The following is a 72,089-nucleotide window of genomic DNA, read 5'->3' on the forward strand; positions in this document are numbered from 1 at the left end:
TTGCCCATTACCTATATAGGCATTAACTATATGGCAAAGTGAAATACCTGACACCTCATATCCATGAGACGTCCGGTTTTCACATCTTACGTGCAAAATCACTGCTTTTTTTGCACATAGCGATTTATGAGAGGACACTGAAAACTTTAGAACAGGACCTCTCTATAAGACTTAGGTTCCATTGATTTTTGGTACAGACTCAGGTGTCAGTGTATTTATGCATCGATTGAGGTTTATTGACTCTATGCACCATTTTATTACCAATTATGGTCCTTGTCACCTATACATCGTGAGTTTTCTTACATATGGGTATGCCTGTAGATATGGGGGAGCTCACTCATATCTAACTATCGGTACAACTCCCACATACTCCTGAGACATTACTTACCTCGGCACAGGTCCTCTCTTATTATCTTATTTAAAAGCAGTTTGTATTTTCTGACGTGGTGGGGGTCTACAGGTCTGGTTTTTTTTACCCCCCCTCACGCTGAAAGTGTTGTTATATCGTTTCTGTTGAGACCACTACATTTAGGACACTCTATCATATTGGACAAAGTCTCCTACCAGAACTATAACAAGTTTTAACATTTATTCACGTTGGTGGGTTTACCACCTTTTAACATACTATTAAAAGTTATGTATTAATGATTTAGGGCACTCATTTCCCTTAGAAGATACACTCCAAGGGCCATAACCACAACAGATAACTGTGTTCTGATGCCCCTCCCCCCCATTGTTAATTGGGGTCCTCCAGCACCATTCCCTCCACTATCAACAGAGCTTCTTGTACTCATTCATTGGTAGTTGAGGTGGGGAGCAGTGGTTGGTGGACCCCAATAATAGTCAAATGGTTCAAAAATGGTTTGACTACTTAGAGTCTTAGCACTGTAAACACAGCATTTTCAAAGAAAAGGAAGTGTTTAAATCACTGGCTAGTAACACTTCTTGTGGCAGTTACTCAGATGGCCACTAGAGGTGCTTCTAAGTTCAGTGCTGCACAATAGGCAGCACTGGCATTCAGTGTTTTCACGCTCTGAATGGAGATGCTGAACATTCCCCATAAAGATGCATCAATTCAACGCATTTCTACAAGGAAAGGCATTTTGCCGTGCATGTTCCTATGGGAAAGCATTGAGTTGGCTGAGATCATCAAGATTGATGAACTCAGCCATGGAGGTGGAGCCAGGGTTTGAATTTCCTTTAAAAAAAATCCAATAAGTATACTCTTACACAATAAATAGACACTTATACATGCTATAACCTTGCCTGGCACTTAAAACATTAAACATCCTTCCTCCATAATCTTCTGTGCTCAACTCTGAATAGCTGTGTGAAGAACACAATCAGCAAAACAGCATGAAACCTTTTAATATTTATTTTATGAAATCGTATATACACATTCAGCTTTCAATGTACCACCAAATGGCTTTACACTCGTGAAATTTAAAGTATACTCCATGTGTCTTATTAGCAACACATTCACTGTCAATTTCACCATCACTAGTTAAATGTATACCTGAATAATGGCACATTTTGGTAGACAGGTTTGCTTTTATGTGATATGATATGTTTTAAATGACTGTGGGATGCTGAATAAACAATAGTTAAAAGTGGTTTACTTGCAAGTTTTTTGTTGGCAGGCGGTTAAATTTACAACTGTAGGGCTTATGAAAGGTTGAATGTATCATAATGTTCTAATTATGGAATGAAATGACTTTCTAAAACAAAGAGTTCTCTAATAAATAGTTTACACTTATTTAGAATTAGAACCTTTATATATTTCTTATTTTCTAAGTTAGCCACAGATGTCAATTTAAATATTCTAAATAGTTTGCACATGCTGACCCCCCTCACACATCTTAAAAACCTATTATGCACAGCTCACATCATAGTAATATCAAAGATAGATTGAAAAGACTGTTCCATTAAATTCAGTTTTTCACAAAAGTTGCTGGTGAATCAAAAAAATGAAAATAAAACCACAAGCTACAGAGGAAGAAAATGTTCATTCTTGACCACAAAATGAAGTTTAAAATGTGTTTGGAATATGCAATGTTTCTATAGGCCAAATTGTGGATATCCTTTGGGAAATTGATGGCTCATAACAGTATATTTAGAATAATACCATAAGATGATATATCATTAGAAAGATAATTTAATGCAGAATGTGATGAAACTGTGACAGTTACCCCTATAGAGTGAGGGTATCAACCGTCTGGACATCCTTCTTCCCATAGCTGGAGAGTGCTGCAGAGTCCAAACTCGATATACTGAGGAGCTAGTATAGCTGTATAGTTGAAGAGAGCTCTTACAAGAGCTAGCAGTGATATAGCAGTTATAGCTGTTCCCTGCAACACAAGGCGAGGCTGCGAGTTGAGGGTAAGAAGGTCTGGTTTATTGAGCACAAAGGCATTTCTTTTATACACATTTTCAGGCCAGAGCAGGGGTGGGCTGGGCCGGGGGGCAGGGAGGCAATTGCCCCCCAGGCCGCCCGAAATTCTTTTAGGACCGGCCGCGGTGGGCCGGCCCTTTAAATGCTGCAGCCGCCTGAGCAGAGCGCTCAGACGGCTGCAGCAGCTTCTCCCCTCCCTCCCCTCCCCTGTAGCGTGGCCGAGCTGCTTTCCGGTCCGTGGTCCCGGCCGGAGTGATGGGAAGGTGCACACTGAGTGTGCACTTCCTGTCAGTCCGGCCGGTTACAGGAAACAGAAACTCCTGTTCCGCGCGGAGTTTCTGTTTCCTGTAACCGGCCGGACTGACAGGAAGTGCACACTGAGCGTGCACCTTCCCATCACTCCGGCCGGGACCACGGACCGGAAAGCAGCTCGGCCACGCTACAGGGGAGGGGGTAAGAAGAGGGGAGGGAGGGGGTGAATAAGAAGAGGGGAGAGGGTGGGGGGAATAAGAAGAGGGGAGAGGGTGGGGGGAATAAGAAGAGGGGAGAGGGGGGGGAATAAGAAGAGGGGAGAGGGTGGGGGGAATAAGAAGAGGGGAGAGGGTGGGGGGTGGGGGGGAATAAGAAGAGGGGAGAGGGTGGGGGTAATAAGAAGAGGGGAGAGGGTGGGGGGAATAAGAAGAGGGGAGAGGGTGGGGGGAATAAGAAGAGGGGAGAGGGTGGGGGGGGATAAGAAGAGGGGAGAGGGTGGGGGGGATAAGAAGAGGGGAGAGGATAAGAAGAGGGGGGTTAAGAAGAGGGGAGAGGGGGGATAAGAAGGGGGGGGGAATAAGAAGAGGAGAGGGAATAAGAAGAGGGGAGGGGGGATAAGAAGAGGGGAGGGGGGAATAAGAAGAGGGGAGGGGGGGTAATAAGAGGGGAGGGGGGGTAATAAGAGGGGAGGGGGGAATAAGAGGGGAGGGGGGGTAATAAGAGGGGAGAGGGGGGAATAAGAAGAGGGGAGAGGGGGGGAATAAGAAGAGGGGAGAGGGGGGAATAAGAAGAGGGGAGAGGGGGGAATAAGAAGAGGGGAGAGGGGGGAATAAGAAGAGGGGAGGGGGAATAAGAAGAGGGGAGGGGGGAGTAAGAAGAGGGGAGGGGGGAGAGTAAGAAGAGGGGGGGAGTAAGAGGGGAGGGGGGAGTAAGAGGAGGGGAGGGGGAGAGTAAGAGGAGGGGAGGGGGAAGTAAGGAGAGGGAAGTAAGGAGAGGGAGAGGGAAGTAAGGAGAGGGAGAGGGAAGTAAGGAGAGGGAGAGGGAAGTAAGGAGAGGGAGGGGGGAGTAAGAAGAGAGGAGCGGGGGAGTAAGAGGGGAGGGGGTAAGAAGAGAGGGAGGGGGAGTAAGAGGGAAGGGGGTAGTAAGAGGGGAGGGGGTAAGAAGAGAGGGAGGGGGGAGTAAGAAGAAGAGAGGGAGGGGGGTAAGAAGAGAGGGAGGGGGAGTAGGGAGAGGGGGGGGAGTAAGGAGAGGGGGCAGTAAGAAGGAGGGGAGATAAGAAAAAGGGGGGAAGAAGAGGGGGAGGGGGAATAAGAAGAGGGGGAGGGGGGAGTAAGAAGGAGGGGAGATACGAAAAAGAAGGGGGGGAGTAAGAAGGAGGGGAGATAAGAAAAAGAGGGGGGTAAGAAGAAGAAGGGGAAGTAAGAAGAAGAGGGGGAGGGGGAGTAAGAAGAAGAGAGGGGGAGTAAGAAGAGAGGGGAGATAAGAAAAAGGGGGGAAGAAGAGGGGGAGGGGGTATAAGAAGAGGGGGAGGGGGAGTAAGAAGGAGGGGAGATAAGAAAAAGAAGGGGGGGAGTAAGAAGAGGGGGGAGTAAGAAGGAGGGGAGATAAGAAAAAGAGGGGGGAAGGGGGGGAGTAAGAAGGAGGGGAGATAAGAAGAAGGGGGAGTAAGAAGAAGAAGAAGGGGGAGTAAGAAGAAGGGGGAGTAAGAAGAAGGGGGAGTAAGAAGAAGAAGGGGGTAAGAAGAAGGGGGGTGTAAGAAGAAGAAGAAGAAGGGGGAGTAAGAAGAAGTAGGAGGGTTAAGAAGCTCGAAGGGACAGCTCTATAGGACAGGGGGCAAGACAGGGAGCTCTTTCACACTATGCGCACACACACACACACACAATGCATCCCTATACATACACAGAAACACACAATGCATCCCTATACATACACAGAAACACAACATGCTTCCCTTACACACAGAGAAACACACAATGCATCCATTACACACACACACACACAATGCAACCCCCACACAAAGACAATGCATCCTTTGCACACATACACAGAAACAGACAATGCAAACACACACACACTGCTTTTCTTACATACACACAGAAACACAATGCATCTCTTACACTCAATGCACACACATACAGACACACACCTTGCATCCCTTATGCATACAAACACAGATTCACACAATGCATCCCTTACACACAACCAGAAACACATAATACATCCCTTATACACAAATACACACTGCTTCCACTACACACAAACACACTGCATCACCTGCACAAACTGGTATCCCTATAAACTACATACCATAAGCACACATATTAGATCCTCTACAATAACTCATAACACATCCCCTACACACTCCACTCCCTGTGAGCGAACTCATGGGTGGGTGGAACATATAAGTGGACTTATGAGTGGGCCTTATGGGCATACTCACCGTCAGGCCCTGGGGCCCAGACCTTGAGCTGTGTAAGAGGCCCCCCAAAAATGGAGCTGCTTCTAATTCTCCCAGAACATTGAATTTTGTGACCACAGTTGCAAACAGCCTCCAGAGATCCTGTTCTACACCAGACCAGTGGAGCCAAACTGCAGCTCATCATCATCCTCATCTAATTGTAAGTAGGCAATCTAGTATATTATTAGTGACACTAATCTATAATTTACCTCACATTAAAGGGACACTATAGCTTAATGAAGTGGTTGTGGTGTCTAAAGCTGGTCCCTGCAGGCTTTTTAATGTAAACACACACTGTGTGCAGCACTGGCGTTAGTTCATATGGCAGATCATATGGGTGGGGCATTGTGATGTCACATGGGGGGGCGGCAAATTTATATTTTGTCTAGGGCGTCAAAAATCCTTGCACCGGCTCTGATCCTGGGCAGGTGCACCAGTCTACTGGTGACCCACAGGAGGGGAGTTCACTGATTGCACTGCACTCTCCTCCTGCCCAGACCCGTCTTGACCGCAGTGCAAGTGCCCTCTGCCCTCTGCCCCTAATTTACAGTGGCTCACACTCACAACAAGCAGTGCCTGGAGCCCTTTGCAGAGACGGAAACAAAGAGGTTCTGCGGCAGCTGGCCGTCCTGCAAGCATTACATTAAACAGCTGTTCCCCATGCAGCCACAGGTGGCCTTGTGCTGGGAGACTGTGATTACTCTTCACTTCCTCCCAGCCTACAGAGCAGCGCATGGGGGAGAGAGAGGAGGAGGCATGATTTAATCTTACAATAAATCCTCTAAGCAAACCTTTATAAATTTGGGGGGATCAGCTCTGTTTCCACAGTTTATTGGTGTCTGATGTCTGTATTAATATTGAGGGATGTCTAAGTAGTAACGTCAGTGTGTGTCAGCAGGGCCAGCCGTTGGGGTAGGCAAGCTGTGCGGTCACGCAGGGTGCCATGACAACAGAGGCACCCGGCGGCCAACACAGCTCACAAGTTGGGTACACCAGCATATTTAATTTAAACGATTCGCTGGTGGTCCACTGGTGCGCACCAGCAGTAGGTGCAGTCAGATCATATCCTCTCCCTCGTGGTTCCAGCGCTCAGTTAGTGAGTCAGAGCACAGGCTCAGAGATTCTCAGCCTGTGCTCTGACAACATTGAAAGTCAGAGCCGTGAACGAGCGGGTATGGCAAAGAGCTACTGATTAGCATAACATCAATATCCGTTATAAAGCCAGAAAAAGGTGGGCATGGATGGTGAACTGATTTGGTGGCGCAATGGGCCACTTGACTGGTTTTGCCCCCCAGGCCTAAGGCTGCCAGCCCTCCCCTGGGCCAGAGGCACACCCCCTGGACCTGATGGAACACAGGGAAAATAGGAACTTAAACCAATAGGAACAATAATTATTACTGTAACACCCCCACATACAGTCAGCAAGCCCTCCCCTCTGCCTGTGATATAATTAGGATAGCTAACTTAATTATCCACAGGCACAAAATATAAATTTTTACCCAAAGTTTACCCAAAGTTCAGAAACACTCCAAAACTCAAACATATCCCCATAAATTAAACATCCCTGTATAGCTCTGATCTGGGCGAAAAACATATTCAAAAATCACCCAGTTCAGAGCAGGGGTTCCCGAATTCTGTGGAAGTCACATTTGACTGACCGCACGCTTGATTTCATGACCAAAAGAGTTTCAGAGAATTAGGCTGTGTGTCCGGTCTATCTTCTAATTCAAATAAAGTACAAATTGCACGAATAGATCCGTTTGTGCATAACTCCATTGGATGCGTCTCTTTCGGTAGTTTGTTCTTACTAAATAGCGCTCTGTTCGGGTGAATTTAGCTGAACGCACGGAAGGTGGAAGTCCCAGCGGTGTTCGTGCATTTGAGTGTCCGATTTTGATTCCAGGCGTTCGACGACCAAATACCGCTGATCGCGTTCGGCTACAAAAAATGGCCGCCACCACGTGTTCATTGATACGAACGACGACCACCCAGCCTTTCATCAATTAGGCTGTGATTAGCCACAGCTTCTGGGTGGTTAACCAGCAGCACACTCCACATGCAGGGTGGTCGTCGATCGACACTTTGTTCGACTACTTGAATAATATGATCTTGTTCGTAATAAAGTTTTAATTTACTGAATCAACTAACGAACACATCAGCAGGCATATAAAATCCAGCAGTGATAAGGGGAAAACGAAGTTCAGGGATGTGTCCTTTGTTGCAATTAGAGATGTCCGGAACGGTTCGCTGGCGAATAGTTCCTGGCGAACATAGCTTGTTCGAGTTCGACACGGACGGCGAACATATGTGATGTTCGGTCCGCCCCCTATTCGTCATCATTGAGTAAACTTTGACCCTGTACCTCACAGTCAGCAGACACATTCCAGCCAATCAGCAGCAGACCCTCCCTCCCAGACCCACCCACCTCCTGGACAGCATCCATTTTAGATTCATTCGGAAGCTGCATTCTTTTTTTTGTATTATTTCTTTTTTTTTTAGACAGAAGTGTGTTATATTTGAGCATGCTAGGCTGAACGTGCGTGTATCATGGCTAGTTGCACTGAGGGTATGAGTATATAGCAGTACATTGTTGTGAAAGATGGCTGTCATGTTTAGGGTGTAGCTTGCACGTTATCAACTGTATATTTATATCAGCAGCTCCACCACTAGTTATAAATCAAGTGTGAGTCGCCCCATGATATGAGACTAGTGAATAACATAATACATGAAAGGTTAAGGTAAAGGCATGTAAGGAAATACGACAAACTCTTTAGGAGGTGAAATAATGACATGTTTAAATGCTTGCTACTTTACGATTATTTAATGTGCAGAGAGCAGTTCATGTGATCAAAGGCATGGTGTGGAGGATCGGCTATAGTGGAACATGCTTGGCAGGTTGCTGTTTACTGCTTGCGCTCATCCGATCCCTTCTGGGCGCCTGGTGCAGACCCTGGGAGTCCCTGATACCTGGAACAACAAAGGCAAGTCTCTGGCTGAGTGCTGGGTTCGCGGCTTGAGGTGGTGGAAGCTTGTTTTGTCGGGTGGTCGGATCTGTCCCGGTGGCGCTTCACGTCCGGTGCGGGATTGTGGTGGCTTAAGGTGGAGGCAAGTGCTTGACGTGGGGCAGGCTCTGCATTTCTGTTTGTGCCTCCGGTCCCGTCTTCAACGCATTTTGCGTTGGTGGATTTTAATGGGGACTGCTTCGCTTAGCTGTGGTGGAGCTTGTTGGGGCTGTGGTGGAGCTTGTTGGGGCTTCCTGCTTGTTATTTGCTTCCAAAGTTGATTAAAGAGTCTGTCCAGCTTAGACTCAATATCCTGCCATGCTTTGCTGGTACCAGGAGGACACGCGGCTGCCGCCATATTGGGAGAGTCGCAGATGAGTATGTCAGCCTGGGCGGCTGTGCTCTGTGCGTCCATTAGCTCCAGACAGCCTCTCAGGGGTGGACCGGGATAACCCCCACTGGTCAGAGGGGGGGGTAACAGAGCTCCTGCCGGGAAGTAGCTGCTCCTGGGCATCCCAGGATCGGGAGATCGGCCGCCTCTCCCGCCCGGTGAGCACCAGGCCACACTTGCCACACGGAGGTAAGTAAGACTCTGTCGAGTTGCTGACTATTAAGCATGTCGGGTCGGTCAGGTAGGAGCAACATTGCTGGGTCATCCCCTTCTGGGGTGAAATTCGCTTGTTGATAGCTGCTTAAAGTGAGATATTGAGGGAGCTCATACGAAGTGCGTCTTTCCTCCATTACAGCTAGGCCCCGCCCCCCGGAAGCTGCATTCTTAGTGATAGGAGGGACAGTGTAGCTGCTGCTGATTTAATAGGGAAATCGATAGCTAGGCTAGTGTATTCAGTGTCCACTACAGTCCTGAAGGACTCATCTGATCTCTGCTGTAAGGACAGCACCCCAAAAAGCCATTTTTAGGGCTAGAACATCAGTCTTCTTTTTTTTTTGTGTGTCATCTAATTGCAGTTGCCTGCCTGCCAGCGTGTGTGTCAGGCTCACAGCCTATACTGTGCCCACTTGCCCAGTGCCACCACTCATATCTGGTGTCACAATAGCTTGCATTTAAAAAAATATATATTTTTTGACTGTAATATAAAAGCAGTCAGTTTCCTTTACACGTGTGCGTTTCAGGGCCTGCCAGGGCACAGTGTCACACCAGTGCAACTCATATCTGGTGTAACAGTAGTGTACATTTAAAAAAAAAAAAGGGAGGGGGGAGTAAGAAGAACTGGGGGAGGAGGGAGTGAGAAGAACACAAGGGGGGAGTGAGAATAAGACAGGGAGGGGGAAGTGAGAAGAACACAGGGAGAGGGGGTGAGGAGAAGGGGAGGTGAGGAGAACACAGGGAGAGGGGAGGTGAGAAGAACACAGGTAGGGGGAGTGAGAAGAACACAGGGTGGTGGTGAGAATAACATGGGAGAGGGGGTGAGGAGAAGGGGAGGTGAGGAAAATACATGGAGGGGGAGGTTAGGAGCACACAGGGAGGGTGGGGGGGTGTGAGAAGAGACCACTAGGGGAGGGTGGGGGGAGAGGAGAGACCGCTAAGGGGCAGGGGAGAGCTGTAAGGGACAGAAGGGAGAGCTCTATAGGACAGGGGGCAGGACAGGGAGCTCTTTCACACTACTAAATAAGAGGGACAAAGGTTTAAAAATAATATCAGAAAGTATTACTTTACTGAGAGGGTAGTGGATGCATGGAATAGCCTTCCAGCTGAAGTGGTAGATGTTAACACTGTAAAGGAGTTTAAGCATGCGTGGGATAGGCATAAGGCTATCCTAACTATAAGATAAGGCCAGGGACTAATGAAAGTATTTAGAAAACTGGGCAGACTAGATGGGCTGAATGGTTCTTATCTGCCGTCACATTCTATGTTTCTATGTTTCTACGCGCACACACGCACAATGCATCCCTATACATACACAGAAACACACAATGCATCCCTACACACACAGAAACACAACATGCTTCCCTTACACACAGAGAAACACACAATGCATCAATTACACACACACACACACAATGCAACCCTTACACACAAGGACAATGCATTATTTTCACACATACACAGAAACACACAATGCATCCCTTACACACACATGCAAACACACACACACTGCTTCTCTTACATGCACACAGAAACACAATGCATTTCTTACACACACTCAATGCACACACTTACAGACACACACCTTGCATCACTTATCCATACAAACACAGATTCACACAATGCATCCCTTACACACAACCAGAAACACACAATACATCCCTTATACACACTGTTTTCACTACACACAAACACACTGCATCACCTACACAAACTGGTATCCATATACACTACATTCCATAAGCACACACATTAGAACCTCTACAATAAAACATCACACATCCCGCACACACTCCACTCCCTGTGAGAGAACTCATGGGTGAATCATATAGGTGAACCCTAACCCTACTCCTTACATAACCCTAATCTTACCCCCAACCCTAACCCTACTCGTTACCCAACCCTAACCCTACCCCTAACTCTACTTCTAACCCAACCCTAACTCTACTCCTAACCCTAACCCAACCCTAACCTTAACCGTACTCCTAACCCAACCCTAACCCTGCTTCTAACCCTAACCCTACTCCTAACCCAACCCTAACCCTTCTCCTAATCCTCACCCTACTCCTAACCCAAACCTAACCCTACTCCTAACACAACCCTAACCCTAATCCTTACCCAACCCTAACCCTACTCCTAACCCTACTCCTACTCCTAAACCTAATCCTAACCCAACCCTAACCCTAACCCTACTTCTAACCCTACCCCTACACTTACCTTAAGTCCAGAAGTGCCAAAGTGTCGAATTCCCGAAGTGCCGAAGTACCGAATTGACGAAATTCTGAATTGCTGAAGTCCCAAATTTCGGAAGTGCCAAACCGAATTGCCGAAGTGCCGAATTGCCAAAGTGCTGGATTTCGGAATGCCGAACCAAACCACATTTTTGCCATGCACATCCCTACTTAATGTAGTGGTTCTGGTGATTATAGCATTTACCATATCATTTAAAATGCATTGTTTACATTGCTGACCAGGAACACCTATAGTGGCAGTTAAACAGACTGCGTGCAGCTTCTACATTCAATGTCAATCCTGAATGTTCCCCATAGAGTTGCATTAATTAAGTGCATTGCTATGAGGAGATGCTGATTGGTACAGCATGGCATTTTGACGCACATGCGCAATCGTCTCCCAATGCTTTCCTTTGGCAAAGCATTGGATTAGCTGAGATGTTCGAAATTGGGCCTGCCGCAGCAAGACTGGTAAGGAGTGTTAAGAAAGGTAAGTAAACTCACCTTTCCCATGCAATCACCTAAATAGTTAGTGTTAGGATTGCATGATTGTGGTAGTAGTGTTCCTTTAAGTCCCATTTACATAAAAACTCAATAATAGTAGCTAAAATAGTTAAGCTCCAGAGACAGGAAATTTCCTAAAGCTTCTTTGAGCTGCATTGGAAAGTCTGTGATTTGACAGATAGTCTGGGTTGGGTTTTGAAAGGGAGGGCTTGCAAAGGCTGCAGAGAAGAGATCTGCAGCATTTGCAAACTGTTTTTAGATATACTCCCAATAAAAAAGGGCATAATTGAATATATCTACTAAAAAGTGATTTTAATTATGTTTGTATTTGGGCAGTAGAGTCAGGGACGTTTTAGCCGCGAGGCAAACAAGGCATTTGCCTTGGGCGGCATTTTCCAGGAGGCGGCAAAAAAAGCCGCCCCAAATGCCCAGGGCAAATGCCTTGTAAGCCTTTCGGCTAACTGACATGCTGGGCTTGTTGCAGGGCGGGTGGCGCTGGCGGGCGGCTGGCGAGGGAGAGCTTCCCCTGAGCTGTCTGCTCAGCTCCCTCGCGTGCCACAGAGTGAGGCTGGGAGCCGGAATATGACGTCATATTCCGGCTCCCAGCCTCACTCTGCGGCGCGCGAGGGAGCTGAGCAGAGTGCTCAGGGGAAGCTCTCCCTCGCCAGCCGCCCACCAGCGCCGCCCGCCCTGCAACCAGCCCAGCAGCCCGACCAGCAGCCCCACTAGACCCTAGGGAGATAGAACCCCCCCAGCATTCCCAAAGGTAAGGAGGGGGGGGGGATTTAAAAAAAAATGTGTTAATGTGTGTGTATATGTCTGTCTGTTATTGAGTGTGTGTGTGTGTGTGTATATGTCTGTTAGTGTGTGTCAGTATGTTAGTGTGTGAGTGTGTGTGTGTCTGTGTGTGTGTATATGTCTGTCTGCTAGTGAGTGTGAGTGTGTCTGTTAGTGTGTGTGTGTGTGTGTGTGTGTGTGTATGTCTGTCTGTTAGTGAGTGTGTGTGTGTCTGTCTGTCTGTGAGTGTGAGTGTGTCTGTTAGTGTGTGTGTGTGAATGTCAGTCTGTTAGTGTCTGTGTGTGTGTGTATGTCTGCTAGTGAGTGTGTCTGTTAGTGTGTGTGTGTGTGTGTCTGTTAGTGTGTGTATGTCTGTTAGTGAGTGTGTGTGTCTGTTAGTGAGTGTGTGTGTTTCTGTTAGCTAATGTATGCGTATCTGTCAGTGAATGTGTGTGTGTGTGTATTTAGAAGGCGGGGCAGGGGAAGGGTTCGGTGGGGGTGGCGGGGGGAGGGGGCGCCTGAGTTTTGTCCTGCCTAGGGCATCACAAAACCAGGATACACCACTGAGTAGAGTGCCCGTTTAATTATATTACAAAACTAAATGGATAGGCGACATCTGTTGGTCTTTCAAATCATAGCATTTCCCATTACTAAATTGTTTTGCAAGTGTGCCTTTTCTCAATGCACTGCCCTTAATTAAATGCGATAAGATTAGGCTGGAGATTTATCTAGGAAAAGCAGGTGCTATCCTGGGCAAAAAGCTCTATTAGGAGTAATCATTATGAACCTTGGTTTTGCCTTGAAAAATCACCCCCAGTGTTTTTGCAAACGCCAAGTTGAAATGTACCCGGATCACAAACCAAACAACCTGCATGATGGCTGAACATGTTCATTTAGATTCATAATTCTGAATTGCGTGTAGCGACAAAAAAAATAGATGTTTATCAGGGAAAATTGATGTATTAGGGGACAGTCACTAAATGTTTATTTGATTCACAGATCAAGTGAGAAGTGAGTAAGAGTGGGGGTGGGGGGAGCAGAAAACAAATCTACATTTATATATTACATATTTAATAAATATATAATATATAAGTATATCATTCTTTTTTTTGCAAAATCGCATGGAACACATGTGTATGATAAGCTAGCCCTAATGATATGACATACAGATTCAATGGCATATTGTGTGTTTTTTTAATAAAATAGAATTATCTCTCCTAAATGCTTGGTCGTCCCCATCTGTAGACAATGGCATTTTCTAGTACACACTTGGTAATAGGTTTTAACATTTGCCTTCAGACAATTGTAGAATGTGAGATATTCCCATAAAAGAAAAGGACATGGTCCTCAATTACATATGTTGGAGAGGCACGGGCTGCGGCCATCACACCAGCCTTGTCCCCTCCTGAGTAGAATCACACAAATATTAGCAATGCTGGGTTTGCATTGATCAGGGTCTTGTTCTGGAATTCTGGGGTATAGATGGTGTAGCAGCCTTCCCAGAGCCCACTCTGGCAGCTGTTGTTGGAGAGGAATTAGCCAAGTCAACCACAGTGCAGGCCGCTGAAGAAGCCGAAGGCTCTTGCTTGGTTACCATCTTGGGAGCACGCGGCCTAGGAGTCTGATGGAGCATATTGCCAATATTTGGGGATTAAGCGACTGGAGTGCCTGTCAACATATTGGATCGGCATCCCATAATGACCCAAAGAGTATGGAATGGCAATTGCCTTGGTAATCGCTGTAATGTTTAAGTGAAATTGCTGTATAAAGATATTCTTCCTGCAGCATCTGCAACATCTGCTCAGTTTGATAACTGCAGCTCCTTTTTTTTCTTCTATTGGTTAAATTTTCTTACTTGGTCTGTGAATCAAATTGTGGGAAAATACTCCTATCAATGTACTTCAAAATATATGCATAATATAATATGCAAAGGCCTATTTTCGCCCCCTTTGGTTCATCCGATTCATTTTCGAACGATTCAGCCAATCCAAACTTACTTGCCAGGGGATTTTGTCCTAAGTCTCCCTTCTACAATTACTTTCCTACTAAAATACAATATTCAATGCATCTCTCCCATACATAGACGTCTCTCCCTTACATTCTCATTTTCATTTATGTTACCTGTAGGCCATTCCATTTTAAATTCTAATACTAATCCATAAAACTCATACCAATTGGTTCTTAGGCTGTCCCTTTAATATTAAGGCACCCAGACCACTTAGGCTCATTGAAGTGGTTTGGGTACAGTGTCCCTATTGCCCTTAGTCCTGCAATGTAACACATTGCAGTTTTAGAGAAACTGAAGTGCTTACATTGCAATACTAAGACAGCCTCTGGTGGCAATCTACTAGATAGCCACTAGAGGCTCTTTGTGCTTGCTAGGCGACTTTTGGTTACCTAACTGATGCTAGATGTCCGCATCCTCAGCATGAGGACATCCAGCATCAGTAAAATTGATTCAATGCTTTCCTAAGGAAAGGGCCTAATGCGTTCACTGCGAGATTGGGTAAGTAAATAAAGGCAGAGGGAGCTATAGTGTTAGGATTACACTATAGTAACCCTTTAATGCCCTCACCTTAAGATACTTACAAAGTTTCCTACATAAAGCATTTGGCATGGAACATTCTATACTATGGGTTTACAGCATCTTAACAAAATACATAAATTGAATATTATCAAAGTATTGCCATAAGTGAATAGTTAAAGCAAAATGAATCTCACTATATTTTATTGCTAGAAAAACTTCTGTCATAGTAAGGAATGGTATATAATTTTATCAGAACTGTATTGAACAAAAAAATGCATCATTGTATTAATGCTATATTTGATAGAAAAGAGGAAATACTAAATAAATTCAGATGAGACTTTAAAAATGAATTAATATTAGATTGGCTATTTATTATAGACAGATGACACAATCACATATTCTTTTAGGAAATAAATAATTTCATTGAAAAATAATTAATTTTAAAGGTGATTAAAAGACAGATGCAGTGTATAAGCAGCATAACAGAGGGCTTTTTCAATAAATATATTTCCCTACCTACTACAAATAATAATAATACAGAAAAAAATAATGGAACTGTGCAAAGACAAATCTTAAAATTAAATAAGAAATTATAAAAATTAATCTTATATTACAAACATCTGCTTCGGTCCACTCTGTAGAATCCACAATGGGCTTTTTATTTTTCTTGCCATCTCTCACTCCTGTGCATCGTAGATACACATAAAATGCGAGATGGAATGTTCTTTTTAACAATTACATCTATTATCGACATTTATATATAAAATGGGGGCAACTTCTACCTTGGAGTATAAGAAAAGCTGATAATTATATAAGTATATTAGACTTGTGCTCCGTGAAAAAAATTTGTTCGGCTGAAAAATTTGGTCTGAAAACCAAATTTAGTTCAGGTGATCCGACATTCATTCAGGAAGTGTTTTGGTTCGACTGAATTTCGTACATGCACGTAACATGCTCCTATTAGTGTATTGCAAAATATATGAGTAAATATTTTATATAAATTCTGCAGTAAACTGCAGTAAAATGTTCATGTTATTTGACTCACACATCAAGTGAGAAGTAACTACCATATATATTTAAATAAGCAATATATATATAATTTTTTTTTTTGTGAACCTCCTTTTTTAAATCTGTTGCTCACTTTATTTACTTCATCTTTAACATTTAGTAACTATCCACAACCCTTCTAAAAATCTTTTTCCCATCAGTCATCTAGTTTTGGCACTAGGGATGGAATTTCCAATCACGAATCAAACAAAACATCTTGTCAATTGTCCTTTTTGTTTATTTCATAATTTGGCCATATGGCAATTTGGAGTTACATCATTCGGATGACACGCCAATCACCCAAAATCTGGACAAATTGCAATTACAGAAGGCCATACATTATCAGATTGCAATTGTTATGTTTGTGACAAATCTAACAAAGCGGAATTCATTTCTATATGACTAAACAAAATCCGACATGCAGAATTAAAATTACTCTGGTTCAGCATTGCAAATCTTGCAGACACAATGTTCTCATTAGAAGGCATGGGGATAGAATAAATACCAGTGACAAAGTCAGCTATTGACAAAAAGGTTATCTTACGGAAACGAGATGCAGTCTGAATATTTAGACTCCAAAGCCTTTTGTCAAATTTTGTAAATATGTAGTTCTTGTTTTTGGAATACATTATAAAGGTACCTGTTGACAGCTTTAGCTCTGTGGTTTGTTCTTTTTTCATTCTTGTGTGCTTGGTCTTGCATTATATATTACGTATGCCTACATGATATATTAAATAGTTTTAATGCCCAATCAATTAAAATTATTTTAGCATTTTAATACTTAACCTTTTTTTTTGTTGTTGTTGAAATTTTGTCACAAATACAGTCAGAGCACTCCCAGCGTAGTGGCAAATTGTGCTGTGACGCTGTGAGCCACTGAATGCTTAATACAGAGACTAACTCTCTGTATACAGTGCAGCCCTGTTCAAGTCTGCCCTTTAATTTAGCTTGTCCCCCATATTTTACATCAGCGATGCTGGTGTATATACACCACCCACATCTCACGAAGTTCAGTGCTGCATCAATTCTTGCTGCTCCTATTTTGGCACCTTCTCTTCCTCTCTGCTCCAGGGAGCAGAGTATGAGCCAAGAAGTGATGAGGCTGACTTCTGCTGCAGCTGCCAGTGCGGTAGAAAATATTACATTTATTTATTGATAATTTTACTATTTTAGTACCTCTGCCATTGGGCTGAAGGGTTCATTTTATAATCAGTTTCTGAGCTGAAGGTTCCATAAGATAACCAATTTCTGTATTATTAAAGTCTGTCAAGTTGACTAATGTTTTGTATTTTCAGTGATACTTGTGATTGTAATAGTTTATAGCAAATAACCTGCATTACTACTATTGCTTATTGTGTAGTTTCAAGTATAAAGAGACCTCATAACCATTTATTCTAACTTGACTTGTGCAGGGCAAGAAAATGTAGGCTTTTCTTAACCACAAACAAAAAATTGGGTCAGCAAAAATTAGTTCATGCCAATGTTCGGGTAGGCCAAATTTTCGTACCGGAAAAAAAAATCAGAAGGCTATTCAGGCAGCCAGAACAGCATGACAAATGCTGCCTATGACTGTGCTAAAAGCAAATCTGGCTATAATATTACCTGGCCTAGTGGCTACATTATATCAACCATAATAAAAAAAAAAAATAGGAACTGATAGCATGTATTTTATTGATTGTAATGATTGATTTTAATTGTTGGAAAACAAATTGTTTTACCTATGCAATGCTTAGTGAATATTCCCCTAGACATACAGAGCTATATATATATATATATTATGTTACAGTGTGTCAGTCTCGTGTCCTGCTTTCTACGTCTGTATTTCTTATTACGTAGCTAAAGTATTACTGTATACATAGCTTGCAAGACCGAATGGTCAACAGGCCTGACTGATTATAATACAAGATACTCATGCTATGAAAGGATTAAACTTGCATTTTTATAATACAATAATTTTCTGTTCTTGTGTTCTTGCGCCTGACACCAGCTTTCACTACCTTTTATAAACATCCTGTACTTGAAAAAATAGCATTCTTTCTAGCACCTGCAATTTTTAATTTGGTTCCTAATCTCATACTGTCAATTGCATCAGTGAACAGGAGACTAACTAACAACATTACAATGTTATATGAAAAGTTATACTTTCGATTCTGAGACTCCCATGATTGGTTAATGTTTCCATTGATGTATACACCCCTAGACAAACTATGTTTTTTATATATACGATGTACTATGAATTAAAACCTTTGAATGCTTATTCATACTACATCTGAGTGGTGTGACTTCATTGAATATTCCCACCAAGTCCATACAGAACATTTTGATTTGCTATTTCTATTTCATATGTAATTGATATATTAAATGTGTTTTTAAAGTACATTCAGTGAATATATGTGAATGTCTGTATCTGTGCGGAGTGTCAGCGTGTGTATCCAGGATTTGTATCTTTACAGAGATAAAGGAAAGTAGAAACCTCTTTGTTAGTGCATAAATCCATGGCAGCGTACGGGTTTCCAGACCCTGTGGTGATTTCAAGCCTAACAAATGGGGGTTACGTCTGAGGGGGAGGATTGTGGTACCCAACGGTGAGTACAAAGATATTGACTTCTTTGTCTTTCTTTGTCCACTCATGTGGGTGTCACAGTCTCCTGTCTTGAACCGGTCTTAGGCTAAGAGAGAGATCTGTCGGTTGGACAGAGTCGCTGAGTAACAGGTTGAGAACAGGATCGGCCGTTTGCCTCTGAGGTTGATAATGGGATAAGCTGTTTGACTCTGTACCAGATTCAATATAGACTTAGGAGTTCTTGAGATCTGGTTGTTGAGAAGTGGGAACGGGATAGGCCGCCCATCTCAATGAGTAGTTAGTGTTGTCAAGAAGTGGGATCGGGATCGGGATAGGCCACCTAGTTAGTCAGGGAGGCTCTTAGTGAGTCTATATATTGTGAGTCTATATATTTATGGGCAAAGCAACACAGTCCTCTAGGGTAACAGGTATAGAACAACAGTCTCTTATGCAAAAATGGTGTGGTTTATTTAAAGCGTGCACAAAAATCCATGTAGCAATCAATTTGTTCAAAACTGCAGCACAACAGAAAGGAAAATCTACAAACAAAATCCTAGCTCAAATTCGAGCACTAACTAAACAAAGTAATGTCACTTACTAAACCAGGGTAATAAACTACACAAATCAACAAAAATAAACATTGGTTTCACAACATTGGTTTCACCAACCTTTAGCACTTTGTTTGGTGCTGCTCTGCACAGACCTGCTCTCTCTGCAGGTCAGATTGTATCTGACTCCTTTCTGCTCTGAGACCTGCTAATTAAAGCCTCAGCAGTTGCTAATTGGGCAGGTGAATGAGTACAAAGTTAAAAAATGAACAAGCAAAAAAGGCACTAAACGTATAAACTATAGTGCAAATATTGAAATAATAAAGGTAGAGCAACACCTAAAAGTGTACAAGCTCACAAAACACCATACAAACAATACCAATAAAAAGGTGCGCTGTATCTTTAAAAATGTAAAGTGCAAATTAGTGCACCAAAATAGTGCAAGAAGGAGTGTGTATCCAATATAATCACACTCAAATTAACGTATGTGCAAAATTGCAAGTGAATAGTGATAAATAATAAAATAATAACTTACAACAAAAAGAAAATATGGCTCCTTAGATGCTCCAATCAAGTTAAAACATATATAAGGAAAAATACAAAAAGGAAAGACATAGCATAATATTGTTGAGAAACAAGTGTTATAAATAAACCCAAATAGGAATATTACTCACAAAGGTAGAGCAGTAAAAGTCTGCTCTAACTTGTCCAGCTTATTAGTCCACACATCAGGACTTGAATGATGATATAAAATAGCAGGATACCAGCTCGATCAGAAATAAAAAAACTTTATTATGTAGATAAAATCCAAGATCTCCGTTCCCATTTGGAAGTAAGATGACCATATATCAGTGTTATATGAGAAATATCTACCAGTCCCATACGAAACTTCAACACTGCAGGTTTCATTTCCTGGAACTCGGAGTTCCTTCTGATCACGTGATGACGTAAATGACGTGATGACGCGTTTCGCCCAATCGGCTTCCTCAGATCACGTCCTGATGTAGCTGGTCCTGCCTTTTAAAACCCATACTGGGGGTGTGGAATCTATTAATTAATTGAATAAATTCCCGTAGTCTTTTTTATAAAAACGGGGTAAGTCCACTAAATGTCTCAAAAAGGAAATCCCACAATGCATATAAAAATGGATGGGAATAGCACAAAAAAGGTTCAGGGTACTAAATGCCTTCTCTACCTCGGGAGTCCACTTTATCATAACAGGGCCTTTTGCCTTAGTTAGCTCTGTCAACGGGTTTGCGATCGTAGCAAAGTTAGGTATGAATCTACAGTAGTAGCCCACTAAGCCTAGAAATGCCCTAACTTGTTTCTTTGTCACAGGACGTGGCCAATCCAAAATAGCATCTACCTTACTTTTCTGTGGTTTCAGGAGACCCCTCCCAATAGTGTAGCCCAAATACTTAGCCTCTTCCAAACCTATCGTACATTTGGATGGATTGGCAGTTAGACCTGCATCTCGTATAGACTTTATTACTGCCTGAACTCGGGGAAGGTGTGTTTCCCAATCTGTACTGTGGATAACCACATCGTCAAGGTAGGCAGCCGCGTATTCACTATGGGCAGCGGCGTACCTAGAGCATTTGGCACCCGGGGCGGACCCTGAGTGTGGCACCCCCCCATAATAAAAATGTAAGAAAACACCCACAATTTTTTGCTTTCCTATGGACTGATTGAATGTGCGCACAGCTCTTGCCGCGCATGTGCATTCGGCTCCACTCGGGAGCTGACGTCGGCGGGGGAGAAGAGGTCACCCCTTAAAACCCATTCAGCCACTTACCTTTCTCCAACGGGCTCCCTCGGCGCTGGTGACCTCTCCTCCCCCTGCCGACGTTAGATCCGAATGCGCGGCAAGAGCCGCATGTGCATTCAAACTGCCCATAGGAAAGCCTTACTCAATGTAATGTGAGATTACGTCCAGCGTCTTCTCACGGTGAGTTTTACAGTGAGAATTGCGGAAGCGCCTCTAGCGGCTGTCAGTGAGACAGCCACTAGAGGCTGGATTAACCCTCAGTGAAACATATGTTTTCAGCTGCAGGGTTAAAACTAGAGGGACCTGGCACCCATACCACTTTATTGAGCGGATCCTTAGAAATAGCATAGGAAAGGGATTTGAGTTCAAAAGATGTAGCGGCTAGGGCAGAGGTTTTGTAGAAGGGGGCCAGGGCAGGGGTTTTGTATAAATGCGCCATTTTTGTAGAAGGGGGAAGACCAGTGCTTTTGTAGAAAGGGGCTGGTGAGAAACTTCTAGAAAACTCCTCCCCTGCCCCTTTCTACAAAGCCCCTGGTCTCGCCCCTTCTAGAAAACCCCTGCCCTTCGCCCTTCATATAAAAACCCTGCACACTGATCACATAAATTTCATACACTCCCTACACATAAAAACCCTGCACCCCGATCACATAAATTTCATACACTCCCTACACATAAAAAACCCTGCACATCCCCCTTAATTAAAAAAAAAAGCTGCACACCCCCTTAAAAAAAACAAAAACCTGCACAACCCCCCTTAATTAAAAAAAATCATGCAAACCCTTAATAAAAACCCTGCACACCCCCTTAATAAAAAACAAAAACTTTCACAACCCCCCTAACAAAAAACATGCACCCCCCCTTAATAAAAACCCTGCACACACCCTTAATAAAAAACAAAAATCTGCAGTGCACATCCTCCCTTAATAAATAAAATACTGCAACCCCCTTAATAAAAAAAACAACCTGCACCCCCCTTTAATTAAACATACCCCCTCTAAATAAACTTCTCCCGTGCTGCACCCCCTTTAATTAATCCACATCCCCTTTAATTAATCCACATCCCCTTTAATTAATCCACCCCCTCTTTAATTAATCCACAACCCCTCTTTAATTAATCCACAACCCCTCTTTAATTAATCCACCCCCTCTAATTAATCCACCACCCCTCTAATTAATCCACCCCCCTCTAATTAATCCACCCCCTCTAATTAATACACCCCCTCTAATTAATACACCCCCTCTAATTAATACACCCCCTCTAATTAATACACCCCCCTCTAATTAATACACCCCCTCTAATTAATACACCCCCTCTAATTAATACACCCTCCTCTAATTAAAATACCCCCCTCTAATTAATACACCCCCCTCTAATTAATCCACCCCCTCTAATTAATCCACCCCCTCTAATTAATCCACCCCCTCTAATTAATACACCCCCTCTAATTAATACACCCCCTATAATTAATACACCACCCTCTAATTAAAACACCCCCTCTAATTAATCCACCCCCTCTAATTAATCCACCCCCCTCTAATTAATACACCCCCCTCTAATTAATACACCCCCTCTAATTAATACACCCCCCTTTAATACACCCCTCTAATTAATACACCCCATTCTATTTAATACACCCCCCTCTAATTAATACACCCCCCTCTAATTAATACACCCCCCTTTAATTAATCCACCCCCTCTAATTAATACACCCCCTCTAATTAATACACACCCCTTTAATTAATACACCCCCTCTAATTAATACACCCCCCTCTAATTAATACACCCCCCTTTAATTAATACACCCCCCTCTAATTAATACACCCCCTCTAATTAATACACCCCCTCTAATTAATAAACCCCCCTTTAATTAATACACCCCCTCTAATTAATACACCCCCCCTCTAATTAATACACCCCCCCTTTAATTAATACACCCCCCTCTAATTAATACACCCCCCTCTAATTAATCCACCCCCCTTTAATTAATCCACCCCCCTCTAATTAATACACCCCCCCTCTAATTAATACACCCCCCTTTAATTAATTCAGACCCAGACATAAAATAACTACTTTATACTTACATTTTGATGATGCCTTGCTTGCCCGCCGACCACTGGATCCTTCCGCTGAAGATCCGTGAAGGCGGACTGACGGCGCTGCGCACGTCGTCATCACGTTGCGCGACGCCGCGGCCCGCAACACTCCTCCCCCTCCTCCTCATAAAGAAGGAAGTCCCGCCGGTGTTTGGCCGCAAAGGTGCTGCGGCTGTGCGCAGCGTAATGATGGGGGGTGACACATGATAACCAAAAAACAACACAGAACTTCGGGATACGGCTGGAAGTTAATCTAAAAGGAACATGAAAAAATACAACAATAGTGAAGCACAGTTAACACGTTTTTTTGCGCTGAATACAAATGCACTCACAGAATAAAGTAGAATATATCGCTCATAGGGTGCCTCCCCTGGTTGGAATGGGGGGTTGGTAATCCCTTGGCTCCGTTATCAGCTTCCTTAATGATGCTCAGGACTCCAAACGGGTAATGGTAGAAAAAGATGTTTTTTATTGATTAAAAGTGAATAATCACCATCAATATAAAATATATTTAAAAGAAAGAACGGTATGGTCCTACGCGTTTCGTTCTGCAAAGAACGTCATCAGGGACCGTATACAAAATAAAGTAAAATCAATATGCAATTACAGCATGTGAAAAATACATCCTATTCCCCCCATCCCCGAATCCTCTTTAAATAGGGCTACTCCCTGTGTCCATTGGTGGTTCCGTGGGTAGTGTCCAGTGTCCGTTGCTTGATTGGTTCCATAAGGGAGCTGAACAGCTGCTTTCTATCCTCCTCGTATTGCTGTGATCAAATTTTGACGCGTTCGGATAACCGGAACCGGAAGTGGGGATTGAACCGCACTTCCGCGTTCCACTTGCGTTCCATTTGCGTTCCACCAGCGGTTCACATGCGTTCCACCCTCGTTATAATTCAGCACAAATATACAACCGGAAAAAAAATATATATTCTATCTGCTAAAGAGAAAATGATATTAATAACCTTATTGACTGCATATTTTTGTGAAATTAGCAACAATTGTTTGCATAATCAATCGCTATTGCCTGCTATGTTAAACAGTAACACACACTATTTCTTAAAGTGAAAGATAAACAAAAATGCAAAAATTTATAGTATATATGGACCTAACAGAAAAAAACATATATACAAAGTGTAACATACACAACCAGACTATATAATATATATATCCATATTCATTGATTTGTTAATATGTAATCGATGTCGTAAGGCTAATTTTAAGAATAATAAATTTTGAGAATAATACATTTTAATCAATTTTAATCAATTTTGTGATGTACCTATAAAGAAAATCTCCAATATTAAATGGAGTTATAGTACATTTTAATCAATTTTGTGATATACCTATAGACAAAATCTCCAATATTAAGTGGAGTTACACATATATTTAATATCCCAAATCAATATCCACTGATTTGTTGATATGTGATTGGTGCCACAAATGTAATTTAATGATAGTAAATTTTAAAAATAATGCATTTTTTTCCAATTTTGTGATGTTCCTATAGAAAAAATCTCTAATATTAAGTGGAGTTACACATATATCTAATATCCCAAATAGTGGGGTTATTCCCTAGCATTTTTATTATCAAATACAAATAGAGTAATATTTTTAGAATTTCTGCCTAATTGCAGAGTATAACAAATTAATACTCCCTAATACGATTTTGACTAATATACGTGATGAACAGTCTAATTGTGCATGTTCGTCCACATATCCCATATAGAAGAAAATATATTAGAAAATTAATAGAGTGACAAAAACCCAATAAAATAAAATACATGAAATAATCTTAATCCAGAAAACAAACTAAGTCAATACCAATGTTGAGACCCTTGGGCTCTAGGGTCTTCAACTTGTGTATCCAGAAGGTTTCCCTCTGGGATAACTTCTGGATTCTATCACCCCCTCGCCAAAATGGAAAAACTCTTTCAATGCCCATAAAGCTAAATCCCTGGAAAGTAAATGATGGACAATTGTAACAGTGGGCCGAAACTGAATGAGTTGGAATTGGAAGTCACTGGAAGTCATGGCACCCCCCTAGTCAGTGGCACCTGGGGCGGGCCGCCCCCCCACCCCCCCCCACCCCCCCACTTAGTATGCCACTGACTATGGGGTCTAAGGATTCTATCCATCATTCTTTGGAAGATGGCAGGTACACCATGCAACCCAAAAGGCAAGACTTTATAGTGAAATAAACCTTCTGGTGTGGAAAAAGCAGTTTTGTCTTTGGCCCGCTCTGTTAAGGGAACTTGCCAATAACCTTTAGTCAGATCTAATGTAGTCAGATATCTGGATCGTCCTAATCTCTCTATTAGGTCATCAACCCTAGGCATGGGATAAGCATCAAATTTTGATATCTCATTTAATTTTCTGAAATCATTACAGAATCTGATTTCTCCATTTGGATTGGGTACCAACACTATAGGATTACTCCATTCACTTTGTGATTCCTTGATAACCCCTAGCTCAAGCATCTTTCGGACCTCTGCTTTGATGGCTTCTTTTCTGGCCTCTGGGATTCGGTAGGGTTTTAAGTTAACCCTTTTTCCAGGTTCCGTAATTATGTCATGTTCAATAACATGAGTCTTTCCTGGTACTGGAGCAAACGCATCCCGATTTCTAAGAACAAACTCTCGGACCTCATTTTTCTTATGAGATGCTACTTTGGTCAGAGGAACTTTGTCGGTCATGGCCATCAAGGCCTCTCTGTCTGTCCAGGGTTTAAGTAAATGTATATGGTATATTTGTTTGGGCTTTCTTCTACCAGGTTGTCTCACCTTATAATTCACCTCATTGACTCGTTCAATGATCTCTTATGGGCCATGCCAGTTTGCAAGGAATTTACTTTCTACTGTCGGGGATTAGTACCATAACCCTGTCTCCTCTTGAAAGACCCTAAGTCTAGCATTCCTGTTATAACTAGCTTTCTGGGCTTCCTGTGCTCTCTCCATATTTTCCCTGACAATTGGCATTATGGCCTCAATGCGATCCTGCATTTGTGCCACATGTTCAATAACACTCCTATGAGGCATGTGCTCCTGTTCCCATGTTTACTTCGCAACATCAAGGAGACCTCTAGGATGTCTGCCATATAAAAATTCAAAAGGTGAGAACCCTGTTGAAGCTTGGGGGACTTCTCTGATAGAAAACATTAGATATGGGAGCAAACGATCCCAATTCTTACCATCTTTATCAATTACCTTACGGAGCATTGCTTTTAATGTTTTATTAAATCTTTCCACTAACCCATCAGTTTGTGGGTGATACACTGATGTTTTCAATTGTCTAATCTTCAACAAGTTACATAGCTCTTTCATCACTCGTGACATGAAAGGAGTACCTTGGTCTTTAACCCCTTAAGGACACATGACATGTGTGACATGTCATGATTCCCTTTTATTCCAGAAGTTTGGTCTTTAAGGGGTTAAGTACTTCTCTAGGTATTCCAACCCGGCTGAACATAAACATTAACTCTCTGGCAATGGTTTTAGCTGAGGTATTTCTTAAAGGTATAGCTTCGGGATAGCGGGTAGCATAATCTTGTACTACCAATATATATTGGTGCCCCCTAGCGGATTTAAGTAAAGGACCAACCAGGTCCATAGCAATTCTTTCAAATGGGACTTCTATAATGGGAAGAGGAATTAGGGGATTACGGAAAGCTTGGAATGGAGCCTTTCTTTGGCATTCTGGGCATGACTTGCAAAATCGCTCTATAGCAGAGTACATTCCTGGACAGTAAAATCTTCTTAGTTTTCTCTCCCTGGTTTTTTCAATCCCAAGATGCCCCAGTAATACATGGCTGTGAGCTAGTTTCAAGACTAGGTTCCTGTGGGATTGAGGTACCAGTAATTGCTCAACCTCTTCAACCCCCCTCCTCTCTACTCGGTAAAGTAAATTATTTCTTTCTGCAAATAGGGAAGGGACAATTGAGGTTTCCGGGTTAACAGGAGTACCTTCCACTACCTGAACATTGTTACGGGCAGCTACCAAGGTTTGATCCTCCCATTGGGCAGCCCGAAAATTTCCTGAACTAATACCTAGATGATGGAACTCCACCTCTTCCCTTAGATTTTCTACTTGGGAGGAATCACTTTCATTGTGTTCCCCTTCCTCACCCAAACATACTACAGTGGGTTCTTTTTCACTATACTGCTCCAAATCAATCGTAGAAAAAGGGAAACCATTCTCTAAACCCACTGTTTCTGCCTCTACCTCTGTTCGGTTATCCTGTTTTATTACAGTATCTTCCCATATTTCCTGAAAGAGGGGAAAATCACGCCCCAATACAGCATCATAAGGCAATGATGGTACCACCCCAACTCTATGTTTTATCAACCCTACCGTGGTAGCAAATTCCACCTCGGCCGTGGGGTACGTGTGGGTGTCACCATGTATGCATATTATATCCAACACGTGAATTTTATCTACTTGCTCACTCTGAAGTAAAGATCTCTTTACCAATGAAACCTCACTCCCAGAATCTAAGAGTGCTTGCACACTCCTCCCCTCCATATTTACAGATTTGACATGATTAATACCACCAGTACTTGTTAAAGCAGACATTTGTGTGTATACCAACAATGCACCATGTTTCTCCCCCCTCCCCAAATTATATTCCATAGGTTAATCAGTCTGTGGACAGTTACGTGCACTATGTCCAATCTCCTGACATCTATAACACTTTCTCTCTCTCTCTGTCTGGCCTTGTGGCCGGGTTGGGAACCTGGGCACCCAATTTTCCTGGTAGTCAGTCTGTCTATGGGTCTGTACAGAATCTTTTATCCCATCTGTTTCTTTAACCCCTTAAGGACCAAACTTCTGGAATAAAAGGGAAATGATGGCATGTCAGGCATGTCATGTGTCCTTAAGGGGTTAAACCCACCAGACTTCTTTGCATGTATCATGTTACTTTGCAATTTGGCGTTAAGGTAAGGTTCTTTACTCTGAGTTTCATTAGCAAACCGGTATCTCTCTGTCAAGTTCATCATTTCTTCAGGGTCCTTTGGATCCGCTTGACTGACCCATTTCCGTAGCGCTATCGGCAGACTCCTGAGGAAGCGATCCATAACCACCTTTTCAATGATTACTGCAGCAGAGTTGATTTCTGGCTGTAGCCACTTCTGGGCAAGTCTCAAGAGGTCATTTGTGACCTAGTAGATTTCTCGGTATCATAAACCCAAGCATTATATCTTTGGGCTCGTACTGCAGGCGTAACTCCAAGCCGTGTTAGTATTTCTGCTTTCAATCGGTCATAGTCTTGTGCTTGGCTGAGAGGCAAATCATCATATGCGTTTTGTGATTCTCCACTGAGGCAAGGGGCTAATAATCCTGCCCACTGACCTGGAGGCCATCCTTCTCGGGTAGCAATCCTTTCAAAGGTTGTCAGGTAAGCCCCCATGTCATCAACCTCACTCTCTTTATGTAAAAAGTCAGTAACTCAAATCTGGCGCCCCCTATCCATAGTAGGGGTAGTCACACTTCACAGCATGGTTTGTTGCAAAGCACTTGTTAGTTTTTCTCTGTCTTCCCGCTGAGTTTCCATAATGCAGTCTATTTGTGTGGCCAATAAGCGGTTTGTCTCCTGTTGGACCGCAACAGCCTGTCGCTGTGACTCCATGAGGCTACTGATCTGCGCCGCTGTTACACGGTTTGTGTCTTGCTGGGTAGTAGTAGCCTGTACCAAGGTCTAACTTTTACTAACCCTTCCATCTTGCTTGTTGTTTTTTGTTTTTTTTCAGCCACCTGGTAAATACCACACACCACACCTGCAGGCCTCTGTTTCCAACAACCAGTCTCAGTTTGCAGAGTCGCAGTACCTTAGGCCTCTATACCCACAGACCGTATAAATGTGCTTTAAATGCCCGCATTCTCCACCATCTTGTGACCTTTATGGGCAAAGCAACACAGTCCTCTAGGGTAACAGGTATAGAACAACAGTCTCTTATGCAAAAATGGTCTGGTTTATTTACAGCGTGCACAAAAATCCATGTAGCACTAGGAATCAATTTGTTCAAAACTGCAGCACAACAGAAAGGAAAATCTACAAACAAAATCCTAGCTCAAATTCAAGCACTAACTAAACATAAAGTAATGTCCCTTACTAAACCAGGGCAATAAACTACACAAATCAACAAAAATAAACATTGGTTTCACCAACCTTTAGCACTTTGTTTGGTGCTGCTCTCTCTGCGGGTCAGATTGTATCTGACTCCTTTCTGCTCTGAGACCTGCTAATTAAAGCCTCAGCAGTTGCTAATTGGGCAGGTGAATGAGTACAGACTATGGAGGATTCTGGGTCCTAGATACCTTCCTTCTATTACCCTCAGGGCCGGCTTTAGGGGTGTGCGAGCTGTGCGGCCGCACAGGGCGCCATGGAGCAGGGGGCGCCGTGCGGCCGCACAGCCAGCCGGGATTGGAAAAAAAAAAATAAATAATGTTTTTCTTTTTTAAATTTGCAGCGGGGGCGGAGCTTACCGTGCGGCGGGGGCGGAGCTAAAAGCGCCGGAAAACTGCTGCAGGGGAAGCAGGAAGGAGTCCCTGCTTCCCCACCAAACAGTCACCAGGAGCTGCACTGCCTCCTCAATGAACTCCACAGGTAACTGTGTGCTTGTCATGTGAGTGTGACTCTCTGCCTGTGTGCATTACTGTCTGTGTGTGTGTATATGACTGTCTGCCTCTGTGTGTCTGTGTGTATTACTGTCTGTGTGTGTGTGTGTGTGTGTATATGACTGTCTGCCTCTGTGTGTCTGTGTGTATTACTGTCTGTGTGTGTGTGTGTGTATATGACTCTCTGCCTGTGTGTATTACTGTCTGTGTGTATCACTGTCTGCCTCTGTGTGTCTGTGTGTATGACTGTCTGCCTCTGTGTGTGTATTACTGCCTCTGTGTGTGTGTATTACTGTCTGTGTGTGTGTATTACTGTCTGTGTGTGTGTATGACTGTCTGCCTCTGTGTGTGTGTATGTATGACTGTCTGCCTGTGTGTGTGTGTTTGTGTGTATTACTGTCTGTGTGTGTGTATGACTGTCTGCCTGTGTGTGTCTGTGTGTATGACTGTATGCGTGTGTGTGTATGACTGTGTGTGTCTGTGTGTATTACTGTCTGCCTCTGTGTGTGTCTGTGTGTATTACTGTCTGTGTCTGTGTGTATGACTGACTGTCTGCCTGTGTGTGTCTGTGTGTGTGTGTGTTAGACTGTCTGCCTTTGTGTGTCTGTGTGTGTGTGTATGACTGTCTGCCTGTGTGTGTGTGTGTGTGTGGATGTCTTCCTGTGTGTGTGTATGGCTGTCTGACTCTGTGTGTGTGTGTGTGTCACATACAACCAATACACGCATATCACACACTGTTAATACACCCATTACAAATATCACACATAGCATACATATCACACACAGTCATCACACCTACTATCACATACACAGACAACACAAACATTACAGCATACATGGATGACGGGGGGGGGCGCTGTGAAGATTTTTCGCACAGGGCGTCTAAATGCCTAAGGCCGGCCCTGATTACCCTCCCATAGACTCTGTCATAATATTGATTTATTACCTGTTAGTTAGTTAGTAAGGGATTTATATGTTTGGTACACTTTGTCCCCTGGAATCAGTGGAGAAGTTTCTCCTACATTATTGTGTATATTTCTTTCTGCTTTCCCCTGTCTCTTATTATTTTTAGAGCTTAAGATTTCTGACTTGTAGTTGCACATTTCAAAAGGGGTCTGATGCAATTGTTATAGGAAAATATGATTTGTGTGCTTGTTTTTATGAATTTAATAAGCCCAATTTTTTTTCTTTTTTACATTGGGACTAGGAATATATGTTTGCAATTAAATAATTTATAACCTGAACAAGTGATTACATTTTAAATGATCCTGGTACAAATGTATGAGACCATGACTTTACCTTAGATTAGAAAAACACATTTAGGGATAGTTTCATAAATCCTGCGATGTGGACAGAGTTATACACCAAACAGCACACAAGATAGTTAACAATCCCATTTCCCATGAAATTGATGAAGACCCATACTGCAGCTAATCCTCACTAAAGAAATCCTTTATAATACAACTGTTGATGTGTGACCACCCTCCTTTCCTGTGGCCTGATGAAACAGGGGATAATGCATGACTGCCACCACTGTTCCATCAAGGAAAGAAAGGCATGCCGTCCATACTTCATAATCAGGGCAATCATCACGGTGATTTTGTTCAAAAGAGGACTGGTGGACACTTCCCTGGGATGATGAGGAGTCAAACTGTCCAACCTGCTACGGTTGACAACTAGCACAATCCTCAACACCTCTGCCTGTTTTGCCCAAGAGTGGTAGTAGTACAGGAGGTACTGCTGCTACTGCTTCTCCCTTTTTTGTATGCCTGACATTGTGGTGGGTTTACTTTGTATTATGTTTGTGTTAAAAGACAGTTTGCTGCGGGGGCGGGGCCGGACCGCCGAGCTGGATGGTCGCAAGACGGACCAGCTCCGGCGAAACTTTAACTTACATAAGATAAAAATGCTGTATTGGCCAAATATACCGACCGGCAGCGGCGGCCCTCGATGGGCACAGAGCCCGGGACCCAGGGAGAGGCTAGCTTGCAGAGTTGTAGTCCCCTGGGAGGGAAATCTTCGAGGCTGAACTTGAGGCCTACTCCAGCGGTGAGCGGGGCGGACGGCCGCTGCCCCGCTATCCCGCCGAATTGTACCCGACCGGGGTCCTGGACCCTCGAGGAACCGGCTCCGTTCCCCCCCCTGGACCGGGGGGGTGATCCCGGTCCTCACACTGAAATCCTGCCACCCGGACAGCCATGAAGGGGACTGAGGCCTTGTAATACCGCCAGATCTTAAAATGGCGGCGAACACGCACCTAAATGCTAGATCTGGGCGGGAGAGACTCACCCCACAACCACCGCAACCGCCTTAGCCCCAGAGCGCTGCAGGATCTACCACCCATGGACTGCAACCGCACACTTGCAAAAGGGCGCCCTACTGGGACACTTACCGCATGGAACCCTCCTCAGAATCTCAGCTCCGGTAAGGAGAGGGACCCGCAACCAGCGGCGGGAAACAGGGCACCAAACCTGCATCAAACCTGCAACCATCAGACCGGCAGAACATATCAGCCCTCACTCTGCATCACATCACCCCTTGGAAATCCTGGGGTCCAAGCCCAGCACATCGGATGTCACACAGCGACGACTAGCCAGCCCACAGCTGCCGCAACGCGAGCAAAAACAGAACACAGGGAGTCCAAACGGAACCCACAGAAGGCAGGATTTCTCGGACACAAAGGGACCTTTTAAGCATGACCCGAATAGTCTTTACCCTCCCTAGTGTAAATATAATAATATGATGTCTGCCTTATAGTATTGTGTGTATTTCTGTATAGTGTGTATTTCTGTATAACTATCAGCGGCAAGGGGTTAACAGTATAGCTCTCGACCCTTAATTATTACATTCATCCACGAGTGGCTAAAGGGGAGTAAGAGGTGAATTCACTTCGTTGATACCTAACTACATTGTTCATACTTAAGCATGTACTTACTTAAACTAAGCATATTACCTGCATGCAACCATATGATTCTAACGTTAAGCTACTGTTTTATATATTTCCTTGTTATCTCGTAGAATCTCAATTTAAATAATACCTACTCAGCATGATCTAAGCGTGACCATATATATGTATTGCTAACTCAGTACACAGTTAGATAAACCTGTCTCATCACATGTATGTTTTATCCTGAACACGCATAGTTACTCTGGCATACTACGTAAATAATCTATACCATGCCTAACTATTTTGATTTAAACCTGTTCATATATATAAAAAATAGTGCATTGTATTAACATACCCTAATGCTTTCCATGTTTCCACTCATTGTTTTGAACTAAGCATGCGGATTGCCTTTGGGGTACCACGTGCCTGAATGTTATCACCATATGCACTGCAAAAATAAAGAATTAAAAAAAAAAAAAAAAAGACAGTTTGCTGCTTGAGGAATAACTGCGTGCAAGAGCATACTGAAAACAAACAAAAGCTCAAATAGCAGACCCTTCAGTGGGTCCCTGCACAGTTCTTAAGCTGGGTTTAAATTATATTGTGCCATTCCAGAGATAACCTAAACCTTTTGTACATCAGAGTGACCCACCCAAAATGTCAGTTCAGATCTGAAATGCAGGCCAACTTAAGTTGCAATTCCAAACTAGCACATTAGATTTCTTTCAATACAAGATAGTAGATCACAACAACATCTTTTGTAAGACTGTCATGCAACAGTAATATTTTTTTTTGTTTGTTTTGTAAGTTTAGAAATAGTCAGTTTCCAAAATAAACATATTACAAAAATGACCACTTTATACAAAATAATTTTCCCATTAAATAATAGTGTAAAATGTTCCCATAGATAAATAGTGTTTTTTTTTTTTAATAGATTGGTAAATCTGCCAACAATCTTCCAACAAAGCAAATTATTTTTTTTCTATATGTCCAGTTAAATAGCAAGTACTAAACTTGTATCATTTAACTTTTTATGCTTCCTATAGAGCAAATAATTTTTTTATAATTGATAAACAATAGTACAATAACTTGAAATTAGTTTTTTTTTTTTTCTTCTACAAAAAATGAGTATTTTTTTTCAGAGTTTTGCATTATATTTTGGGTCTTGGAATATTTTTGAAGCAGCATGTAGATTGTCTATGTAATGGCCTCCTTACGATAAAAACAAGAGAAATAATTGATGACATTTCCTGTGTGGTGAGTTGGATATGCATAGGTAAGTGCAAGTGGTGCACAATGTGTGCCCTGGCATTGCCTAATGCATGTTCAAATGTCCTTTTCCCTACCATTAGGCATGATATAGGCACCAAAAACCTTTAGCATAATGAATCAGTTTTGGTGTATAGATCATGCCACTGCAGTCTCAGTTAAATAACTTGTGATTCTATTTATGCAGCCCAGCCACACCTACCCTGGCTGTGACTCATACAGTATGCATGAAAAAAAATAATTTAATTTTCAATCAAATGTTATCTACTGCTCTATAAACTGAATTGTAATCACAGGTGGCTCCTGCTGGGTCTAGAAGGCTATTAACAGAGAAGGACATACAACATTCTAAATTAAACAAATGTGCAATAAAGGAAGTTTAAACATTACATTTCTCTTTACAGGAAGTGTTTAGAATGGCTGCACACATCACAAGCCGAATGACCGTGTGACTAGGCCTGTATAAACAAAGAGATGTAATTCCTAAATGGCAAAGGATTTCAGGGGCATGAACTATACAATAAAACTGCTTCATTAAGCTACAGTACTTCCCTTTTAAGTTCTATTTTTTTAAATAAAATTTAGTTGTCAATTTTTTTTCCTAAATGTCCCCCCCCACACCCCCACAGTCCCTCCAAACAATTACACACAAACAGCACCCACACACATACAGCACCCTCACACAGCACCCTTACACATACGCACACAGCGCACACACACACACACACACACACTAACAGCACCCTAACACATACAGCACCCTTACACACTAACAGCACCCTCACACATACAGCACCCACACACATACAGCACCCTCACACACACAGCACCCTTACACATACACACACAGCACATACACACACAAACAGCACCCTCACACATACATAAACCTTACACACACACAGCACCCTTACACACACAGCACCCTTACGCACACAGCATCCTTACACATACACACACACACTAACAGCACACGCACACAAAGCACCCTTACACACACAGCACCCTCAAACATGCACACACACACTAACAGCACCCTCTCACACACACGCACACACAGCACCCTTTCACACACAGCACACACATACTAACAACACACACACACACAGCACCCTCACAACACACACACATACATCACCCTCACACACACACCGCACCCAAAACGCACAACGCCCTTACACATACACAACGCCCTCACACACAGCACCCTTACACACACTAACAGCACCCTCACACACACACAGCACCCTCACACACACACACCACCCTCAGAAACACACACACACAGCACCCTCACACACAGCATCCTTAAACATACACAGCATCCTTACACTCACACAGCGCCCTCACACACACACAGCGCCCTCACACACACACAGCGCCCCCACACAGCACCCTCACACAAGCACACAGCAGGGTATGTGTGTGTGTATATATATATATATATTTATATATATATATATATATATATATATATATACAGTTGCAAGAAAACGTATGTGAACCCTTTGGAATGATATGGATTTCTGCACAAGTTGGTCATAAAATGTGATCTGATCATCATCTAAGTCACAACAATAGACAATCACAGTCTGCTTAAACTAATAGCACACAAATAATGAAATGTTGCCATGTTTTTATTGAACACACCATGTAAACATTCACAGTGCAGGTGGAAAAAGTATGTGAACCCCTAGACTAATGACATCTCCAAGAGCTAATTGGAGTGAGATGTCAGCCAACTGGAGTCCAATCAATGAGATGAGTTTGGAGGTGTTGGTTACAGCTGCCCTGCCCTATAAAAAACACACACATCAGTTCTGGGTTTGCTTTTCACAAGAAGCATTGCCTGATGTGAATGATGCCTCGCACAAAAGAGCTCTCAGAAGACCTACGATTAAGAATTGTTGACTTGCATAAAGCTGGAAAGGGTTATAAAAGTATCTCCAAAAGCCTTGCTGTTGATCAGTCCACGGTAAGACAAATTGTCTATAAATGGAGAAAGTTCAGCACTGCTGCTACTCTCCCTAGGAGTGGCCGTCCTGTAAAGATGACTGCAAGAGCACAGAGCAGACTGCTCAATGAGGTGAAGAAGAATCCTAGAGTGTCAGCTAAAGACTTACAAAAGTCACTGGCAAATGCTAACATCCCTGTTAGCGAATCTACAATAAGTAAAACACTAAACAAGAATGGATTGCATGGGAGGATACCACAGAGGAAGCCACTGCTGTCCAAACAAAACATTGCTGCACGTTTACAGTTTGCACAAGAGCACCTGGATGTTCCACAGCAGTACTGGCAAAATATTCTGTGGACAGATGAAACCAAAGTTGAGTTGTTTGGAAGAAACACACAACACTATGTGTGGTGAAAAAGAGGCACAGCACACAAACATCAAAACCTCATCCCAACTGTGAAGTATGGTGGTGGGGGCATCATGGTTTGGGGCTGCTTTGCTGCGTCAGGGCCTGGACGGATTGCTATCTTTGAAGGAAAAATGAATTCCCAAGTTTATCAAGACATTTTGCAGGAGAACTTAAGGCCATCTGTCTAACAGCTGAAGCTCAACAGAAGATGGGTATTGCAACAGGACAGTGACCCAAAGCATAGAAGCAAATCAACAACAGAATGGCTTAAACAGAAGAAAATATGCCTTCTGAAGTGGCCCAGTCAGAGTCCTGACCTCAACCCAATTGAGATGCTGTGGCATGACCTCAAGAAAGCGATTCACACCAGACATCCCAAGAAGAATTACTCCTGACCGTTGTGCACATCTGATCTGCAACTACAGGAAACGTTTGGTTGAAGCTATTGCTGCCAAAGGAGGTTCAACCAGTTATTAAATCCAAGGGTTCACATACTTTTTTCCACCTGCACTGTGAATGTTTACATGGTGTGTTCAATAAAAACATGGCAACATTTCATTCTTTGTGTGTTATTAGTTTAAGCAGACTGTGATTGTCTATTGTTGTGACTTAGATGATGATCAGATCACATTTTATGACCAATTTGTGCAGAAATCCATATCATTCCAAAGGGTTCACATACTTTTTCTTTCAACTGTATATACGCGGCGTGTGTGTTTGTGCTTTAAGGTGCACACCCTTATGTAATAGGCTGCGCACGCCTATGCATTCATCCCTTCATGACAATGTTGCTTGCCGTGATGGCAGTGGTCTCTTTAAGCAGAATAATACACCCTGTCACACTGCAAAAATTGGAATCGTTTGAAGAAGATGACAATTAATTTAAAGTGTTCAGATCTCAAGAGAGCATCTGTGGTATGTGCTGGAACAACAAATCTGATCCATTGAGGCCCCGTCTAGTAACTTGCAGGCTTAAAAGGATCTGCTGCTAATGCCAGGTACCAGGGCACATTCAGATGTCTTGTGGAGTCCATGCCTTGATTCATCAGAGCTGCTTTAGCAGCACAAGGATATTATGCAGGTGGTTTTAATGTTGCGGCCGATAAGTGTAATGAGAGTCGAAATCAAATGAGGCCGTTTCATCCTCTCATCTACTAATGCAACATTGCTTTTTTGTGTGTTCAGTATGAAGTCATTACTGCAGGCTGCTTTCTAGGAAGCTGTTGTGTTAATTGTTTAAATTCATTACACAGAATCTCATTTTTGTTTGTTTTGTGCATTGCCCTAAGGTAACGCAGCAATGCTTTTTTTTTTGTGACTCCAAACATACATATTACCAGTCTGGAAGTTTTTGCAACATTTATTATGTTTGCATATTTCTTGAAAATCGTTACCCGAATTATTATTTTTTCAAAATTAGAGTGATTATTTCTGAAAATCATTAAAACATGAAAGCCAATGTTTTGTTTTTTTAAAAAAAAAAAACAGATATGCTTTCATTAGGCATCGTGTTTAATGATCGATTGGCATTTTCATTAACTTAGTAGAGTTTTTTCCCATCTGGTCTTGTAAATTTCTTCATAAAACATGAATGAAGAATGTTTTTAATTGATGACTCCAGAGAACTAATACATCATAGAGACTTTTGATTTTAAATCAGAGTTTAACATTTTTGAAACTTTTTCAATTTCTACAATTTTTAACCAGCTTAGTCAACTTAAGTAGTTTTTAGAGTATCTTTAAATATATATTTATTAATTTATTAAAGATATTAACATGACTTAATTAACTGTTAATTTATTTGCAAATGCTGGTAGGCTGCACACAATTCTCACTTCCCCTACGATTCAACCCAAATACCCTTATAATGTTACTGGTCAATTAAAATATGTCTACAAATATTGTGCAGTACTGCCCCCACAAATTACTACAATTGATTATAAAGTGCTCATCTTAATTTAAGTTCTGTATCCTATCTTCCTTAAAGGACCACTAAAGGCACACAGCCCATTTTATCTCAATGAAGTGGTCTGGGCGAAGTGGTCCTTCAACATATATTTTCACAGCAGTCTTGTATTCCATATCCCTTTCTCTAAGCTTTTCACTTTATCAGGGACAGATTGACAACTTACAGGCCTCCCTTGCAAAATGAGCATGCATTTTTGGCTACTACTGCTCTTCTCCCCATTCTTTTTGCAGATCTCACAGATATTGTGAGCGCACTGTAGTGGGTGCAAAATGGCATAGTGTCAGTAGTGGGTGCTGGGGAGATAAGAGTTTTAGTGGGTCATGGGATATAGATTGAGACCCCATCTGGCAACTTGCAGGCCTTAAAGGACCTGCTGCTGATGTCTCGGTGCCAGGTACCAGGACACATTCAGAAGTCTTGTGAAGTCCATGGCTTGATGCATCTCCCTGCTAGGTCTTGCTTTCCATGTGCAGAGAGGAGTGTTAAGTGTGGAATAAGATGAGGGGTAGGGAGGGACATCACATACCCTTCTCTTTCTACATGCATGCTGAGCACTCCCACCACTTGTGTTAAACGCAGTTAGGAGGAGCAGCCTGCAGGAGGAAACGTTATGGATATGATTACTACAGAGGCATGCTGCTCAGGGGTAGATGGAGAAAAAGGGGGAAGAGACACAAGGGAGAGGTAAGTTGGATCATAACTCTTCCTTGACAATAACTAACAATCCATAAATTATTAACTTAACATTTCCCTGGGTGCTACCCCTCTCATCTTACAAATCCTTAACCACACTTCCGAGCTTATCATTCAGTAAATGCTGACCACAAGCCAGCCTTTAGCTCAGTGGATACATCCATACCATTTTGAGAGGTGGCAAGGGGTGAACCCCACTACACCATCATACTCATTTAGTTCTGATCCACCTCGATTGGCAAGGACACACCCCGTTATTCGCCCTGCTGTTTTAAATTTCAAATCGGCGGGTGTGCCCCACCACCGAAGCCATGTCGTGGTCGATTGTCTCATGCAGGGCTAAATTGAATAAATCAAGGCTAACCTCTGAAAGATGAACACCATCGCTTCTAAAATAAATGGCCGCATCCCTTCCAGGCCTATAGAAAGGCCTATATCCATCTTGTTCCAGCCCATGGATGGCTGCACAACCATCCTTAGGCGGAATTGCTCGTCATAGCGCCTGCAGCTTAAACCGCATTGACGCAGCAAGCAGTCCAAAAGAGGTCTTAGTAACAGAAGAAGCTAAGCATTTATTGGGGTACTTTTCCCCACTAGTGCTGCCAGGATCGAAAATGCTTGGATTCAATTTCCAAATTTCGCTGGATTCTTCCAGAACCAAATTTTTCTTTTTCCTATGGGACTCCTTACCCTCCTTCTCAAGGGGTGTTAAGTCCTCCGTGGGAAAGTGGGAAAATATTTCTGAAAACTCCACATTCCAAATCTTGTCTTTCATTTCCTGCTTTAAATGCAGGTCCAAAGGGCCCAACCAGCACATACAGGCAGCCTAATGAGCAGCCTGTGCAACATTCTGTACTATACCCGTACTAACATCTAGGACTGGGATGGAAAAATTGGTAACTGCTGGTGCTGGAGGGGGCAGGAATGATTCAGCAGCACCCAGAGAGCTTGCACCCACCCCTCCCTCTATAGGAGGAACCACCATCCCAGAAGCAGTCCGAGGCAACAAGGATTGCCACTTGGTCCTAATATGGTTATCCACTCAAGGTGCTGTAGGTGTTGAGACTATCCCTAAACTAAATTCCAATTGTGGTAAAAAAAATAACTTATGGTCCCTAATAGACTGCCCAAGTGCCCATGTGCTTTCACATTAGCCCCTCCTCCCCCCCCCCCCCCCCGCACCACACACACACACACATTGATGAGAGGAACTCCCCCTAACCTCCACAATGCTTCGTCACAAACTGTATAATGGAATATATTCTTTATAGTACATTATATGGATGATAAAAGACAAATCCTTTGATCATGGAGTTACAGCATATACAATTTAAACAAGGAAAATTACTTTTCTTATGTGACCCTTGTGTGGGTGCCCTAGGTAACTCACTTTTTTAATTTTTTGTTACAGATTGTCAATTTGGTGTGCTGGTGTTGGGGGTAGTTTGTCAAATACACCACTTTTTCACTCCCAGTGGTGCATCTTGCATGATTATTTGTTACGATAAATAAACAATCACATTTTCTGTCCAATTTAAATAAACATAATCATAATTGTAAAATGAGATTATAACAGTATATTTTTAGTAATTAGAGATTTGTTGCCCTTTTAATCCGATTTTTAGAAATAATCTTTTTACTTAAAGTTATATTTGTGTGCACTTTAATGAGAGGTGGATATCGTCCTGTCTCATTAAATTAATTCATTGTTTATGCACTTTAATATTTATTTTCTTTGCACACGTCTTTTATATGCACTTTAATTATATACCTTAATATTTATTTTTACACATGTATAATATATGCACTTTAATTATATACCTTAATATTTGTCTTTTTACACATGTATAATATATGCACTTTAATTCAATTTATGCACTTCAAATTACATTTATAATATATGCACTTTGTCTAATCTTATATGCACTTTAATTAGATGAGTGCACTATAATTGATTTATACACATAATACACATCTATTTATAAAATATGCATTTTAAAGACCTTCTTTATTTTTTGATTTATTAGTTTGGATAGTCTCATGGAGTAAAGGACATATCATTTGTGATTTATTGAAATGATTTGATTATCTTGAATATTTATTCATATTTCAAAACGCTTGTATTGGATATGGGAATTTATTAATATTGTATAAAACAGTGACAGTTAACAGAGACTCTCAGCTTGCGAGGGTTGTTATATATTTTGAGATTCTTTTTTTTTTGGTCTATAACCTTCTGTATTTTTCTCATATGCAGACATGATAGCTCTTGGGATTGGTTAATGCTCAATTACTTGTTTCGCGTGAAGCTAGTATACATGTGCGCGTTATTTGTTGTTTTCTTTATTTGCACATGCGCCACATTATGTGATTTTGCGTATGCGGGAAGAAATAGTTTGTACATGCGCGTTGATTTGGCTTTGGTACGCATCCGCATGTCTGTTGCTTGCGCATGCGCAATGTTATACGTATGCATGAAATAGTAGTTTGTTTGTACACCCTGTTCCAAATTATTATGCAAATTCTATTTAAGTGTCACAAAGATTAAATATTTTGTTTTTCAGTATAGCTCATGGATGGCATTGTGTCTCAGGGCTCTTTTGATCACTGAAAACAATCTCGGACACCTGTGATAATTAGATTGCCAGATGAGCCCAATTTAAGGAAAAACTACTAAAGGAGGGTGTTCCACATTATTAAGCAGAGCACCATTTTCATGCAATATGGGGCAGAAAAAGGATCTCTCTGCTGCCAAAAAGAGTGAAATAGTTCAATGCCTTGGACGAGGTATGAAAACATTCGATATTTCACAAAAACATAAGCGTGATCATTGCACTATTAAGAGATTTGTGGCTGATTCAGAGCACAGACGAGTTTGTGCAGATAAAGGCACATTGAGGAAGATTTCTGCCAGATCCATGCATCGGATCAAGAGAGCAGCTGCTAAAATACCATTACATAGTAGCAAACAGATATTTGAAGCTGCTGGTGCCTCTGGAGTCCCACGGACATCAAGGTGTAGAGTCCTCCAGAGTCTTGCAACTGTGCATAAACCTTTTATTTGCCCACCTCTAACCAATGCGCCAAGCAGAAACGGCTGCATTGGGCAGAAAAATACATGAAGACTAATTTTCAAACAGTCCTGTACACTAATGATTGCAGTGCAACCCTGGATGGTCTAGATGGATGGTTGGTGGACAGCCATCCTGATCCAACAAGGCTGCGACGTTGGCAAGGCAGTAGTGGAGTCATATTTTGGTCCGGAATCATGGGAAGAGAGCTGGCCGGCCCTTTTAGGGTCCCCGAAGGTGTAAAGATGACCTCTGCAAAGTATGTGGAGTTTCTGACTGACCACTTTCTTCCCTGGTACAGAAGGAAGAACTATGCTTTCTGTAATAAAAACATCTTCATGCATGTCAATGCACCATCTCATGCTGCAAAGAATACCTTTGCATCAATGGCTGCTATGGGGATAAAATGAGAGAAAGTGGTGTGGTGTAGCCTCCATCCTCCCCTGACCTCAATCCTATTGAGAACCTTTGGAGCATCCTGAAGCAAAAGATCTATGAGGATGGGAGGCAGTTTACATCCAAACAGCAGCTCTGGGAGGCTATTCTGACATATTGCAAACAAATTCAAGCGGAAACTGTCCAAAAAATCACAAGTTCAATGGATGCAAGACTTGTGAAGCTGCTATCAAATAAGGGGTCCTATGTTAAAATGTAACGTGACCTGTTAAAATGTTTAAAAAGTTAAAATGTTGTTATAAGTTTGATTGAAATAGCTTTTGATTTCAGTAAATATGCTGCAAACACAACAAATGACAATTTTCAGTTCTTTACAACCTATAAAGTATTTTGAAACTTACTGTACGTAATAATTTGGAACAGTGCATTGTAAGTTTTTTATGTTTAAAAAAAATACTGTTATCATTAGGAGGTTTGTTCAATACAATTTGAATTGTACTCTTAATAGTTGATAACATGAGAATTATGCTGAATGTTATTTACATCAATTACTTAGGTAAATGAGAAAAATATAATTTGCATAATAATTTGGAACAGGGTGTATATTTAAATAAATGGAGGTCTAGTTACTCCAATGGCCACTGGAGGGAATGCCTGCCTGCCAACGTCAAGGCAGACCCCCCTAGACAGGTCCTACACTGACCCTTCATCTTGCTTCATTGAGCCTCTGGCAAAGATATCTCTAATGAGACAGAGAGGGGTATTTGTTATATACACCCCTATATACTTATTAACCCTTAACCCTTAAATGACCTCCATTTGTTTAAATATACGTAGGTATTAAGGAGAAAGCACAGGTAACTTTTTCTTTTTTCTTTTTTTTTGTAAGATTATAACAAAATATAAAAACATTGTAATAAGGGTTGGGAAGGGGAGGGAAACTTGGAAGAGGGAAGGGGAGATCCATCCAATGTGACGATTAATATAGTAATATATAAGGCATACAATTTGAGTGATGCATTGCAACAATAGGACAGATTGTTACAGATTATAGGCTTTTTTAATTTCGTCTTCCCACATATCCCAATCATACTTCAATTGTTCAAAGAGGTACGAGTTACTTCTATGTGATAGTTTGTGCGCTTTATTTTCTAGGAGTAGGTTTTTCTTTGGTTTTTACTATACGTATTGGAGCTGCTGTGTACTGTGGATTAAGGAGAGTGCGCAGGTAACTTTTTCTTTGGTTTTTACTACACGTATTGGAGCTGATGTGTACTGTGGTCGTTGCTGCCGCCCAGGAGTGATGGGAGTGAGCGCAGAACTTATATTTGTATTCACTTTTTGTATCACACAGCTAGGTTACAATGCTGCCGCCCATCCCATGTATTACCTATTAAGGGTTAATAAGTATGTAGGGGTGTAACGGATCGCCTGACAACCCGACTGGGTACCTCCGTTAAAGGATGCTCCTAGCGTTTCCTGAGGACTTCAAGCACTCTGGCAGACACCACAATCACCGAATCTGAGAAGCATATAAATCCTCTCAAGCCTCTGAATGCTGTAGACAGTTGAATAGGAACCATACGAATAGGTTTGCACTCCTAGCAGTCAAACTGAAACAGCATGCAATAAATCCTCCCCCAAGAATGAGATGACACTTCAGCTTGAGGGTTAAAACAGGCACTCTAGATTTATTCACACACTGTCTTATAAAGGATTCTCCCATGCAAGGGAGGGAGGGGTGTATATAAAAAATACCCCTCTCTGTCTCATTAGAGACTCTTTGCCAGAGGCTCAAGGAAGAAAGGTGAAGGGTCAGTGAAGGATCTAACTAAATGACCTCCATCTGTCTATAGTGTTGCCTGCAACTTCACAGCGTATCGGCAAACCTTCTCTATAGACTTCAACAACAGTATTTCATTACGCGTGTTAAATTCTGATGTGTTACATTACAGCCATAATAGAGGATAATAACAGTGACAAACTACAAAACTATAGTCGTGTGTAAGAATACTGATTGAATTGAATTTTAAACTGAACCTTCAATAAAATACGTCAGCCAACATAGTCAATAGCTTTGTGATTTTTCTTTGGAGTGAGCGGATTACCGGTATATTGTTCTAAAGGATCAATTGATATCATAGCCCCCAAAAAAATGTTTCATGTCATTGCACTGCTAAAGCTTTCTTGATGGAAACTAATCTTTTCTTTTTCAAGTAAAAATGTCAACAGATGGAATGTTACATGACACACATGAAAATATACACCAGGGAATTAACTGTTTCCCTTGTTCTATTCATTATTGTGTTTCAAGTTTTCTTCGACCTGAAGATAGAGCCTGTGCACAGGTCATGAGCACTTTAATTACAGAATAAAGCATGACAAATCCATTCACTATATGTTTCAGTTAATCGAACTGCTAACAAGTTTTGGTGATCAATTAAATAAATGACTTCTTATATATTTTTTTCCAAATGTTATTGAAATTTTCTACATAAAGGAAATATAGAGATACATATTTGTGAAACACCCTGGGTTTGGTTAGGCAAAGCAGAGTAATTTTCTAGTGTACTTTAGTCATATGCAGTAATATATAATTATATTACTTACAGTTTCTTAAAAGGATCCTATAGTCACCAGAACAACGTTTGCTCAGTTAAGCAGTTTTGGTGTGTAGATCATGCCTCTGAAGTTTCACTGCTCAATTCTCTACCATTTAGGAGTTAAATTACTTTGTTATGCAGCCCTAGTAGCACCTTCCTGCATGTGACTTTCACAGTCTTCCTAAACACTTCCTATAAAGAGTCATCTAATGTTTAAAACTTCCTTTATTGCAAATGAATTTAGAATTTCTTATTTCCTGCTCTGTTAATAGCTTGTTAGACCCTGCAGGAGCCTCCTGTATGTAATATAGATCACGGTTCTGCAGTCTCACGGCTCAATAATCTTCCATTTATGATTTATATCACTTCTGCTTTAGTTTAAGCAGCCCTAGCCAATCCTCCCCTGGCTGTGACTGACACAGCCTGCATGATAAATATGGTTTCTTTTTCAATCAGACCTTAACTTTAGAAGCGTGGCAAAGCTCCCTGTACCCCAGCAGGGTAACTCTCTTTAGGGGCCGCTTCCTAGCTGGGGAACGGATAGGGGACTAGCTCGATGCGCGTTCCATGGGTGCTTCTGAGCCCTTACAAGGACTTTCACTGCTGCATCCTCCACGAGCTGGAACAGTGAGTACCCCTTTCCCCCCAGTAACTGAAGGAGACATAGCTGTGGGAGTACAGCAATGACTGCCTTGATTTATTTTGTCACACAAGGTTTTAAATGCACAAGCCCCTACATGGGATCTCCAACACAAAACAACAGGGGTTTCAATCGCAAGAAGCTGATGAGGGCTGGAAGAGGGACAAAGCAGCCAGTTCAAACTGAACTGGCAGTGTCCCTGTGGCAAAGCCCTGCTGTGACAGACAAAGGAAGGGGAGGGGGAGAGGCACAGACAAGCAATACATTTCACTTAACTATTCTTTAAAGAGCTGCTGCATCTCTCTCCCCTTTGTTGACCCACATCTGCATATACAGGCACATATAAAACAGTCCCAAAAATGGCACCGCAAGCGTGTGGCTTGTGCCAAACAAACCAGGCCATCCATCACATATGTCCCCCTATAGAAATAGACAGCAGGCACATGGGGATATGGCACTCAGTGACGGAATTCCGTCACAAGAAGTTCTCATCTCCTGCTAAATAAATTGCACTTTAATCCCACACAGGAAGCTCCTGCAGAGTAAAAGATAAGAAATTCTAAATTAAACAGACTGTGCAATAAACTAAATGTAAAGATTAGCTCTCCCTTTTGTCAGGATTACAGAATGATCCAGCACGTAGAATTGTGTAACATAGAGGACTGATAGGTAACCTATACCGGACCTTAGAATGGCCGGACTAACGTACCAAAGAATAGTCAGGAATAGCCGAGGTCAAGGGAAACAAAAAAGAGACACAGCGATAAGGAAATCCAGGAGTCAGGGATGCCAGAAAACAGAGAAGTCAAAAACAATGCCAAAGTCAAATAACCAGAATTACCAGAATCAATAACGCGCTCTCGGACAACCACAAGGGAAACCACGGCAGGGCACTGAGCAGGCCTCTAGTTACCAGGTTCCCATTTGCATAATTGCTGCTCAGCATTAACCCTTCTGTGGATTTGGTTGCCGCTCGGTACAACTTTTCCTGTGTGGACAGTAAATGCCATTAACCACATTTTTATTAGCGGATGAATATGTTACACCTTTACAGTACATGCTTAGGAAGGCTGTGTAAGTCACATGCAGTGAGGTGTGACTATCGCTGTATACAGGGCCGCCATCAGGGCATGACAACCATGACAGTTGTCATGGGCTCGACGGTCCTGGGGAGCCCGGACTGCTCTCTTCCGGGGAAGGGAAGATGGAGTGTGCTGCGGGCCCCCTCTGCAATGTACAGCGCCTCTGGATGAGATCTCCCCCATCCCTGACCACAAGTAAGAAGCAGGGAGGAAGGAGTAAAATAAAATGTTGTTAAAGGACCACTCTAGGCACCCAGACCACTTCAGCTTAATGAAGTGGTCTGGGTGCCAGGTCCAGCTAGGGTTAACCCATTTTTTTATAAACATAGCAGTTTCAGAGAAACTGCTATGTTTATAAATGGGTTAATCCAGCTCTCAAAGCCTCTAGTGGCTGTCTCATTGCCAGCCGCTAGAGGCGCTTGCGTAATTCTCACTGTTAAAATCCCAGTGAGAGCACGCAAGCGTCCATAGGAAAGCATTGATAATGCTTTCCTATGAGACCGGCTGAATGCGCGCGCAGCTCTTGCCGCGCGTGCGCATTCAGCCGAATGGGAGGAGAGGAGGAGGATCGGAGGAGAAGAACTCCCCGCCCGGCGCTGGAGAAAGGTAAGTTTTAACCCATTTCCTCTCCCCAGAGCCCGGCGGGAGGGGGTCCCTGAGGGTGGGGGCACCCTCAGGGCACTATAGTGCCAGGAAAACGAGTATGTTTTCCTAGGAATATAGTGGTCCTTTAAACAGGTATGTAAAAAAAATGCTCCCCCCCTCCCCTACTAACTGCAGCCCCTTTATACACACTACATCCACTACACAAACACACACTATACAGTCACTATACAGACTACCTCCACTACACAAACACACACTGCATTCACTATACACACTACCTCAACTACACAAGCACTCTCTGCATTCATTATATGCACACTATGTCCATACACAAACACACACTGCATGCACTATACACACTACCTGCACTACGCAACACACACAGCATTCACTATACACACCATCTCAACTACACAAACTCACACACTCTGCATTCATTATTTACACTATCTCCACTACACAAATACACACACTGCACTTACAATACACACTACACCAACTACACAAACACACACTGCATTTATTATATACACTGTCTCCACTACACAAACACACACACACACACACTGCATTCACTATACACACACCACATCCACTACACACACTGCATTCACTATACACAATATCTCCACTACACAAATACACACACTGCATCACTATACACACACTACATCCACTGCACAAACACACACTGCTTTCACTATACACACTATCTTCTCTAAACAAACACGCACACTGAATTCCTATACACACACTGCATCCACTGTACACACACACTATCTCCACTACACAAACACACACACTGCATTCACTATACACACACTAGATCCACTACACAAACACACACACTGCATACACTATACACAATACCTCGACTACAGAAACAAACACTCTGCATTCATTCTATACACATTTCCTCAACTACAGAAATACACACTGCATTCACTATACACACTAACTCAACTACAGAAATACACACTCTGCATTCATTCTATACACATTACATGCCTACACAAACACACACAGCATTCACCATACACACACACTACATCCCTACTCAAGCACACACTATGCATTCATTATATACACAAACTCACACTATGCATGCACTATACACACACTACATCCCTACACAAACACACACTCCGAATTCACTATACACAAACTTACACACTGCATCCCTGTGGGCGGACTCTGCGGTATGGTATATACACCAAGGCATTTTGGTGACTATAGTGTCCCTTTAATATAACTAACTGTCCTGAACGGTGCTGCTCCACATGAAACAATTGTTAATTACATTTGAACAGGTTATATATATATGGCACAATTTACAACCTTTCTTCCTTTCTGTATTCAATCATTTTTTCATCAATTGTTTTTTAAAATCCAAAGCAAATTGAAGTAAAAAACATTGAAGAAGCTGCTCAGCAAATTTATAGTGCAAGAATAATAACATTTTAGTAAACCTATACATTAGTTTTCATTAAAATATTATGTCTGTGCCAATAATCAAATACGATAATGAAACTGCAAACATAAAAAAGGCCTTAAGGCAACTTCCTACCATATTTGGAAAAATATACCTTTTATGTAAGCTTGGACGGGAAATGAAAGTGTTGGAGACTGGCAATACGCAGAATTTAGAAGCTTATACTCTAAACCTGGCAGGTATATTCACTAAAGTGTGTAATGTTAGAAATTCAAAGTGAATTAAAAGGGAATTTAAAATTCCATGATGTAGAACGGATGCTCACGTCCCCATTGAAGGCTGTGGACATGGGTCATCATTGACACTCTGATACGCAGCTCCATACGCAACAAACTGCAATTCCCTGTGTGCTCTAATACCTATATATCATGGCCAGCATTATGTTTTTCAGCAATATTACCTACAGTAGCTCTGTGTGATCGCCCATGACTGTGTTGCCAGTTCACCTTTTGTCCTTCCATGCACTACTTTTGGTAGGTACTAACAAATGCATACTGGGAACACCCCACATGATTTGCCATTTTGGATTTGCTTTGACTCAGTCGTCTACAATAACTATTTGGCCATTTTCAAAAATACTGAGATATTTTCACTTGACCATTATCTCTGCTTCCAACACATGAAATGCGAGAACTGACTGTTTGCTTGCTGCCTAAAATATATCCCAACCCTTGATAGGTGACATTGTAACAACATAATCTATATTATTCACTCCTGCTGTCAGTGGTTTTAATCTTGTGACTAATCAGTGTATATTATTAGTGTTTTAATACAGTTAAAATGTCCACCTATTAGCTTTTTTATGTTTGCAGTTTCATAGGATTTGTTGTTTTCCATATAATATTTGTACTGTCATTTTGTTATACATTGTGTTTATCATAGGAGCACCAGACAATAATGTTATACTAATATGTGTTTAACCCTATATTTTCTTATGTATCCATTGCAAAGATATTACTGTACTTCAAACATTGTTGTTAAGATTCAAATAAAAATAAAAATGATAAATTACAAAAAAAAAGATAAAAACTTCACCTAAATTCCAACCCAGTCAAAAGATGGGAGACAAAGTTGGTACTACTTTGTTTCAGTATTTATATATATATATATATATATATATATATATATATATATATATATATATATATATAAAATACAAATTTTATATATATATATAATACAAATTTTAAAACGACTCCAAATGATATTTTGTGAATTCCACATATTCTGGAGTCCTGGGGGTCTCAGGAATAGCAGTATCATAGATATTCCTAGAACTGCACTCTTCTGGACAAATATTGGGGGTTACAGCCCTGAGTGTCCCTAGCACAAATGGAGCTACTGTTGCCTTCACTTTCCTAGATAGATAGATAGATAGATGTATATTAATTAGAGATTAGAGATGTCCCGAACAGTTCGCCGGGAACTGTTCGCTGGCGAACATAGCTTGTTCGCGGTCGCCACGGCGGGCGAACATATGCGATGTTCGGTCCGCCCCCTATTCATCATGGAGGTGGGAGGATCTAGGAGGGAGGGTCTGCTGCTGATTGGCTGGAATGTGTCTGCTGACTGTAAGGTACAGGGTCAAAGTTTACTCAATGATGACGAATAGGGGGCGGACCGAACATTGCATATGTTCGCCCGGCGACCGCGAACAAGCTATGTTCACCGGCGAACAGTTCCCGGCGAACTGTTCGGGACATCTCTAATATTAATGTATATGCTCACATTGTGCAAAAGGAGGGGAGAGTGAACATAAGAGGGAATATCTTCAGCATGCAACATTAACGGTAAAAAGTAATAATTAATTAATAATGAATAATATAAAGTTTAAAATTCTGAAAATAAACATTCCTCTAAAACACAATCAAAAGACTCACAGCTCATCACCATAATGTAAACCCATCATGTTAGTTATCCAACTACTGAGTGTCTTTCTCAAACCATTTCTACACAAGGATCCATCAGTGACATAGCTCTATGTCATCTGCGACCAGTATACACACCCACAATGACCACCTTGTGTCATACAATGATCCTGTTCATCCAGCTTCTAGTGATGTCCATTTGCCCCTGCAATTTGCATGTGGACCTTGTTCTTTTGGAGGTGTTGTAATCTAAACCCTGTACTTCCTGAAGTACTGCCTTTTGATGTATCTAACTGCACTTTTTACAACTTTTATTTTACTGAGTTCATGCTTACACCTTGAAAGTTATCTTGATTACATTGTTCTTTGTTTTCCTAATCTTGGCTAGTGCCTTTATCACTTGCACTTCTGTCATCACGACCTTGGATATATTAGGCTGCCTGTAGACATTCTGTTTTCTTCCAGATGGGAGTTTAATTAAGCCCAGCCATTCTTCTGAAATACAATATAAAACATCATAATTTTCGTGGCTGTCTCTTCCATCCTTCCATGCAGATTCTGACCTACAGACTGTAAGTGATTGTACTAGTATTTATGAGAAAATGTGAAGATCTCTTATCTTTGTTACGGGTATCACAATGCACAGTGCAAGATACAATGGAAAGATAAACACTTCTGAGTAGGACACATAATAGAGAAGAATAGATATTAATAATCTTTTTGAACTAGTTTTTATGCAGATATTTTGTGCTACCCAATCTGGGATAATGATTGGTTGTATTAAGGCTCTTGGTCGGGTCTCATTGTTAAAATTATATGATCATCTTTAAGATTCTTCAGATGCTGCTTCCTTTATTTTCTGATGCAGAAAACAGCTAACAGTGGAAGAGGGACTGATTTATTTCTCATTTCTTTACCTTTTTCAGACTCTTTATTACAGGCAGGAGCATCCCGGCTATTCAACAATAACAGAAGATGGAATGAAGCTATCAAACTGTACTCAGTAAAATGAGTATAAAATGTACATCAATGGCTGTGAAGGGATTCAATTTGCAACAAGAATGAAAAATGATTAGGGAAAAAACAATAAAAAATTATTCAATTGTTATCAACATGCAGGAGAGACGCTGTGAGAAGAGGAATACATTAGAAAACATTTAACAGGGCTTTAAAAAAAAAAAAAAACATTATAAAAAAATAAATAAGTAATCCAATTACATTCCAATTGCTCTGTATAGAGTCTTATATATAGTGGATATAAAATGTAAGTCATTCAAATTACACAGTTGTATATATATTGTTTGGAACTTATGTTCAAAAGTCAACTTAAAAGCACTACAATCTGTCAAAGAAGACGTAATGTCTATGGAAAATGTACTATGAATGCACTCTGACATGTGGAAGAGTTAGAAAGAGCTAAAGTGAAAAGAGATAGTCATGTGTCTCCTTATTATAATTCTTATTTCTATTTTTTATGTGTACTGTTTATTTACTTATAGTAATTATGTAGCAGAGAAGCCTACCTGTTTCAGTGCTCGATTATTGAGCCTTGTGTGTTGGATTTATCGGTTCTCTACTACAGCTCCACCTGCTACACATCTTCAATAATTCCTCCTTCTTTCTGGATATTATTATTCATACCTCCACCCCTACTGGTTTCTCCCCTCCTGTAAATCTAAATACTCACTTCAGACCCTGGCTAGTGAACCTCAACTTCTCTTCTCGGGAACTCCATACCAAGTGGCGTAACTAACACGGTCACAGGGTTTGCAGCTGCGACCAGGCCCGTCACTCGAGGGGGCCCTGCCGCCCTGTGGACCCCTGCAATAGCGGTGCCCGCCGGCTAAATAATGTGGCCAAGGCCCACGCAGTATAACTGCCGGGGTCGCATTGAAGGGGCCCATCGGGTGGCCCATGCTGTTAGGGTCACCCAATGGCAATGAATTTTCAGGGGGCCCGGTCAGCGCTGCGATGCTTTAACAGCGCAACCGGCCCCCCTCTGATGATGTCAGAGCTGGGAGGAAGTGACTGCCCCGGTCACTCCTCCCAGCTTACACCAGGACCGGCGCGGAAGGAATGAGACAAGGGAGTCAGAGTGGGAACTCTGACTCCCATCAGCCTGAGCCACCACTGGACCCCAGGGAAGTAACACTGCTGCATCTTAAAGGTAGGAAACAGGAGGGTGACTAAAACATTTTGTATATGTGTCTGGATATGTGTGTGTTTGTATGCATGTGTTTTTCTTTGTGTATGTGTGTCTGTATGAATGTGCGTCTGTATGAATGTTTATCTGTATGTGTGTATGCATGTGTCTGTATGCACGTGTGTGTGTATGTCTTTCTGTGTGTCTGTCTGTATGTGTGTGTGTCTGTGTGTCTGTCTGGATGTGTGTCTGTATGTGTGTGTGCCTGTATGTGTGTGTGTCTGTGTCTCTGTATGTATTTCTGTATGTGTGTGTATGTATGTGTGTGTTTATGTCTGTTTGTGTGTCTGTATATGTGTATCTCTGTGTGTGTGTATGTGTGTGTGTCTATGTGTGTTTGTCTGCATGTGTGGGCGGGGGACGTATGGGAGGGGAAGGATAGACATATGGGGGGATGGCGGGGTAGATGTATGGGGGCAATTTTCGCACTGGGGCCCCATTGTTTCTAGTAATGCCTCTGCCCATACCTGTACTTTGATTGGAATTCTGTGGATAAAAGGAAAAATAATAACGGACTGGTTATACTGACAATTGTAAAAGGAAACTCCCTAAACTGCCTCAAGCAACTCTAATACTTGCATGCCTCTGACTTGGACTGTATTTAGACACCTCTCTCTCTTCATCAACTTTAAGGATTGAACCTGTTGGTAAATAAAAAGAACAATCATATCATGAATGTTTATAATATTTGTAACTGATCAAAATTTGCTTAGAAAAGTACTTATTTTTGTTCTCATAGAATCTTGGAAGTTTGAATGCGTTTTCTTTAAGAAAAATATATTGTTTTCCTTATCTACTGAACTGTGCTTTTTATTTTTGAAAAAGAAAGAGAAACAATTAAAAAACTTAAATCAACAATTTTGTTTTTACTTTTCGTAATAATACTAATAAAACTTTTAGTTCAGAATGTACAGAGAAACCAGATAGTTTTTAAAAACTCAATACTTCTAAAGGGCTACATTCTATTCAATGAAGTTTAGCCCTTATGACCAAATACTATTTTTCCCATAGAAGTCAATAGGATAACTACCGCTAGACTTGGAGATTCATTGTGGTACGAAATTCAATTCATCCTAATTTGAGCCAATCAGGTGATCGAAATCATGAATCAAATGAATTGAGCAATGGATGAGCAGCTAGTTTTGAATTAAGATCTTGAATATTGCCCTTGGCACCAAAAAAAAATAATGATTGATGAGAAAAAAAGATGATTGATGGCTATAGGACAACTGATAAGTTCACAGATCAAATAAAAGTGACCAATAAAGGAAAGAAAAGGAGGAGCAGGAAAATCTATATTTATATATTATATATTTAACAAACATATCATATAAATATAGATGTTTGCAGATCATCCTCCTTTTCTGTCTTTTCCCCTCTATTGGTTCCTTTTTCTTACTTGATCTGTGAAGCAAATGGGGTGAAAATGTACCTATTGGTGTACTACAAAACATATGCATAATATTTATATGATGTATTTGATTTGTAATACACTGATTGGCCCATTTAATTTTTGCACACTTTTGGTTCATCTGATTCATTTTCCAAAATCTTTATTTTTGTTAATGAAATTTGGGCAAGCTGAAACAGCATATGACAGAAACTTGTCTTTTCGTCTTTTGATACTTTTTTTTGGCAATCAACAAATTGAATTGCTACTCAATTACAAAAGGTAACATTATTTAATTTAATATAATTTGTCCCTGTACCAGAGTCCTGCACCTGTCACGTCTAAACATTTGTTATGAAGGAACACAACTGCAGATTTCTTATAGTTGAATATTTATTATAAAAAGGAAAAGGTATTGTGACTTTAAGTCCAATTTACAGGTACTGTAGCTTTAATTAGTAAACGATAACTGAAGTCCACAATTACAGGCACTGTAGCTTTAAGTAGTAAACGATAACTGAAGTCCACAATTACAGGCACTGTAGCTTTAAGTAGTAAACGATAACTGAAGTCCACAATTACAGGCACTGTAGCTTTAAGTAGTAAACGATAACTGAAGTCCACAATTACAGGCACTGTAGCTTTAAGTAGTAAACGATAACTGAAGTCCACAATTACAGGCACTGTAGCTTTAAGTAGTAAACGATAACTGAAGTCCACAATTACAGGCACTGTAGCTTTAAGTAGTAAACGGTAGTAATTAGCAGACACTGAATCAGTAAGAGTCTCTTAGTAGTATTAATGAATTAGGTGATAAGAAGTTACAATAGCTGTTCCATAGCATTTAACTGAAGCAAGACAGATGCAGCTAACTTATATAGAGTATGAGTTGAAGTTAGCTGTAACTGGTTTGTTTTATCGAAGGACTTTGGAGACAGGAAATAACGGCTTTGAGATGTAACGCTTATCACAGAGGTTTTACTTAGCTTCCGGCACATAGAACACTGGTTCCCGAGATCTCCTCAGAGGCGGTTATCATGAGAGAAGAGAGTTCAGCTTTAGTCGTGGATGAGGAGAGGTGAAGGGAACTTGAAGTCTTCCAGTCCGGTCCGGTAACAGAGGCTTTCACAACGAAGTTGTAGCCGGTTCGTGAGTACGGAACGTAGTTCAATAATCCAGCGTCGATCAGCTGGTGCGGTCAGATTAAATAAGGAGACCGTGTCATAAAGGGGTGCGGCTAGGCTCAGTGGAACCAGGAAGTAAGAGGATACCTTAGTTAAGGCATGACAGCACCCTTTATCAGAGGCCCACCCATATCCTGAACTCTGTGTCTGCCTATACCTTGAAACCTGCCTTGTATGTACTACCCTAAAGATTTTCTTCCACTTTCTAGCGGTCTACATCCAGTTCCTAGTGGTCTGCATCTAGTTCCTAGTGGTCTGCATCCAGATCCTAATGGTCTGCTCCCAGTTATTCATAAGAACTGGAATATTAGGCCTTGCCTGGCTATAAATTGATAGTAAAAGTAGCTTTATGATGTGATTAGATTGCAGAATGATTGTAAGAAATTTGAGAACCCTTTACAACCATGCTAGAGGCAAGCTTTAGTACCTCTATTTCAAGAGGAAAATCTACTTACTTCAATTATAGGGCATGGAGAAAGCTACAATGACTATGTCTGAATGAAAAACTACTCATCAGATCTCTGCACAGTTTAAACCATGAGTTGACCAGGATCCCTTTTGCTAGAAGGCACCAGCCAAGGCTTAGGTTGAACAATAGATGGGTGTCAAGTATTGCTTATACCATCTTGGTTTTGGTATTTGATATTGGTTCATATAGTCTGCCTACAATCCTTATTTGCTCTGTCAATTGTAATTTCTAAAAAGGTGAAATAAGGCAGATTTAAATGTAGACGTGAACTTTGAGTACAATACAAAAAAAAAAAAAGGACATGAAAACCCATATTGTATCAGAATAAAAATATTAAATATTTATTGTAAAAACTCAAAACCTGGGGTGTAGGGCCTGACAGACAAAATGGCTGGACATGTCCCTTTGTAGCTCCGAACACAACGAGCTAATAAGCCTTTCAACTCACTATTTTGGCTACCAGTGACCTTAAACTATCAGAGGTCTGATATTACTGGCTGATGCAACTTCTACTGTCTGGACTAGACCATATACACCCGAGCGGTGAATCCGCCCAACCTTGAGACCTGTTGGGTCTGCTGTGCTGGTGAAGCAGAGAGACTTTCGATCCCCCAACGCTGAGCATGAACCTTGCAGCCACCTCTAACAGCCCTGTTACCCCTCCTTTGGACCAGTGGGGGATATCCCAGTCCCCACTGCGGCATACAGCTTCTGAGGTGGAGATTTCCTTGTCAGCCACCTTGACCACCATGTGGCATGACCAAGATGGACACCCCATCTGTACCTCCGCTTAGATTACCAGCGCTTGTTGGCCTGGAGTAGAGTGAGTTGCTCAGTGCCATATTCAACTCTATATGCCAGGAGTTCTGACACAAGCTCAGCCTCAGACACAAGGTACTCAATCCTCCAGCCACCCCGCTGCTCACAACAGCTGACATGGCTCTTCTGGGCCACGGGTCCATCTGGAGTAGTGCTCAGGCAGCTGTCCATACACCCATGGGAGAGGGAGAATGCAGGGTAACCTTTGGGCACAAGATTCTCGAACCTGGAGATCGAGGACCTATGGACTTAAGGTTTTAGCCACTGATAGGGCCTGGAGCTGCAGTAACGGGAACACATGGCTTGCTGGAAACCCCTACCTTGATATCCAGTGGCGCCTTCACAGTCCTGCACTGGCAGAGAGGAATCGGGTTCTTATAAGGAACTGTACCAACGGTTGTTGCCTGCTTGCGGCTTTAGGTGACCGAGCTTGAGAACGTCTTGCCATACTAACCTAATTGCATTCTACGAAGAAGTAAGTAGAAGTATAGATCAGGGTGTTGCAGTGGATGTGATCTACTTGGATTTTGCCAACGCATTTGATTCCTCACAATAGGTTAGTCTTCAAACTAAAAGAAATTGGTCTAGATTATTATTCTTGTTCTTGGGTAGAACATTGGCTTAAGGATAGAGTACAACGAGTTGTCATTAATGGTAAATTTTAAGGCTGGACAAATGTGGTAAGTGTGTCCCTCAGGGTTCTGTTTTGGGACCGCTTCCTTTTAACATATTTATAAATGATCTTGAAATGGGCATTGAAGCCATGTTTCGGTGTTTGCAGATGACACAAAACTTTGTAAAGTAATAAAATGTGAGCAGGATATTGCTTTGCTGCAGAGGGATTTTGATAGATTGGGGGATTGGGCACTAAAATGGCAGATTAAATTTAACGTAGAGAAATGCACAAGCAACTTACACCCTAAATGTTAGTGAATTAGGGATAACCACACACAAGAAGGAATTGTGAACTGTTATAGACAAAAAAATTAGGCAGCAATATGCAATGTCAATCTGCAGTTGCTAAGGCCAGTAAGGTTTTGTCATGTATAAATAGGGGCATAAATTCTCGGGATGAAAATATAATTTTGCCTCTTTATAAATCGCTGGTAAGACTACACCTTGAATATGCTGTGCAATTTTGGGCACCTGTTCTAAAGAAAGATATCATGGCACTATAAAAAGTGCAGAGACGAGCTACAAAATTGTTAAAAGGAATGGAGCATTTTAGTTACGAAGAAAGGTTAAAACATTTAAATCTCTTTAGTTTGGAAAAACAGCGCCTCAGAGGGGATATGATAACATTATACAAATATATCCGGGGCCATTACAAACCATTATCTGGAAATCTATTCATAAACAGGACTATAAATAGGAAACAAGGTCACACATTTAGGCTGGAAGAAAGGAGATTTCATCTAAGGCAAAGAAAATGTTTTTTTACAGTGAGAGTAATAAGGATATGGAATTCTCTGCCTGAAGAGGTGGTTTTATCAGAGTCCATACAGATGTTTAAACTGAAATCGAATAAATACTTGCAAAAACATAACAAACATGGATATAATTTCTAATTAGTGGGGTAATAGCAGCTTGATCCAAGGAGACATCTGACTGTTATTTTAGGGTCAAGAAGGAATTTTTTCCTAGTTTGTTGCAAAATTGGAAGCGCAACAGACTAGGTTTCTTGCCTTCTTTTGGATCAACAGCAAAAACATATGTGAGGAAGGCTGAACTTGATGGACGCAAGTCTCTTTTCAGTTATGTAACTATGTAACTATGTAACTATGCAACATAGGGACTTCAGTGCCTTCAATTCTTATCAATCTAATGTTATTTTATTTATATGTTGCTTAATTACCCCAGTGGTACTAAGCTATCTGATTTCTCCTATTTTAGTTAGAGCAGCCAAATCCATTATCTGTGCCTCAGCTTTATCCATCTTCACTTACAGTTTTGCAAGCCTAGCACAGTGTAACTCATGTTGTATCTTATGTTCTTATATGAAATCAGCATAATTTCTTTTCACTACATAGCCTGACTTTATACTATAAAAATAAGGCAGGATTAGTTGAGTGCATATCCTGCGTTACACTATCTCTGACATACTCAAGTACCGATCAAAGCAAAGCTATTATTAGACATGTGCAATTAGTTTTATTCTGAATGTAAATTCAGATGAATTTCAGCAATTCGAATGCTTCCGAATGTCCAAATTGCCGAATTTACGAAGTGCCGAATTACGGAAGTGCCGAACCGAACCGAATTGCTAAAGTGCCGAATTGAGGAAGTGCTGAATTTCGGAAGTGCTTCGGATTTCAAAAGTGGCAAAACAAGAGAGGGAGGGAAAATTATGTGAATGATGACATGAATCTAACCCTAACCCTACCCCAAACCCTAATCGTACCTCTAATCCTACCACTAACCCTAACCCTACCCCTAACCCTACTCCTAACTCTACCCCTAACCCTGCCCCTAACCCTAGATGTTTAAGTGGTTGTGGTGGTTAAGGGTTATGGTTAAGGGTAGGGTTAGGGGTCGGGGAAGGGTTAAGGGTAGGGTTAAGGTTAGGGGTAGGGTTAGGGTTAGGGGTTACAGTTAGGGAATTGCCGAATTCTTGAATTGTCGAATTCCCAAAGTGTTGAAGTCCCGAATTGCCAAAGTCCCGTATTTCAGAAGTACCAAACCAAATGTTTTGCCCATGCACATCCCTAGCTATTATATATATGTGACAGCTTTTATAACTCCTTAATATATGTCATGTTTCTCTTCAATGCCTCAATAAAACATGAATTACAAAAAAAACAACAACCTCAAAACCTCTAAAGGACGACATTCTATTCAATAAAAGAAGTTTAGCTCTTGTGACCAAATATTATTATTATAATATATATTTTTGCAGCCCCTCCTCCTTTTCTGTTTTTTCCCCACTATTACTTACTTTTGTGTTACTTGATCTGTGAAGCAAATGTCAGGTAAATGTGCCTATTAACATACTGCAAAATATATGCATATTTATATTGTATATATATTTTGTAGTACATAGATTGTCCCATTGTCCCACACTTTTGGTTCATCTGATTCATTTTGAGAATTGTAGTTCACTGTATGCTTTGCACTGAAAGCTGTACAGTCCACAGTCAGTTTTTGAAAACCATATTTGTGGCTATTTATGCAAGGTAATATAAATATAAGCTGTGTGTTTGTTTGTTTGTTTGTATGAATTATGCTAATGAAACATCACACACCAGACTTCAAAGAGCTTCAGGCAGATATTGTGCCACTTTTATTATCTTGCTCCAACGATCCCCAGTCTTTACTTATATAAAGTATAAATGGTGGGCAGGGGGAGTGGGGAGGGGGAGAGTTATCAACTTTCATACATATTTAAATTGTTTGTTTACATCTTTATAAACACAGTCAGTTCAGTTAATGCGGTTTTATACTGTTTATGAATGCACCAATGCAAAACATTATATTTTTTTAAAATAGCCTTTTAGTTGTATTGTGTAGTTCATGAGCACAATTTAACAGACATTTATTTTGATCTCCTGCCCTCTGAGCCACAGGAGAAGCACAATCACCATTAACATGTTTCTAAATACGATATGTACAGTTGCTGGGCAGGATAATGTTATAATATTATTTAAACTGTTAAAGAGCTGTAAAGAAAAAAAATAGACTTCATCTAAATGCTATTCTATTTGGCATTAAAATGAAATTTAAATGAGTGGAAATAGCTATTAATTGTTCTACAGGTTTATATTTGTAAGAGGTTAATGTTTTGTATGCATACAGCCTGCATTTTTATTAAGTTTTGAAAGGGATTTGTTGAAGTGACATAACAAAAATTATATATATATATTTTTTTTTATATTAAGTCAAAGCTTTTGCACTCCTACGTCAATACAAATTGTACATGGTGCTCAGTAAGACATAATTATTTCACATAAATACCAGCACTCCAAGGATTTCCAATGATTTTTCAGCTTTATTGCTCAGATTCTATCACTGACCTTTATGGAATCTTGGTATTTATGTGAAATTATATATAAATATATATATATATATATATATATATATATATAGATGTAAAAAACAGATAAAATTTGTACCTTGTAATACCTTTTTTATTGGACTAACATAATTTTTAAATGACAAGCTCTCGGGAGAACCTCCCTTTTTCAAGTCTAAAGCATTTCTGAGCAAGACGACACATAAAATTCAAAGATATATATATGTAAAAGACAGCAACGTTTCGACCTACTGAGAGGTCTTTTTCAAGCTTGAAAAAAGACCTCTCAGAAGGTCGAAACTTTGCTGTCTTTATTGTTTCATTTAACCTGCCTGCGGCTTTCACCCTTTGAGTGCCTGGGAGTTTTTCTTGCTGCCTTCAATAAGGGTAGTGTCCCTTTAACTGGAATTTCTGGAACTCGTTAGAATTCCATTTATGACTGAGAAAATAATTAAGTGGTGTTTTTAGGGATGATAATTATGCACAAGAAATTCATAATTCTATGTTTATAAGGTAATTACAGTTTGCTAGTAATTTAGAGGTAGATTAAGGTACTGGTTATAATATAACATGGAAGCAAAGCAAAGTAATTATTATTATTTTATTATTTATATAGCGCCAGCAAATTCCATAGCGTTGTACAATGGGTGGACTAACAAACACGTAATTGTAACCAGACAAATGGACGCACAAGAACAGAGGGCTTGAGGGCCCTGCTCAATGAGCTTACATGCTAGAGGGAGTGGGGTAAAGTGACACAAAGGGTAAAAGTAGGGGTAATTAAATAGGTTGCTAGAAAAGCAATCACTGAGAACTTAGTAGGTTATTTTTGACAGTTGCAGGAGAGGAGTCATGAGGGGGGGATGAAAACCCGCTAACAGTTTAAATGATATGCTTTCCTGAAGAAGTGTGTTTTCAAAGATTTTTTTGAAGAAGTGGAGACTACGTGAAAGTCTAACAGAGAAGGGAAGGGAGTTCCACAGAAAATATGTAGTGCAGGAGAAGTCTTGGAGGCATCAGATATGGGAGTACGGACAGAGGATAGGCATTGTCTTCGATAAAGCGCAGGGGCCTCGACGGGACATATTTGTGTATTACGGAGGATAGGTAAGTTGGAGCAGCATTATGTAGGGACTTGTAAGCAAGCACCAGAATTTACAATTGAGCCCTATATCTAACGCAGACAGGAAAATGAGGCTCGCCGCCGTATTTATTATAGATTGCAGCGGTGCAATCTGGGAACACGTAAGATCACTGAGAAGGGGATTACAGTAGTCAAGGCGAGAAAGAACGGCATGGACCAGCAACTTAGCTGCGTCTGGTGTTAAATAAGGGCGGATGCGAGCTATGTTTTTGAGCTGGAAGCGGCAGGATTTGTCGATCGACTGGACATGAGGGGTGAAGGAGTGGTCGGAGTCAAAGAGAACACCTAGGCAGCAAACCTGCGAGGTAGAGGTGATGGTGGCGCTGTTGACTTGGAGGGAGACAGGCACCAGAGTAGCAACACTTGAGGGAGGAAAGACCAGAAGTTCTGTTTTGGACAGGGTGAGTTTAAGGAAGGTAGCAGCCAACCAATTGGAAATCGCAGAGAGGCAGTCAGAGACATGAGTCAAGATGGCAGAGAGAGATCAGGAGAGGACAGGTAGATTTGCGTGTCATCAGCATATAAATGATTATGGAAGCCAAATGAGCTGATGAGTTTACCAAGGGAGGCAGTATAGGTAAAGAACAGTAGGGTGCCAAGGAGAGAACCTTGGGGAACACCAACAGTGAGGGGTTGGGGAGAAGAGGCAGAGCCAGAGAAAGAATCACTGAAGAAGCACTGGGAGAGGTAGGAGGAGCACCAGGAGAGAGCAGCATCCTGTAGACCAAGATTATGGAGAATGAGAAGAAGCTGTTGATGATCAACAGTGTCAAAGGCAGCAGAAAGATCAAGGAGAACTAGGATAGAGTAATGGTTTAGATTTAGCAGCGATTAAATTGTTGGATACTTTGGTCGCAGCTGATTCAACAGAGTGATGAGCGCGGAATCCAGACTGAAGTGGGTCAAGTAGAGAGTTGGATTCGAAGGACGTCTTTCAATCTTGCATACACAACTCTCTCAAGGATCTTGGAGGCAAATGGCAGTAGCGATATAGGGCGGTAGTTCGATGGGGAGTTGGGGTCAAGGTTGGGCTTTTTCAGAATCTGCGTTATGGTTGCATGCTTAAAGGGTGAGGGAAATGTGCTGGAGGAAAGGAAGAGATTTACATTTTTTGTGAGAGGGAGACAGAGTGCAGTTGAGATATGAGGCAATAGGATCGAGGGAACAGGTGGTGGGGCGGGAGGACCCATAGAACAGAGGAGGGAGTGGGGTTGGGTGATGTATTGTAAGGGGAGTGAGAGAGGTTAGAGATCTCTTTCCTGGTTGTAGAAATCTTCTCAGTGAAGTGAGTTACAAAGTTTGAGGCGGTCAGAGTGGTAGGAGGAGGAGGAGCAGCAGTGTGAAGTGTGATACAGTCGTTTGGGATCGCAGGATAGTGTGGTTATGAGGTTATTGAAGTAATTTACTTTTGCAGAGGAAAGAGCCAGAGTGTTGGAGCGCAGCATAAATTTATAGTGGAGAAAGTCAGGTGCAGAGTGAGACTTTCTCCAACAGTGTTTAGCAGTTCTTGAACATTTTTGCAGATATCGGGTCAGCTTGGTGTGCCAGGGTTATAATTGGGAACGCTTGCTGCGTTTAAATGTAGGAGGTGACATGATGTCTTTTTGAGAGGAGAGAGTGGAGTTGTAGAGTGAGGTTGCAGAGTTAAGGCAACTGAGATTTGAGATGGGTAAAAGGAGAGCTTGGAGTTTGGTGGAGAAATGCTGGAGATTAAGGCAGTGGAGGTTTCTCCGAGATTGGAGAGTTGAGGGTGGTGAAATTTGGGTATGGGGTATGCTGATGTCAAAGGTCAGCAGATGGTGGTCAGATAAAAGAAATGGAACAGTGGAGAGATTGGAGGTGGTACAGAGACTGGTGAAGATGAGGTCAAGAGTATTTCCTGCTGTATGAGTTGCTGAAGTAGACCACTGTGTGAGGCCAAAGGAGGAGCTTACAGAGAGCAGACGGGAGGCATCAGGGCAGTTGAGGTTGTTGATTGGGATGTTAAAGTCCCCAAGTATGAGAGAAGGAGTGCTAGAGGTGAGAAAGTGGGGCAACTGAGAAGGCTAAAGGCATGAATCGAGAGGAACTACTCTCCACAGCAAACAAATCCAAACAAGACAGATTACTGTTTCTAAATACTTTTTCATCACTTGCACCACAAATACAGAATGTTATACATACCGTATTTTTCGCTCCATAAGACGCACTTTGTTCCCCCTCAAAAGTGAGGGGAAATGTCTGTACTTCTTATGGAGTGAATGTGAAGCTTTACTTACCTGTATCGTAACGTGGGCCGGCAGAACAGCGCGCACCGCGGTACAGTTACATTTCAGTTTCCGGTTTCTCAGTGTGCACACTTCCTTTCAGTCCATCCGGAAACCGGAAACTGAAATGTAAGTTCCTGTACCGCGGTGTGCGCTGTTCTGCCGGCCCACGCTACAATACAAGTAAGTAATTAATGGACACTATAGGACAAGGGAGGGGGGGACACTATGGGATGAGGGGATGGGGGGGAGAACACTATGGGAAGATGGGAGGGGGGAGGAGAACACTAATTACCAAAGTGTAAATTACCAAAGTGTATTTGGTACAAACTGTATTTTCCAAATACATAATACAATTTGTCATAAATTTTATGCAATGTGGCCTTTTATGTAAAGGAATGCCTTCACCCAGCCAGGAAACCTGCAAGACATTTCTACATAACTCCAGAAAAAAAGCCTCAAATCCAGGTAGTCTGATGGCTTCAAATATTTTGGGGAGGGGGGGAAGAACACTATGGGATGAGGGGAGGAGAACACTATTGGACAAGGGGAGGGGGGTTAAAGTACACTATTGGACAAGGGGGGGGAGAACACTATTGGACAAGGGGAGGAGGGGGTTAAAGAACACTATGGGACGGGGGGTTAAAGATCACTATGGGACAGGGGAGGGGGGTTAAAGATCACTATGGGACAGGGGAGGGGGGTTAAAGATCATTATGGGACAGGAGAGTGTGGGTGGTAAGGAACACCATGGGACAGGGGAGGAGGGGGTGTTAAGAAACACTATGGGACAGTTTTTTCAGAATATTTTTTTTCTGGGTTTCCTCCTCTAAAAACTAGGTGCGTCTTATGGTGTGGTGCGTCTTATACAGCAAAAAATACGGTAATAATTTGTTCATATTACAAACAGACAAACATACTGGATATCTATTTAAAAATCCCCAATTATTTGCTAATAAGCATGGGCAATCCATAACAGACATGGTTGTCAGGGCTGACAGTCTCACCAAAACTAAGCAAACGTTTCTTTCAAAACCTGTGCATGGGACTTATCCCTGCTTGAGCTGCAATCACTGTAGCCGAATTATCAAGGGTGAATTTTGCACCCATCCCAGGACTGGTCAACAGATTAGGTTGAAAGGGTTTTTTTCATTCCAGACTGACTATGTGGTTTATCTCCTGAAGTGTCTGTGTGGCTTAAAAGATCGGGTATCACAGCATAAAAACCACGATCTGAAGTATGAATTCGGATGCACTAGTCGCATGGCACTTTAGGGATAAAATAAATAACGTTTCCCAGTTACGCTATCAACTGCTAGAAAGGGTACCCCCGCTTACTAGAGGAGGCAACAGAGAAAAGCTGTTGTTGCCGAAAGAAGTTAGCTGGATGCACCTTCTGGATACAGTGTCCACTCATGGCCTTAATGAGAAGCTTGAGTGGCACTAGTTCCTTTAGGTGCATTCTGCAGGTGCCCGCCTTGGTATGTATTCTGGACCTGGGTATGTACTGCATTATATACAGTACTATGTTCTTACTTGCCCCTCTCTCTTCTTATGTTTTTGTTTCTACCTTTACTGGCATGTATAACCTTACATTGTTTGTATATAATTGTATATATTTATACTTTATAAGGGTTTGTATTAGCTGTGCTGTTTTTCCTCCTCCTATTCTGCATCTTCTCTCCTCCTCTTACTAATATAGACCATTGCAAAATATAGCATTAACTACTAATTAAACTTGAGCTTTATATTGTTTCTAAACTGAACAGTTTGCTGGTAGCCTGATGTTATTCATTTAAACGAGTGTATGTTTACCTTTTCCCTAGCATCTCCGCGTGATAACGTCACACGCATTGGCCTCAACGTCTGACATCACCACAGATGTTCTGATGAACCGGGAAGCTGATGAAGGCTCCAAGATGGTGGAGGGACGCCGGGAATAGCTGCACAGCTGATATTGATCGTATTCTATTAGTGAGGGGTGGCACTTGGATTGATGTGAGCACTTGTTTATATATATACTTCATAAGTTAGTTACTTTCTTTAACTTTAACTAAGGACATTAGCATTGATAAAGGGCTACTGTCCGAAACGTTTGCGTTCTGTACATTGTCCTTCTAATAAAATATGGAAGCACCAGAGGTTGCACATGACTCAATTTTTCTCATTTTATGACAATGTCTGTGCAAGTATGTCTCTGTATGCCTGTATCTGTATGTCTCTGTATAACTGCATGTCTGTGTGTATGACAAAATGTCTCTGTATGTATGTCTCTGTATAACTGCATGTCTGTGTATGTATGTATATGTATGACAATATGTCTGTGCATGTATGTCTTTGTGTGCCTGTGTCTGTATGTATCTTTATGTCGTTTGTCGCTGTATGACTGTGTTGTTTAACTGTATGTCTGTGTTTGATTGGCATTGTACCTGTATGTGTAGATTATATGACTGTGTGTCTGTATGACTGTGTTTGTTTGAGTGTGTGCTTTTTATGACTGTGTGTCTGAATAATTATGTCTTTGTGCATGTATGACTGTGTTTGTTTAATTGTGTGCCTTGTATTTGTATATCATTGTGACTGTGTGCTTGTATGGCTGTGTGTCTGTATGTTTCTGTCTTTGTGCTTGTATGTATTTCTATCTGTATATCTATGTCTATATGGGAGAAAGAGCTATAGAAAGCGGCTGTGAGGAAGAAATAAACACCAAAACAGGTTTAACAAGGGGTATAAGATAATATAAAATGGGATAAAATACACTAAAGGGAGTGTAAGGCAAAGGGGCTAAAGGGGATGTGAAACACTAAAAGGGGAAGAAATTAAAAGCTGGTTTATGAGACACAGAGGTAAAGATGCATTTTTTTATGGTGGGGAGTGTGGGGGGGAGGGTGGGGGAGCGCGAGGCACAATGCATCTTTGCACCTGTGTAGCCAAAAATCCTTGCACAAGCCCTGCCTCCAATTCTCAAACGATGTTACAGATTAGAGAATTTTCACTCATGACAAATTATAAAGTTTGCCCATTTAGATAATCAGGGAAGATTTTTGTTATCATGACATTGAATCTGGTATTGTCAAGAAAGGGGACATGTTCTTGAACCTGTTAAATACTCGCTTCTGGGGGGCGGGGCCGGGCGGCCATGCTGACAGGCTGCAGGTCACCACGGCTCCTGAGGAAAATGGCTATTTCTGGCTAGAAACCGGCCTTCTAAAGCTGGTAACACCCTGGAAACCCGTGGAACAAGACCCTGAAGTGTCCCAGTGCAGCTGGAGCTCCTGATACCGGGTGATTCTGGGTCCTGGTGAGATGCTCAGGGACTTGGGACTGAGGCCTACCCGGGAGGGGAGTGGGGCGGACGGCCGCTGCCTCGCTTTCCGTCCCGGCCACTACTACCAAGCGACCGACCTGGGGCCTGCCCGGCTCCGTTCACCCCCCCCTTTGGACCGGGGGGGATATCCCTGTCCCCACAGGGGAGATGGCTGCCTGGCTGATCCGGAGCTGCAACACCGGAGCGAACCGGCTCACCCTTTAAGATGGCCGCTGACACAACTGCCCCACATGGCATGGGAGACAGGGGACCTAAGCTACAAGAACACAGTACCACACAGGACTCCCCAGTCCCAGGACCAAGCTGCATGCTCCTCCCCAGCATAGGAAGTCGAAGCTGCATATGAGCCATCACCAGGAACAGCAAGCACCTCGGAAATGCCCGATACGACGTGCTCACTTGCCCCACCATATGGTCCCAGGTTCCAAAAGACCGCAACACCCTGCTATGAGTCAGATTCAGACCCTGCTAGCAGACCAGCTCCATCTTACTGGCCACGGACCCAGAGACTCACTATACCATGACAACCTGCAGGAAAGTGAGGTACCCCTGACAGACATTGGCTGAATGGGACCCCAGACCAATACTGCCAAGGATGCTTTGCAGAAGCCCATGTGGGGCAAGGGGAGAAAGTGCAGAGCAAAGTATCTACCAGACTTACAACAGAAGTGTGTAACCCACTCTTTCTTAAGACTCCACTCCCAGTGGTATTTTATCTATGTTCTATGCCTCAGTTTTGTTCTATAATCCACTGTTAGCATTGACATAATACTACTCAGTTGTAACTAAGCCTACTTACATGTATCCATGCATTAATTGTGACATCGATATAATAGATTATATACTGATTAAGCCTAAACACAGTTTGTTTAAACTTACTCTTAGAAAAGCAGATTACTTAAGCCTGACAACAGAAAAAAAAAATGTGCCTGTTAATCTTATGTCCCACATGTTTAGCTGGGAAAAGCCTGAGGACTGCTTTCGGGGCACCTCATGCATGCTTGTACCATTTATATGCACTACAAAAAATAAAGAATTAAAAAAAAAAAAATACTAGCTTCTATCTCAGCTAGAAGATTCACACACGTGAAAAGATGCCTGCACAGGTTTTGTAATAAAGCATTTGTCAAGCACCCTTGTGAATTGGCATGTGGGGAATTTACAGTCCAGGCTGGAACAAGCTGCTTTCAGGTAAATCACGGAGAATAAGATAATAATATCTTTAAAGAAGTTACAAATCTGCATTTCTTAAACTATACCATTGGGAAATGAGTATAATAAAAGCAAATTAAAGGCAGTGTCGCTTCACAGAATAATCATTTGGGAAAAAAGAAAGTGACATTTTAAAGGTCAGATAAATCAACAGTATAATTTAGGAAATTCTAAAAAAAGAAAACAAAGTATGCAGCATTGCCATTAGATGAGCTAAATTAGAACATTTAAACTCACGGCCACAGAGAAAATAATTGAATACCAAAAATGTTTGCAAGAACATTAAAAGTAAGGAAAATTAAAGACAGAAGTTCTGTACATGTGTCAGAGGCATTCAGTCTCGTTCAGTTATTTTATATCATGTTTTGCCAATTATGATGTAACCAATCCATCATTTCTTGAAGCATTTGCAGTTGTCATAGTGATCCCCGCATTGTAGATTTTCAACCTTCCACCAGGTCGGTTGCTTGCAAGATGCTTGCCAATATTGACTTCTGTGTTGAATACAATTCTCCAGTGCAATCTTAACTAAGGGGAAGAAATAGTTGTGCGTATTACTTGCACAAAAATGCTTGCTAGTGATCACTGGGATGTCTGGGATCTAGTGATCGGCGCCAATCGCAAATATACACAGCTGCAGTTTAACTCTCTTAAATAAGGAGAAATGCTTTCTTGTGGCTCCGGCTACCAAACTGACAGCAAAGAGGAGGGCAGGGAGGCCTGTCTTACAGCAGCAAAGTTGGGATGGTGCGTAGAGTAGGTAGATTATTATTATTATTATTTTTTTTTTTAATTGGCATTTATATAAGGCCAACATATTATGCAGCGCTTTACAATATTATAGAAGGGGGAAATTTAACAATAAATTAGACAAATACTAAATGTTACAGGAACAATAGGTTGATGAGAACCGTGCTCAAACGAGCTTACAGTCTAGGCGGAACAAAATCTCACAATAAAGCACAAAGGAAGACTGCCAGAGTAAATTAATGAATTCCTCTCTTTGTCGAGCATTCAAAAATGTGTCCAGAACATTAAAACAATGGCAGATAAATAGCACCAAAACATTTATGATATAAAGTGCTAACACTAATGGAACATGAGTGGAAAGGAGAGATAAACACATACCTCACACCAAGCAAACTGGACACATTTTGTTCCAAAAGGACCCTTATCAGCAGATGTTGGTAAGTTGCCTTTTTCAAATTTTGTTTTATGATGTTTTGAAGTATGCATTTGTTCCCAATGCTGGACATTTTTAGATTCTCCAGATTTTAATTCATTTTCAAAATATTTTTTTCCACACATTAAACTTCATAGTCAGCTGCACAGTCGTTCGAAATTACTATTTTCGCTTGTACACAAATTGGCATATTATTATATTGTTTCTTCTAATGAGGATGTTTGAGCGCTGGTGTCGGAAAGCTCTGATTAAAATTCTTAAGAGAACTCCAGAAAACCTGCAATTTAAGTAGAAAAAAGGAGTAAATACCCAGTAGATTTGTTGGTTTGATGTTTAACTGCACATTTTGCTAATCAGTAACACAATCCTCGTTTCTGTAGTTTATTTTTATTAGAATTAGATATGATATATTATTTGTTTTAGCAGCCTGTGGTCTCTTGGAAATGTGGGCATAAGGTTTGATAATTGCTCTGGTACAAACAGAAATATTGCTATGCAGTGCTTTATGGCCAGAATTAATATATGCAAATTATTTTTCAACTACAATTGTCGAATATGGAGGTAAACTATTGAAATATAATTTAGTTAGTAAGTTACACATCTGGTTATGATAAAATACTAATTCTTAACTCAAATTTCTATAATCATTATTATAGAACAATCAAAAGACGTAGGATTTTTTTTTTTTATCTGTTTGACAGACCGGGCAGATGCAGACTGCTCCCTTCCAGTTATAGACCAAAAGGAGGAAGCATTCAGATGAATCTGTACCAAACCAAAAGTGCATCCCTGCAGCTAAGCCCACCAGGCCTCAAGGGAATCCGGTGGACCAACAGGAAATTAGGAAAATTGCAGCCCTCTAATGGCCATTAAAGTTTAAGCTCACTTGCAACGTCAATGCAAAACCTCTTCTACTCTAACAATTCACTGTTTTCTCGTCAGCTAACAGGTAAAAATCTCTAACAAGGCAGAGAGTGTATTTTTCCAAACCCCCCATATACACACATGGGCTAGACAACAGCAATGTAACATGGGTGTGTAACGGAAAATTAAACATACAAATACAAACATACAAAATTAAGCCCAGTCTTACACTCCCACTACTCCTAGGTGCCAGCAATGACTATAATACCCATAAGTCTCAATACATAGAATGAAAAACTAAAGAGCTATCTGTGTACTATGCCGTATCCCTATGCACATGCACATAATAATAATGTATCCTCAGTGCAAGCCCAGCTACTACAAGGACTGATACTTACTTTTGAATTGTCTCTGTCTGGGTTTGCATGTTTAGATTAAACTAACCATGACACTTCATTCTTTTACAAATTCTTCTTTTTAACATTTTTCTGTCCAACCAAAATTGCCATTTTTGTTTTCATTTAACAATGTGGTATTTTGTACTGTTTGTTTGTTTTTTCGTCTTGTAAATCTGCTCAATATTAAAAAAAAAACTAAACCTTTCTATGCTATAGCAGGTGGTTAAGTAGCTTTACAGCATCACACAGAACACCAAGAAATGAGGTGAGGTACCAGGTCTTCCAATAGTCTTGTCCCCTCATTAAAAATGATCCATAAAACCCTCCTTGTATATACACAACAAGTGCAGAGCACCTACAGACATTCAATTTTTCAAACAATAACCTTGATGTGTGTGTTTTTTCTCTGTGAGACATTGATTAATTGTTGCTCGTTACACGACCCCTAGCGGAATGTTATGTGGTGTTTTTTTGGTCACTAGGGACGATGGTGAATGAAGACATTAAGATGAGGTGTTACAACCTCACATTATAATTTTCTTGCTTCTTTTGCTTTTAATATTCATTATTTTTTGTCTATTATATTTTGGTTTTGGTCTTGTCTTATTTGATTATTATTTGTTTTGGTTTCGGTCTTTCCCTATTCTTTTTACATAGTTACATAGTTACATAGCTGAAAAGAGACTTGCGTCCATCAAGTTCAGCCTTCCTCACATTTGTTTTTTGCTGTTGATCCAAAAGAAGGCAAAAAAAAAAAACAGTTTGAAGCACAATTTTGCAACAAGCTAGGAAAAAAATTCCTTCTTGACCCCAGAATGGCAGTCAGATTAATCCTTGGATCAAGCAGTTATTACCCTACATTGAAAGATTATATCCTTGAATATTCTGTTTTTGCAAGTATGCATCCAGTAGCTGTTTGAACATCTGTCTGGACTCTGATAAAACCACCTCTTCCGGCAGAGAATATCACATCCTGATTGTTCTTACAGTAAAAAAAACCTTTCCTTTGCCTTAGACGAAATCATCTTTCTTCCAGTCTAAACGCATGGCCTCATGTCCTATGTAAAGTCTGGTTTATGAATAGATTTCCACACAATGGTTTGTATTGGCCCCAAATATATTTGTATAATGTTATCATATCCCCTCTCAGGCAAAAAAATTCTAAACTAAATAGGTTTAAATTTGTTAACCTTTCTTCATAGCTGATATGTTCCATTCCTTTTATTAATTTTGTAGCCCGCCTCTGCACTTTTTCTAGTGCCATAATATCCTTCTTTAGAACAGGTGCTCAAAATTGCACAGCATATTCAATATGT

General features: G+C 41.4%; 1 long non-coding RNA gene across 1 annotated transcript; it reads left to right on the forward strand.

Annotated features, from left to right (window-relative positions):
* The first annotated feature begins 18,250 nt into the window (after positions 1-18,250).
* LOC134598059 (uncharacterized) lies at positions 18,251-51,549 on the forward strand. Its single transcript, XR_010090341.1, has 2 exons — positions 18,251-18,379; positions 51,251-51,549. It is a non-coding gene; the product is annotated as an uncharacterized LOC134598059 (long non-coding RNA).
* The last annotated feature ends 20,540 nt before the right edge of the window (positions 51,550-72,089 follow it).

The sequence above is a fragment of the Pelobates fuscus genome, chromosome 1 (assembly GCF_036172605.1).
Source record: "Pelobates fuscus isolate aPelFus1 chromosome 1, aPelFus1.pri, whole genome shotgun sequence".
NCBI lineage: Eukaryota > Metazoa > Chordata > Amphibia > Anura > Pelobatidae > Pelobates > Pelobates fuscus.